General features: G+C 32.8%; 9 protein-coding genes across 11 annotated transcripts; 4 read left to right on the top strand and 5 right to left on the bottom strand.

Annotated features, from left to right (window-relative positions):
• Positions 1 to 4718: 4718 nt before the first annotated feature.
• LOC123908662 (GDSL esterase/lipase At2g04570-like) lies at positions 4719 to 7635 on the top strand. The gene is made up of 3 exons (XM_045959372.1): positions 4719 to 5202; positions 5933 to 6422; positions 7266 to 7635. The coding sequence occupies exons 1-3, from the start codon at positions 4810 to 4812 to the stop codon at positions 7460 to 7462; spliced, it is 1080 nt and encodes a 359-aa protein (XP_045815328.1). The 5' UTR covers positions 4719 to 4809; the 3' UTR covers positions 7463 to 7635.
• Positions 7636 to 8930: 1295 nt separating this feature from the next.
• On the bottom strand, positions 8931 to 12225 carry LOC123907782. 2 transcript variants are annotated; one of them, XM_045958154.1, is made up of 2 exons: positions 11941 to 12225; positions 8931 to 11425 (listed from the first exon to the last, which is right to left on the bottom strand). In XM_045958154.1, exon 2 carries the CDS (start codon positions 11352 to 11354, stop codon positions 9291 to 9293), a length of 2064 nt encoding a protein of 687 aa, XP_045814110.1. In that variant the 5' UTR covers positions 11355 to 11425; positions 11941 to 12225; the 3' UTR covers positions 8931 to 9290. The 2 variants fall into 2 exon arrangements, with proteins under 2 accessions (XP_045814110.1, XP_045814111.1); XM_045958155.1 differs by having other exon boundaries at positions 12034 to 12225.
• A 5495-nt stretch (positions 12226 to 17720) lies between these two features.
• LOC123911430 (protein AGENET DOMAIN (AGD)-CONTAINING P1-like) lies at positions 17721 to 18171 on the bottom strand. Its single transcript, XM_045962837.1, has one exon. It carries the CDS (start codon positions 18169 to 18171, stop codon positions 17728 to 17730), a length of 444 nt encoding a protein of 147 aa, XP_045818793.1. The 3' UTR covers positions 17721 to 17727.
• Positions 18172 to 22918: 4747 nt separating this feature from the next.
• Positions 22919 to 34305, top strand: LOC123908116 (transcriptional adapter ADA2-like). The gene is made up of 13 exons (XM_045958653.1): positions 22919 to 23112; positions 25661 to 25716; positions 25798 to 25976; positions 27733 to 27798; positions 27908 to 28033; positions 28126 to 28198; positions 29358 to 29418; positions 29495 to 29553; positions 29639 to 29734; positions 31613 to 31835; positions 32144 to 32354; positions 33433 to 33738; positions 33963 to 34305. The coding sequence occupies exons 1-13, from the start codon at positions 23060 to 23062 to the stop codon at positions 34158 to 34160; spliced, it is 1707 nt and encodes a 568-aa protein (XP_045814609.1). The 5' UTR covers positions 22919 to 23059; the 3' UTR covers positions 34161 to 34305.
• A 4735-nt stretch (positions 34306 to 39040) lies between these two features.
• On the top strand, positions 39041 to 39904 carry LOC123909163. Its single transcript, XM_045959940.1, has one exon. It carries the CDS (start codon positions 39121 to 39123, stop codon positions 39709 to 39711), a length of 591 nt encoding a protein of 196 aa, XP_045815896.1. The 5' UTR covers positions 39041 to 39120; the 3' UTR covers positions 39712 to 39904.
• Positions 39905 to 42152: 2248 nt separating this feature from the next.
• On the bottom strand, positions 42153 to 45935 carry LOC123910835 (nudix hydrolase 2-like). 2 transcript variants are annotated; one of them, XM_045962108.1, is made up of 9 exons: positions 45476 to 45935; positions 44802 to 45010; positions 44598 to 44663; positions 44348 to 44485; positions 43911 to 43988; positions 43779 to 43829; positions 43645 to 43679; positions 43048 to 43156; positions 42153 to 42410 (listed from the first exon to the last, which is right to left on the bottom strand). In XM_045962108.1, the coding sequence occupies exons 1-9, from the start codon at positions 45618 to 45620 to the stop codon at positions 42201 to 42203; spliced, it is 1041 nt and encodes a 346-aa protein (XP_045818064.1). In that variant the 5' UTR covers positions 45621 to 45935; the 3' UTR covers positions 42153 to 42200. The 2 variants fall into 2 exon arrangements, with proteins under 2 accessions (XP_045818064.1, XP_045818065.1); XM_045962109.1 differs by having other exon boundaries at positions 45884 to 45933.
• A 2565-nt stretch (positions 45936 to 48500) lies between these two features.
• LOC123911307 (50S ribosomal protein L13) lies at positions 48501 to 52578 on the bottom strand. Its single transcript, XM_045962708.1, has 6 exons — positions 52421 to 52578; positions 52229 to 52290; positions 51982 to 52053; positions 50845 to 51011; positions 50509 to 50620; positions 48501 to 49036 (listed from the first exon to the last, which is right to left on the bottom strand). Exons 2-6 carry the CDS (start codon positions 52256 to 52258, stop codon positions 48800 to 48802), a joined length of 618 nt encoding a protein of 205 aa, XP_045818664.1. The 5' UTR covers positions 52259 to 52290; positions 52421 to 52578; the 3' UTR covers positions 48501 to 48799.
• Positions 52579 to 53759: 1181 nt separating this feature from the next.
• LOC123911304 (protein ACTIVITY OF BC1 COMPLEX KINASE 7, chloroplastic) lies at positions 53760 to 59911 on the top strand. Its single transcript, XM_045962706.1, has 17 exons — positions 53760 to 54139; positions 54927 to 55523; positions 55700 to 55843; positions 55947 to 56160; positions 56501 to 56594; positions 56775 to 56868; positions 57036 to 57090; positions 57189 to 57280; positions 57384 to 57554; positions 58037 to 58093; positions 58197 to 58280; positions 58463 to 58547; positions 58812 to 58873; positions 58957 to 59031; positions 59122 to 59226; positions 59431 to 59572; positions 59660 to 59911. The coding sequence occupies exons 2-17, from the start codon at positions 54945 to 54947 to the stop codon at positions 59731 to 59733; spliced, it is 2127 nt and encodes a 708-aa protein (XP_045818662.1). The 5' UTR covers positions 53760 to 54139; positions 54927 to 54944; the 3' UTR covers positions 59734 to 59911.
• Positions 59912 to 60520: 609 nt separating this feature from the next.
• LOC123911305 lies at positions 60521 to 65265 on the bottom strand. The gene is made up of 6 exons (XM_045962707.1): positions 64747 to 65265; positions 63660 to 63962; positions 63488 to 63533; positions 61753 to 62029; positions 61336 to 61414; positions 60521 to 60961 (listed from the first exon to the last, which is right to left on the bottom strand). Exons 1-6 carry the CDS (start codon positions 65194 to 65196, stop codon positions 60779 to 60781), a joined length of 1338 nt encoding a protein of 445 aa, XP_045818663.1. The 5' UTR covers positions 65197 to 65265; the 3' UTR covers positions 60521 to 60778.
• Positions 65266 to 70656: the final 5391 nt, after the last annotated feature.

Here is a 70656-nt window from a genome sequence, read left to right as displayed (position 1 = left end):
TTGACTTTTTAAGATTTCTGAAAGAAAAAAAATTTAACACTAAGTAGCTGAGTGCATTTCAAAATTTTGATTGTTTTTTTATTGATTTGTTTGGCAAGTAAAAAAAAACTAGTTTTTACCTTTTTTCTTATGACTTATAAGCTAAAAGCCATGTTTTGTAACAGTCTTTTCAGAACGAGCTTATAGTTTATTTTACTGACTTATTAGCTTCTTTTTCATAAGTTATTTCAAGTAGTTTTTGAGCTTATAGCTTCTAGCTTTTCATTTTTTCTTCCTCTTTTACCCTTATTATTTTAACTATAATCCACATTTACCCTTTATAATTTATTATCATTAGAATTTAAAATAAAATAAGTAAATATATGTTTTAATGTTGCTTCTTTTAAAATCACATGTATATAGTATGTTTTAACGTTGTCTTATTATCTATTTGCAAATATGATAGCTAAAACATATTATTTTTTTATCAATTCATAGGTACGTACCTTACTATAATTTTTTTTTTAAACAATGTACCTTACTATAATTAACCATTATACTATATTGTGAATATGTTTTGTTGTTACTTTTTCATAAAGTACATCAACTGAAATGAAAATAATTTTTTTAAGAAAAAAAATCAGCATATAAAAATTAGTTTAATAATAATATTTGAAAGATAAATTTATTTAACTAATAAACTTAAAATATTGTTAAAAAAAATAAAATAAGATAAACTTAAAATATTAAATTCTAAGTATCTTAAATAGTATTAATTTGATAAAAAAAATTATTGAATTAAAGATGTACTTTTATGTCATTTTACATTTATCAGTCATGTGAACCGCTAATTTTACCAAACACTTCAATCAACTTATCAGCTAGAAACTATCAGCTATCAGCCATAAGCTATCAGCTAGCTTATCAGATATAAGCTATTTTTTCCAAACAGAGTCATAGTCTTTAAATTAGCTTTGTCTCTATATTTATACATAATTTTGAATTGATCTATTTACACTAGAATTCTTCTGCAAATAGTGTTGTTGTAACCTTATCCTTAGATAGTACAGTACCTTGTACTGGATTTTGTCTTTGAGTGAAGAAAAGATGTGAGGGCACTTTCATAGGATCATGTGAGTTTGTCTTCTAATAGCTGCCACAATATGACCGACGAGATAATACATTCTTTATATCCAAATAAACCTTTGATGACACTGAGCTTTCTTGGTAATTCTTGTCCCTAGCCATATATTCGAATCTTTGGCCTAAAGGATGACTGTCGGTCTTTTAGCTTGACTACAGAAGATGAAGTATTTTGTTGGCTTCGACTTCCTTGGTCATCTGTAATATTCAGAATATAATATCCACAACTTGAGTTGTTCTGTCTATAAGATCAATAAATAGATACGCATATAAACAAACACATTATAGTATCAAATTGTTCTTACAAACATTGTTATCACCAAAAGTCAAAAATTAAAGGTTGTTGTTCTTAAATCCATTTTGGTTCAACCAAAAATAACAAATGGACTCATTGATAATGTCTAGAGCCGTCAAAAATGGGCTGGACTGATGGATCAGCCCATTAGCCCGTGATCTTGGACTGACTGGGCCTGAAAAACATAACCCAAACATAACCCAAATGTAATCGGGTCTTTTTGGTCTAAGCACATCTCTTATGATATTGCTCATATTTTTCTTTTCTTTTTTTATAAAGAAAAGGAGGTACGTTATTAACTACAAAGAAAGCTTGGAGGTAAGATCCCCAACATCTTTCAACACAAGAGAGTTGAGAATTTTAAAAAGGAACAAAATATTCAACAATAGAAAGAGAAGTAGAAAATTTACATTGAGTCAAACACTTATTTGTTTCTCTTGGAGAAAAATAAATAGAACTGGTATAATCCACGGTACTATGTATGAAGCATGATAGATACTTCCTTAAGTAGCAGTAGAAGAGAAGTGCATGTGGTATGACCTTTTTTTTGACGATATTAATATATTATAGATAGAAAGATAGGTAAATTCTAATATTAAATGGACCAGTATTTAATAACATTATAACGAATACGAATTTTACAAAATTCATCGTTGAATTGAAAGTTTATATCATATAGATCATCCATAGAAAAATTTAGAAAAATTGAAAATCATTTGATATGTTATTGAGATACATCAAGATTAACGATTTATTAAATAACGTAAATCTTGATGAGTCTCAATAACATATCAAATGATTTTCAAAAAATTTTAAAAAATTTATGGATGATCTATACGATATAAACTTTCAATCCAACAGTAAATTTCGTAAAATTCATATTTAGTAGATCACTTGTCCATAGTGGACCACTCCGTAGCATTAGCCTAGAAAGATAATCGATTTCAAAGATAATAATCTTAATTCTTAAATCTCGTGCTAAAATGAGACCACTATATATGCAACTACCACCTTTTGCAAAGAGGGAGTAGCTAGAATTAACTTTATCAAAGAAACCTTTTATTGAACAACCATGATGGTCTCATAGAAAGCCACCATTAATGCAAGAACAAGCACCATCATCTTTTAAATAAATAGCATAATGCATTAATAGCTAAACCTTTTCAATTTCAAACTTCATAAAAAACCAGGATGTTATTTGAACGGACCCGGATTCCGTGCAGTCACCTTTTTGGTGCAGTCATGCATTCAGGCCATCTACAGCCGTCTGATCAAGATCAGACAGTTATGATTTAAAAACTTATTTATTGACTGCATTTGTTTAAGCCGTCCGATCTAATCGGACGGCTATAAAACGACTGCATGGAAAAGTGACTGCACCAGATCCAATTCCTATTTGAACCCATTAACTTTGTTGAAGGATATTATAATAAGAGAAGAAAGGAGCATAATGTACTTAAATTAGGTGTATTTCCTATTTATTTTGTGATTAGATATTCTCACATATTTTTGGGATCAAGTGGTTTGGTGATTAGACTCACACACCTCAAATAAAAAAGTAAGAAATATAGAGTTCAAACTCAACCTCTACACATTCTTCTAACTACCAACTGGACTATATTTACTCGACAAATATTTTCTCCTAATTATTCATAAAACTACTCAAGTTATTATAAGATCTAAACTAAAGGTATTCATATAATAAATGGGTGAAATATTTATTGATCAATAAATTCAATGAGTACAAATTCTTGGGCCTTGTGGTCCTCTTATGTGTGAACTGTTAAGTTACGTTCTGTTTGTGACATTGATAGTAAATTGATCTACTCATCTGACCTTTACACTAATTTTTTTTTGAAAAGCTACATCACTGAAGCTAAAATCTCACCAACCAAACACTTCCCATGGAAACTTCTTCCTTCATTCTCATGACATATACATGCAAACCCGGAAAAAAGTTACACTATCCCCATTCCATTTTGAAAGCACATTACTCTCACCGTATAGATAGGCTCTAAAAAAAACCTTAGTTATGATCCCCAACAACTCATTCACCTAACAACTAAGTTACATTAATGTTTCAAACATTTAACCAAGCTAATGGTCAATGAATTCAATAAGTTACCGTTGTGGCAAGTGTGAGGTGGGTTAAGTCTCATACTATTTAGAAAAGTCGAGATTGAATATTTTATAAGTGAAAAGACCCATAAACATAATGTATTGAGGTTTTGGGTTAAAATGTGGTGTACAACTCACTTGTATAGTTGTTCGACCGACTCCTTGTATCGAAAGTCTTCCTGACAAAGGTGGTCAGATGACGTGTCCCGTATAGTTGTTCTGAATACAATGTGAATGATTCCCCTGGTTGTACCCTCGTGACCCAACAGTTACCAATACCAATCATTCGAGAGAAGATGAATCAACTGCAATAAGTTAGACTATATTTGTCTTTCGATTGAAAGCTAGATTATCAAGGTTCATTCTACTAAAATCCAAAGTGTTAAGCCAAAAATATTTAACGCATTGGATGAGATATGGTCTGAATATAAAATTAAAAAAAAATACAAATATTTCGAATTAAACTATATTATAAATCCATGATATCATCCCCATTTAACAAAAAATAATTTATATTATTATTAAGAGTCTCACATTGGATGAGTTATTGTTTGGACATTAGTTTATATGTGCTTGCAATTCTCACCTTATAACTCAATTTTGTAAGATTGAGCTAGACACAATCTAAATTCTAAAACGGTGTCAAAGTCGATCAAAGATTTGTTGAGTCAAGCACGCTATCAAGCTACTTCTATCGGGCCACTCAGATCACGCTCAAGATGTACAGTTCTAAATATAAGGATGTGTAATCTAAACATAAATTTATAAATTTATAAATGAGGACAGAGGATAGTTTTCTGCTTACAAACATATTGGATAATGTTGACATAGGCACATCGAAAATTCTAAGATCTATGAAAGAGTTGTTGAGCATATAAGGTGCATTAAAGATGTTTTTTTGACACATTTTCACTCCATCAACATCATATGTAGCCTATATTTGGCATTACGGTGGATATGTCACAATGATACACTGTAATTTTTCAGAAATTACTCTTTGTAGCTTATACAAAATCACGGTGGATTCCAACCAACGCTGAATTTGAGTGAATTAAATGTCAGATTTGTGTGTCAAAATGTAACAGGTAAAACCGCCTGCTCAACCATACCAAAGCAGAAGTCAAATTTAAATTCTAACCACTTCCTTAAAGTGTGCCAGAGTTTTTACCACTCAGATCAACTAGATATTTTTGGTATTTCAAACCAATATTTATTCCACCACAAGTTCACAACTCAAGTCACACACTACAGAGTTAGTACTACAAGTACACATAATGATGAAAGGAGGACATGCAAAGAAGCTCCTATTCACCAACATTTTGTGCATCCTTTTGCTTCACTGGCTTGATCTCTCCTTCGTAATTAGTACTAAGGTTCCGGCAATCATAGTGTTCGGCGATTCATCGGTTGATGCAGGGAACAACAATTTCATATCGACCGTTGCTCGGAGCAATTTCCAGCCGTATGGACGAGATTTCATGGGTGGGAAGCCAACTGGGAGATTCAGTAATGGAAGAATAGCAACTGATTTCATATCAGAAGCATTTGGAATCAAACCATACATACCAGCATACTTGGATCCTAGTTATAATATCTCACAGTTTTCTACTGGTGTCAGTTTTGCTTCTGCTGCTACTGGTTATGACAATGCCACTTCAGATGTTCTGGTAATTTTTATATTTATTTAATGCTTATAAACTTATATGAATGCACATAAATTGATCAACTACCTTGTTTTTATCTATAATGGTAAAACACATTCTTTAGCTAGAGAATCTATCTCTTACAATACCAACATCCCGTCTTTAAGACCTAGCTCAATTGACAATGTCGATATTATTAGGTTGAACATCTTCATTCTAATTCAAACTCAAGACCTCACAATTATATGTCTGAATTTTAGTAGTACTTATCATTTCATCTACACGGAATAAAAAAAACCTCCAACTTCCGTGCGTAATGTCTTATATCTATTAATGTTCATGTGACCGAAAAAAACCTTAAGAAATATAAAAAAGTAAGTAATAAGACTACTTTTGGGATTTGAATTCCACCAACTAAAATAATATATGAATGACACATTTATTACTCTTGATTGTATGTTCTCAAATCAAAGATGAATAGTAGTACTACTTAATTCAATACAGATAGGATGTAATGTGAATCGACCCATTGAGATCTATTAATATATATGTAAATACACAATGTTTTACCGTAGATAATCTGGATCCGTACTTTAGTAACAATGGGCCGTCATTATTTTTTGACGGTCATATTTCATTATTACATCATAATATATATTATTTTTTTTACTCAAATGAATCATAATATAAGATTTTTAAAAATATGTGTCTACAAAAGGAACATTATTAATGAATTTTAAATTTGAATTTTCAGTCTGTTATACCATTATGGAAGCAATTGGAGTACTACAAAGAATATCAAAAAAAGCTAGGTACCTACCTTGGAGAAAAAAAGGCAAAAGACACAATCACCAAATCACTACACGTAATAAGTCTAGGAACAAATGATTTCCTAGAGAATTACTATGCAATTCCTGGCAGAGCATCTCAATACACACCTAGTCAGTATCAAAATTTTCTTGCTGGAATAGCTGAAAATTTCATCCACAGACTTTATGATCTTGGTGCTAAGAAAATATCCTTAGGTGGTTTACCTCCAATGGGATGCTTGCCTTTGGAGAGAACCACAAATTTTGCTGGTGGGAATGATTGTGTGTCCAATTATAATAACATTGCATTGGAGTTTAATGATAAACTCAATAAATTAACTACAAAATTGAAGAAGGACATTCCTGGGGTCAAATTGGTGTTTTCAAATCCTTATGATATTTTGTTCCGTGTTGTTAAAAAGCCAGGCCAATTTGGTAAGTTACTCATATAACTTATATTTGATTTGCTTAACAATTAATTAGATGGTTGCTCTTCGCCCTCTTAAATTGATCAGAATTCCCCCATTTCCTCCCATCTACCGAGAGATATCTCCTGGTAGTGCAAATCTTACCCGGAGTAGTGTGTTGTCTAATATGAGCAATTCAGGTGACGAAGAGCAGCCATCAATTAATTAGCATAGTATACATGGAATAACACTTTTTTCTGTCTCAATCTCTACTTCCTAGGAAGGGCATGTTAATCTGGCATCTAGTTAATGATTATTTCGGTTAGAATTTGAATTCTTCTAAATAATTTATTCTTAAGTGAAGCTTAGAAATGAAATACCTTTGCATTAAAAAATTTAACTGTACATAGTGTAAAACTGTATTTGAATCCTGTACAGCTATACAGTATTTTATACATCTATGTTACTATATATCATTTAATAGTATGACAATAATATGTTAGTAGTATATTATATCATTTAATGACATACCAACTACGAATTATTCAAATGGTAAGATATTTGAGTCAGTGGTCATGAATTCGATCTCTGACTCTTGTACATGAAAATAATTTAGTGGAGATAAAAGAATCTATCTGACATGCCCTACAGATTCTCCGGTGTAGATTAGTCACTATTAAACGCACATATCCGTGTAATATAATATATATCATTAGGATTGAATGAGGTGAAAAAAATATTATTAGATGGTTCTATAAATTCATACTGCATAAAAGTTAAAAAGTTTAATTTAAAATGCAATGTTGTATATTAAGATAAAAATTCATGTTCAATGATCATATAATTAAAAATAAGTTTATGCCTGATGCAGGGTTTCAAGTGACTTCAATGGCATGTTGTGCAACTGGAATGTTTGAGATGGGATATGCATGCAGCAGGGCTAGTTTTTTCAGTTGTGTGGATGCTTCAAGATATGTATTTTGGGACTCATTTCATCCAACAGAGAAAACAAATGGAATTGTTGCAAACTACTTGGTGAAGAATGCATTAGCTCAGTTTTTGCATTAGGAAATTATTGTCTGAATTTTATAATACATAATAGAGTAGTGTCAGCAACACTCACTCTAACAGTACTAATAACATGTCCCCAATTATGTATGGCTTTCTAAATGGATTTGTTGAAAACTATGTAGTAGAATGCTCTAATTTGCTTTGTGTGCAATATTATAATAAATTAATAATAAAGGCTTATAACTTCATACAAAGGCTTGCAATTCTATCAATTGAGAATTTTTGGATTATTAATTGGGATTCATGGTGTTGAAATAGTAACAAAGATACTCAAAATCATAGATATAATATAGGACATGTTTTAATAGAAATGTTTAGTAATGTGTACCTGTCATGATTGTTAGTGTTCATAGCCATCTTAAAGAAGAAAGAGTGCCAGGGATTACTGGCCTCTATCTAGTAAAGATGGTGGCCAGAGTTAGTCTGACTTAATGAGATGATTAGAATTTATATTCACCAGATGAGAGTAGGAACCTCTTGAACTAATTAATTGAAATTATAAAGATGATTTTGGAATATTCAAAATGTGATAGATTAGAATGATACAATATAATCCTTCTTGACCAAAAAATAAAAAAGAATGACACAATCTTTTGGTTTAAAAAAAGAAAAGGAATTATACGATCTCTTATAACTTTTTTGCATCTCTTGTAAAGATTCATTGATAGGGATCGAAAAATTATTCTCTTGTTTAGACATAGGTATCTTTAAGCCGAATCGGGTAAACAATTTTGGTGTTGTTTTACTTGATTGGAGTTGATTACATTTTAGGTTGTTGCTAGATGATTATTATTTTGGTTGTTCGCAACACAACCCTACAATTTTATTGAACAATTTGAGTATTTCCTCATCAAATTCACTATTTTAGAAAGACAAATCATAAATTTGTTGCAAATCCTCAGGAATAAAAATAAAAATTCTGCAATTGTATGCAGATGAGACTCTAAAAAAAACTAAGCAATATGAATCATTGAATTAAATGATTTTTTAGTCTAAAAACAAATATAATTAATTAAATTCACAAACACCTCTGTTGATCATTGAATTAGATAAACATTCTCCATCTATAAATAAATATAGTTAAATTAGCAAACACCTCTACAACAGGTCTGCTGATCTATTGTTTGTATTTCAAAAGTTATTATATTTGTTTTGCATCTTTGAAAAAGTGTTAATTTTTGCTTGGCAAGTAAGTGTCCTTTGATTGTCAAGGAAAGATAATAATTTGATTAAAACAAATGTCGTATTCTTTCGGCATGTTCATATGAAGAAACTTCACAGCATTTACTTCTTACATGATTTTGTTTATTCATCTCATGCTTGAGCATCTCTTCTATTGGCTTGGACTTCAAATTGTTCTTCCTTCAAAATTGCGAAGATAATCTACGGTGACAATTGACAAACTCGTATACTGCTGCAGTATTGATAAAAGTAAAACTCTTCATGGTGGAGCAGAGATAGAAAGTATCAAATTCGAAAGGATTCAGAAAGCGTATTTTCCACATACATGCATGGCAATAATTCTAGTCACTGTTTCTTCTCTTTTGTCACGTTACAACTTTAATTTTCTTTCGGATTTTAATTCTTTGCTTGTAAATCCTGACCAGAAATAAAAGCAAATACAATGCCAATCTGTCTCAACCTCTAACAATTGTTACTTGAAATGTTGCTAAATAGGATTTCACTCTCTAAAAATGTCAGTGGTTAAAACCTCATTGGATTCTAACTATGTGTGACATAGTGTACAGTTAATTCTAAAACATTTTTTGAAGAATGCTGAAAAATATTTCATAATAGTACGTGTTTCAATCATGCCTCCCTTACCCTAAGAAGCATTTGCTGCTTCTATAGCAGCATGAAGGAGCTCGTCAGGAGTTGCAGCTGGATCAAGGTCCCAGCACTTGTCGGGCAAATTGCTTGCCTCCTCCCCCTTCAACAACCACGAAGGCACTTGATGCGAAAAGCGCAACATTTCTCTTCTGGGAATCCATCTAATGGCACTTTTGTCTGTGTTCCTCTTGTACACGGTTTTGAATCCATCCAACTTAATAAGGGGGCTAATGCAAAGACCAAGCTCCTCGGAATAATCATCCAGCACCTCCACCATATCGTACTGATGCCTTACTTCATCTGGTGTAGATCTGTTCCAATCTGTTGACCAGTTTCTGTAAACAGCCCAGATTTCTCCACATTTTGGATATATGCGAACACAGCCACCTCGACCGGCCTTCACCCTGCTTAGAGCATGAGAAAAAATGTTAACTTGGTCAACAACATCAGAGGTCATGGCCCTGAAATTTCCACAAGATTTGGTGAAACCTGAAACAAGCCAGTTCACTTGGCCAAACTCGCTATCAGTTTTTGAACTCAAGTAACTAATGTTAATCTTGAATGGATTGACAGACACAACCTCACGTATCAGACAATACAAGCGGGGCATCCCATCCTCCTCATCATACAAGGCCCATATTTGCTTTGGCTTGAAGCACGGCTCTGACCTATCTTTGTCAAAGTCATGAAAGTCGGGATCTGGAACAGTAATTGTCACTGGAACAGTTTTCCTATGTTCTAACTGATTATCAGAAACATTCAGAACTGTTTTAATGTGCGTGTCTCCTTTGACCTGACCAACATCAGCTTGAGATTTTTTTGTCTCATTAAGAGCAGCTGCTGTTTCAGATGCCAACTTCATCTCTTCCAGTTTTTTTCTTATTTCTGTCCTGGCTTTCTCAATCAATAATTTTCTTGCATCAAAAGCTGGTGCCATGGAATACTGTTTGGCATACTGTTTAGTTGGAACTTCACTTGTGCTGGAAATCCTCTGGCCATGCCCAACGCTTCCATTCCCATTAGCCAATCCTGACTCTGAAGCACATTTTAAACCCTTTCCTTCATGGACATCTCTTAAACTGGCTCCTAGAACTTTCCTTTTCTTCTCAGGTCTATTCGGCTTTACCTCCTGTGGTTCATTCCGGGAGAATGATACATCTGAGTTTATATTGACCACTGTCTCTGTCATGCAATGCTTCCTATCAGCTCCTGATTTAACTTTTGGTCTTCCCCTCTTTGCATGCCCATTGGACTGACGAGCAGGTAAGGTTGTTGATCCATTCTGATTGACATATCCAGCAGAGTTAATTTGATATGGAACATTTGAAGCATACTCATACCCGTGTGCCGAGTGGTATCCGGCAACTCCGTTACCATTGAAATAGGCGCCATTATTGGGAACATATGTAACACCATCATATGAATGGCTTCCATAGCCACTGCTAGATCCATAAGACCAAGGACAATACGGGAATGAACCATTTGCCGGGGCTGTTTCAACAGCAATGAAAACCCCACGGCAATTCTTACAAGAAAGTTTCTTATTTATATACTTGCGCAGATACTCATACTGAACTTTGCAAGAAGTACAGATCGTCCAGAAAGTATCCTGATTACCACCAGAGGCATGAACCGAAGACAAACCCTTGTGATGAAGTCCATGCCCAGCACCCGATTGTGCATTTCTCTTCAGGTCATAACTACCAGACAGCCTACTCCATGCCTCAGAAACAAGATGAAATGCCCCATCAGCTCCAACACACTTGTTATTATCAGGGTGGAGCAACCCAGCCATCTTCTTGTACCGTTTCTTCACAGCTTCTATATTTGTCGAAGGTTTTAAACCCATAATGGAATACCAATCTAGTTCACCATTGCAGGTAACTTGAGAGGCAATGTAAACTTCAAAAGTGGTCACCAATTGAGATATACCCTCCAATCCAGGACACAGTGTTTTGGCTTTTAAAGCATAACTTTTTGCTCCAACAAAGTCTCTATGAGCAAATCTTTTCTCAGCATTCGCTATCGCTTTAAGTGCCTCCTCTTTCTTTGCTTCCATCCAAACAACTTCACAAAACCCTCCAAACAGAACCTAAACCCAGCAAAACCCTTCAATCATCATTTCCATGCCTGCAAAGAAATTAGAAATGAAAACAAAAGCAAAACAATAAAATAATTAATTTGAGTCTATTTAAAGCTCACAATATTTTTGCATAATTAAAACCTACATACACAAATGTCATCCTAAATTAAACAAAATTTAATCATTAACATACAATTCATGCTTTTAAGATTGCACACAAAGCCAAATTGAACACTAAAATGGTAAAATCTTCACCCTAAATTCCTAACTTGAGTTTACTTCATTTTTCCTAAAATTTCCAAAATAACCAAGCAATTCGAATTTATAGATCAATATAAATAATTTCACTTCAAAAAACAAGCAAATTAATCAAAATTCAATAAAACATAAAATTAAGCATAAAAAAATTAGGGATCGAAATTATGCAACAAAAACCCTCAAAATTTAAATTATGCTTTACTCTAATCAAAACAACTAAAACCAATAATAAAGTAACAACAGAAATGATAGATATAACAGATTATAGAACTAATTAGGAAACAAACAAAACAAAAAAACTAACAAAGTTTCTGGAGCTGAAAATGGAAATTGAAGAAGATTCAGATCGAAACATATAGTTGAAGAAGCTGCAAGTAAAATTGAAGTTAGAAGATACAGTGGAAAATCGGAGGAAGAGTGAATCGTGAAGTGAGTGTGGCGGTGAATGGTGAATCGGGTTCGGGTTGGGGGTTTGGAAATGGGTCCGTCCGATTTCTTCGATGAATAGGAGTTTTCTGACAGTGGCAGATGAGAATGGTAACAGTATAATCAATAATAATATTAATAATCAAAAATTTATTTATATCATAAAATATAATCAACATGGTTACCAAAAATATATTATAAAATATAATGAGTATTAACTTTTGTCACATAAAAGTAACCTAATTTTTGTTTTATTTTAATTATTATTTTTGCTTAATATATGTGTAAGTTTATCATTTATGTAAAAAAGTTAATTATTTCATTATTTTAAAAAAGTTTTACTTCTATTTTAAATTAGTTATTATTAATTTTATTTTCAAATTCAACATAATTTTCATTTTTTTGCTTTTGAACAAATTCAAGTTAATTTTTCTATAATCAAATATTTAATTTTTAATGAGTCAAAAAATAATATTTAATTTTCAAGTTGATTATTTATATGTATAGGACATTTTTATTTAATAATATTTTTGTTTTTTCTACTAAATTCAAAAAGATTCATGTGATTCTTATTTTTCTAGTTTGATTACTATTTTGGATTTTCTGAGGTAATACTCATTTGTTTTTAAAATCATCAAGCATATATGTTTATAATTTTAGTATATTTTCACTATTATACATCAATTAATAATGTATAGCTAAAAGTTTTAAACATTTTTAATTGAGTATTATTTTAATTTTTTATTTACTTTGATTTAGAAATACTTGTGCAATATAGTATCATTCTTATTATCATGTATAAAAAGATGATAATAAATTTATTAAAACAATTTGAAGTTGTGTTGGGAATGTGTTTTTCGGAAGGTGTTGTGTAACTCATATTCATTACACTCTGTTAATTTAATAAAGTAGGGGGTCACAACACATCATCGTTTTGCATAGTGATTCTTTCACATACTCTTCATGAAAGAAATGAGTGTGTGGAAGTGTTGGCTAAATCGCCACCGGTTAATATTTCTACTTCTCCTGGAGAGTTAGTTAGATCACTATGTAATGATGTTTGGGGTGTAGAATTTATTAGGAAGTAAATCTCTTGTTGCTTTTTTTCTTTATTTTTCTCTCATGTAACCAAAAAAAAAAATATATCTTACATTACATGTAATATAATATAAAAGAAATCTTAGATAAATTTTTTATACAAATATTTTCTATGAACAAATATATTTTACTCGAGTCAAAATGTCACCTTCTAACTAAGACATTAAGCTGAAGTGGTTAATAAGTTCTCTCTAGGACGGATTGTTCGGGAGAACTCGAGTTTAATTACTGGTAAAAAAAACACTTTGGTCAGACTTTCTTAACCTTGCGATCGAATTCTAGATTACCAAGTCCCCTTCCCTAAAAATCAGAGGGTTAATAAAAAAAATGTCACCCTTCTAAATTTGTTAGGAATAGAGGGAAAATATTAGCCAAAATGACCATCTACAATTTTTTATACATTGGAAGATATTTAATCTAATATTCACTTGTCCCTTTGAGCATGTAGGTGGAATAAGCAATCTTTTATACATCAATAACTCTATTTCACTATAAATTTCATAGGATAACATATAATATCCCTTGTTGAAGAGATAAAGGTTCACCATATTTGAATTTGGTGACTCCGGCAAGTTTTGATTAGTCGATTTTATCCTCACACATAATATAATTCATAATCTGGTCGCGAGATAAATAAAGTTTTATTCAAAAATTATTTTTACCAAGAATAGAACTCAGAATTTTTCAAACAATTCGTCATAGATGAGCTTATTAACCAACTTGAGTTTAATATCTTGGTTATATTTATTTTAATTTGTTAACAAATAGTAGTTTTTGTCTCCTGACACCGTGAGAGAAGCAAAGAAATAGTAGTTTTTTTATGAGAAAAAGTCAGTCTATCATTAATCTATTGATGCACGTCTAAATATTAATAAAAAGATGTGATACTCTTAAAAAAAATATGTGATACCCTTAAAATGAATACTTATAGTGGAAAAAGATGAAATACTAGTTAGAGATGATATATTTTTAAATATAATGAAAATAAGATTTAAATATTTTCTTTGTTTTAAAAAAATACACACAATTGTTTGTTTTAAGAGCCTATATCTCCTAAGCAAAATTAACAAAAAATTTATACAAATACAAACGTTTTCAAAAAATAAAGAGGATTTAAGTTTTTAACTCTGGTCCAATTAAAAACCACTGTTTTCCCACAAAAAAATAAGTTCATCATCTTCTCAATGCATCAATAATGTAACTAGGAACACTTTTCTGATGCATTTTCCTTCACAAATTCTAGATCTTCATTGTTCTAAATCTACATCTTCACTCCAGATCTATCATATGAGTTTTGTCGCATTTTTTCTGAATATGTTAGCTAGCATGTTTGGTAGTGAAGAGAGTGTTGAATGCAAGGTCTTTAAATCCCATCATAGTCCTTTATTTATTTATTTATTTATTTATTTGTTTTTACATATTTTCTATTTCTCTATTATTATTATTCTACCATTGTTAATATTATTATTATTATTTTATTATTACTATTATTATAACAAAAAATAAAGATATGGGCAGGTTCGGACTCAAAGTTGTCACCCGATCTAAACCACAGAGCCAAAAACTAAGGTCCAATTCGTCCAAAAAATGAAAAAAGGTTTTCACGGGCTTGAGTTTGCGGTTTAAGCGGGTTGTTGGGCGGTTTGAAGCGGTTAGACATAAAAAAAATAAAATAAAATAAAAATAAAAATAAAAACAATAACAAACCCAAAATTTGGAGTTTAGATCCAGAAAATATGCAACCAGAGATAAGAGAATCATAAACAAACACAAAAAGAAAATCTTAGAAACCATAAATCGACATAAAAGTCAGAAAAAAAATTAAAATCTCGAAGTTAGACAAACAAGATGAAGAATGATCAAGTTTTGAGTTTCAAAATATTTCATATTGTTTCAGTCTTCGTAGATTTGAGGTGAAGTGAGGAAGTGTGAAAAGGAGACGTGAGAAGAGCTTAGATTCGGCGTTTTGATTTACTCATGCGAGTGGGTTTCGGGCACCGTCAGTCCAATTCCCTCTACTCGGATTCGCCCATACCAACTCAGTTCAAACCGAATTTTTCAACCCGCTAACCCGCAACACATTATAAACCCCAAAATCTCTAATTTTTGGGCGGGTTTTATTGGGTTCAGACATTACTCTATTTTTTGTCCAACCCTCAGCATCTGTGTTGCATCGCCCCCGCCCTTTTTTCTTTTATTTCATTTTATTATTATTATTATTATTATTATTATTATTATTATTATTATTAATTTATACTCACTCTTTCCCAAAGTATAAGGAAAAATTGGAATGTATTTAGTCCAATGTTTAACCAAATACATCAATTTTTTTCGATCAATTTTTCCTTATATTTTAGGACGAATAGACTATTTAATAAAATAAAAAATAATAATAAAAAAGGACAAAAAAAAAACAGAGCAACACGTTGTTGCTGGTACTGTCGTAAGTTCGTAACTGCCCTGCATCTCCTCTCCTTCTTTGAAATTTAGTCTTGCTATCTTTTTTTTTAATTGACTTTTTCCTTTGCCATTGCTGTAAATTGAAGCTCTCTTATGTCATTTTATTCACCTAAAACCCTAATTTTCTAGTATACGTAGAGGTAACATTTCAGAGCAAAAAACACTGTAATCTCTCTTCACAACCACCACAATCTTCAGTCCATAACCAAAAAGAAAAAAGAGATGAAAACAGTACAACCAAAAAATCAAAGAAGTAAAATTTGAAAGGTTGAACAAAACACATCTCCACCATCACTACAACCCAATCTCACCTCCATCTTCAACATCAAACCACCACACCATAACACCACATCCAAACTTTCACCCATAACCACTCAAAGAACAACAAGAAGAAGAACATAAACAGAAACAGAACGCATAGAAACAGAGAAAGAAAAGAGAAAGAGAAGCTATCTAACACATGTCGGACACCGGTCAAAAGAGTGTCAAAGAAAAGGAAAAATTGAGTTTTTTCCGACGGTATGAGCTATCTGACACATGTCGGACACCATGACACACCTAATCATAGAGGTGTCCGTATTCTTTTCTCTTTTTATGCATATGGGTCCCGATCTTAATGCAAATCTTAGATAGGAATGACCACTTAGAAGCCAAAAATGTAACTGTGTCCCAAATTCCGAATTGAGATAGATATGACTGATGCTTCATTCTTCTTTTTCTTTTTATACATTCTTTTCTTTATTTGTTCATTTATTTTGCAAAGGAGATGATATATTGGTCATTATCTTAATTAGCAAAAACAGAAGTAATCGAGAACCACTATGTGTTTGAAGCAATAAAATCTGATGACATTCCTACTCTGGTGATATTGCTACCGAGAATCCAAAAGGTGTTATGCTAACCCATCAAAATCTTTTGCATCAAGTTTGTAATCTTTCATAAAGTTTATTGTGACAATTTGGCAATGGTTCTTTCAGAAGAGCCATGATGACTTTTATAAAAAAAAGTAGTTGATAAAACTATCATAGGGACGTGGCTTATGAATTATTGATGAAGCAGTGACGCAAAAGTCTGTTGTTATTAATTGTGAAAAGATTAATTGGAGCTTGATTCTTGTCTTTAAACATAGCACTGATGTTGTATATCATAGGGACGTGGCTTATGAATTATTGATGAAGCAGTGAATTTTTTCGAGGCATTGTACCTACTGAAATTGGGGACAGATTTCTAAGTATGCTGCCTCCTTGGCATGCATATGAAAGAGCTTGTGAGAAACTGTGAGAAACTCGAAGGTATTACTATTTAAAGAATGGATATGGTTTCACAGTTGTATGATGACGAGTCTGGTCAACACCGCGTGATAAAAATGAGTTTTTCATACATCAACAAGTTTTTTGAGGTTTGGTACTTCTCGCATTTGTTACTCAGAAGCAGGAATTGTCCTTTTGACATTCTTCTCACATTTTCTTAATCATATGTAGGCTATTGGTGTGAACTAGCAGAATGGATATGGTTTAATAGAAACTTCCCCAGTTATTGCTGCTTGATGACTTAATTGCAATGTAAGCCATATATTATAAACTGCATGATATCATGCCAAGTACCACTATTTTAAAACACATTCTTTTTGCCATTAAGGTTAGGCAGTGGCTTAGGCTCTGGAACACACTTCTATTTTGTCATTAAGTTAAGAAGGATTGTTCAAATAAATTATTCAAATCTAAATTTCAAGTTCTCAGCTTGACTTGTTTATGCTCCTATTTTTCTAATGCAACTGAAAACTAGTTTATGGCTTTATGCAATGAACACACAAATTCTGCATATTGGGATGAAAAGAAAAGCACAATAATAACAGTGTTATGATTAACCTGTTTTCAACCAAAAAAATATATATGCGAAAAGAAAACACCAATAAATAACAAAAGAAAATAGTTGTTATATTATTGCCAAATAGTTGAAAATACATAAAATAAAGGGCCAATATGCCTACAAATTATAAATGTAATGTGATTCTTACAAAACCATATATTCTAATTCCATAACATTAACATGATAACAATATTATGCGACAAGAACAAAGAGCCTTGAATAAATATCATGATATGATTTAAGCTTCCAAGATCCACTCTCCACTAAACGACAACTCATGATGAACCCTTATTTGATCACAAGGGTAGTAAATGTTTTGATTGGTATAGTCGAAATACACGTTATAGTAATAACTCTTTTGCATACGGATCTTCTCGCTTGTAATTTCCCCAACCCACCAACCATCTTTATCAAAAACATCAACTTTTTGATTGAGTTGGAACTTAGGAGGATTACGAACACGTGGCGGTAATGGACGAAGATCCTTTGGAAATAATGCTTCAGTAAGAAGTCCAGACTCGTCATCTTTAAGAAGGTTCTTGTAACGAACAACATACTTTCCATTATCAAGACATGAAACAATTGTGGCTTCATAATATGATCCAACAAACCCTTCTTCTTTGCAACACACTTCTACTTTGTCTCCTACATTGTAATCGATTCTCTTCATTGGTGGACGCATACTTGCACAAGATCAATGAGAGAGAGAGAGAGTTAGTTTATGAAGTAACACATATATAGTCCATTCTTATATAGTTGAGGTGATGAGTTGTTTTTAATTGATATCAAAGATAATTTGTAACTATTGATGTGATTGGATGGTTTTAATTTTATGTTAATTTGATTATTATCCGAAGAGAATCTTTTTTGGCAAATATTTCTTAAACTTGAAAAAAAGAAAGTTTGTATAAAATCTTGAGATTTTCTTATTCAATAACTTTAGGATCAAGAAAATCTTGTAACCCAAAAAAAAAATGGCTTTAATGCAGTTTTGATCCCCCTATTTTGAAAAACCTGAACTTTTGATCCCCCTATTTTAAAACTCAGCACTTTTGATCCCCCTATTTTAGTTTTTTGTTAGTTTTAGTCCCCCACCTCAATTTGGTCAAACTTTTGCTAATGTGTCATGCTCACTGATGACGTGGCATTGTACATGTGGACAACTTGCTATGATGATGTCAGAAAAATTGGTGACACACAATATTTGACCTATAGAGATGCATGTTTTGCAATGGGATTCCTTAAAGATGATCGTGTTTACATCACTGCAATCAAAGAAGCAAAAGATTGGGGCTCGGGACACTATCTAAGGAAATTGTTTTTCCACATGTACAATGCCACGTCATCAGTGAGCATGACACATAAGCAAAAGTTTGACCAAATTGAGGTGGGGGACTAAAACTAACAAAAAACTAAAATAGGGGGATCAAAAGTGCTGAGTTTTAAAATAGGGGGATCAAAAGTTCAGGTTTTTCAAAATAGGGGGATCAAAACTGCATTAAAGCCAAAAAAAATCAAAAAAATCTTGTAACCCAAAAAACAAATCAAGAAAATCTGTCAAAGAAAAAAAAAGATTTTTTATTAAAAAAGAAAAAGAAACTCATTTGCCGATATTTTGGAATTTTGGGACATGTGACATAATTTGTTATTTTTTTTGACAGGAGTTTGTTACTTGTATTTGGTAAAAATAAGCTTATAGCCGATAGCTGAAAAGTTAGCTAATTGTAATCAAAGTGTTTAGTAAAATTAGCTTTTAAAGTGGTTAATAAATATAAAATGACATAATTGATAATGAGTAGTTATTAAATTAAAGGGTAAAAATGGAATAAAGTGTAGAAACTATAAGCTATAAGCCCAAACGCTACTTGAAATAACATCTGAAAAAAAGTTATAAGCTAGTAAAAAAAAGCTTGTTACCAAACACCTCTAGCTTATAGCTGAAAAACTAGCTTATAGTTGATAGCTGGTAGCTTATAGCTGAAAAGCTAGTCGAATAAAATTAAAGTGTTTGGCAAATTTAACTATTGTAAGTACAAAATAACGTAAAAGTATATGGTTAGTGTGCAGTTTTTTTTTTTTTGTAAGTGTTAGTGGGTATATGTTATTACATAATTTTAAAAAAATAATTAAATAAAACTAATAAGGGTAAATATAGAATAAAATGAAAAAGCTATAAGCTATATAAGCTCATGCGCTACTTAAAATAGCATCTCAAAAAAAGCTATAAGCTAGTTAGAGAAGCTCGTTACCAAACACTTCACATTTTTATCAAACAAGCTTATAAGCTAGTCCAATAAGCTATAAGCTAGGTTATTAAACTTACCAAACAGTGCCTAATTTTTTGAAACAAGCTTATAAGTTCATATAATAAGCTATAATCTAGCTTATTTGTGTTACCAAACACACCCTTTGTTTTGGTAATTTCTTTTTTATAAGAATATCTTTTTCTTTACATAAAAAAAATAGATTTTTTATTTCCTTTAAAAACTTGATTTTTAAATAACAGCTATATGTTTTTTGAAGGAAAAATTAGTTGCTATTTTTTTTTTATCAAGTAGTCTAGTGGTCAGAAATTTACTTTTTGAGGTGAATAAGTGGAGTATCACGGTTCGAACGCTGGTCCGAAATATTATTATTATATGCAATGTCCCTACTAATTGAGTTATGTTTAAAATATTAAAAATTTTACGCTAGTGATATTAAAAGTATGTTTATCCGCTAGTGTTACGGTGAATCATCTTTATAAGTGGTCCATTGTGGACCAATGTTTAGAATATTAGAAATTTTAGCGCCTATCGACCATACTTTTTAAAAGTAACAAACCACGATTCTTGTAAAAGCAATTAGATTTGGTCTGGTGATGAGCGATTTGAATAGTATATATGAAGTCATAGGTTTGGCGATTTTCATTAGCTCCTTTGTAAAAAAATATCACGACTCTTGTAGTCTTAAACGTCGTGTTCTTACTTCTTCCAATAATAGACCGCAATCCGAGGTATTTACAAATTCCCAGACCAACATGAACTCTGAACTCTGATAATGTTTGATTAACTATTGTTTCCTAATGTCGTTACAAGTTGTCACAAGGCCAATTAAATACAACCTTTGTCAAGTTATATTTAATAACTTACTATCGATTTGGTTCTTATTTCTTAACATTAGAAAAATGATAAGAGCATCTACAATGAAGCTCTTCATTTTTTGGTACCTAAATGAGTCACACGTGTAAACATCACTTATTTATTATTTTTTAATAGTAGTGCCTAATAAGCACTAAATCTCTCCAACCCAACATCTTTTAAAAAGTTCTAAAGGGGTCCCATCAATAACACATATCACTAATAACTATATATCTTTATAAATGGGTCCCACCAAAATATGATAGGTATCAATGCTTATTTGAGAACTAGTACCTATTAGATATTCATTTGCATTTTGCTCCAATGGAAGTACCTATTAAGTACTGATTCTTAAAAAATAGGTACTCACCATTGGAGATGGTCTAATAGCGTGAGACACTATTTAAACATATAAATAAGAAAATCTATTTTGAAATTTGTGCATTTAATATATTGAAGGTGTAAAAAGTGAACTCAACGACATTAATTTTATCTTTTATAACTATTTTTTATAGGAAAATGCTAAACAGTGCCCCCGGTGCACTAGTTAAGGATGCAAAAATAGTAATTTGGCATTGGAGTTTGTGCAGTCAATTTCTCGAAAGTTTAAAAAGTGTTATTTTCTTTTCAAAACTTTCTAATTTTGGTTTCCTTAACTAGTGCCCCGGGGGCACCGGTTAGCATGACCCTTTTTTATATAATTAACAAGTGGCTCGAGACCACTGTTTATCATGACCCTTAACATTATTATTGAAATATTGAACTCATACCTAAAAAATAAGTCTATAACATGCAACATGTTAGATTTAAAGTTAAATCTTTTGACGGAGTAAAGTTAGAACTTGCAAAACGCTCAACTATACCAATTCCTAGGTGAGAAAATCCGAATGATTAAACAGAGAGTTAAATATTTGTTTTGTCCCTATAAAATTATGAAATTTTATTTTTTGTTCCTATAAAAAAAGTTGCGTGTTTTAGTCCCTATAAAATTTTTATGCATATAATTTTGGTCCCTGCTATTTTTCAAAATTGATTAATTATCCTTAAACTTTGAATAATTTTTTCGGTCATATAAATAGTCTCTTTACAAAATTTTAGAATTTTTAAAATGAGAAGAACTAAATATGTATCTTTTGAATTTCAAAAGATAACGTTAAAAGTAACAACAATTTTGACTTATAAATTAAATTTTGGTGTTTTTATTCAAGAAACTTTTTATAGTATTCTAAACATGTCTTTAAAACAATCATTAAAAAATAGACATTGGTTTAACAATAGTGACAAAAACTACGTGCATAAATCGTATAAAAAACTACGTGCATAATAATTTTGCAGGGAGCAAACACAAGTAAATTTTTTTCATTGGACCAAAACAAAAATTTGATAATTTATAAGAACCAAAAAAAATATTTAACTATAAATAAAACAAAAGAGGAGTACTCAGTCGACTTGAAAAAAAAGGATAGGAGAATTCTCTTTTAAAAAATCTTTCTAAGGCCTCGTTTGGTGTTAATTATTTTTCACTTTTTTTTCTTCTCCTTAAAAACAATAAATAAGTAAAAAATTGTTTGACCCAACTTCTTATTTTCCACTTCTTTACTTTATTTCTCTAATTCTTTTAAGGAGAAATAAGGTCAAATACAATTTTCTATTTCTTTAGTTCTTTTAAGGACAAATAGAAAAATATAAAATAAGTAGAGTCAAACAGGACCTAAGACTCACTCTAATTTAGTGAAACTCAATAGCACTTTACGTGACATATATTTCAAAATCATTAATTTTTTTTTTTGAAATATTTAGTATTAACTCTCTGATTTTTGAAAAAATAAGTATGTAATTCAAAGTTCGATTACAAAATAAATAAATTATGGGCAAAATTACACTACAGGTCCTTTATCTTATTTTTTGTAATACTTTGATTCTTTATCTTTTTTTTGTAACAATTTGGTCCTTTATCTTTTTTTTTTTGTAACACTTTGGTCCTTATCTTATTTATTTATAAAAAATAAAGACCAAAATGTTACAAATAAAAAAAGATAAAGGACCAAACTGTTACAAAAAAAGGGACTAAAGTGTTACAAATAAAAAAAATAAAGGACTAAAATGTTACAAATAAAAGATAAAGGATCAAAGTGTTACAAAAAAAAGATAAAGAACCAAAGTGTTACAAAAAAATAAGATAAAAGATCTTTAGTGTAATTTTGCCTAAATTATAATTAATAATTTATTTCCATCAAATATCAAACTCACATTCTTGAGAACAATTTATTCGAACAATTTATCTCGAAGAAAAGTCATTAACCGAAACTTACAACCAAAAAAATAAAAATAAAAAAGGAGTAGTAACTCGGAGTGGAGCTGGTATATATATATATAAGTAAAAGTAACGTGGTTGATTGAGAGAGAGCAAAGCAACAAACTGAGCTGCGCTGAATGAATTACTGGTGAGAAATGGGTCGTTGCCGAACCGCTTCACGCTCCGCCGATGATGACCCCAACCACAGGTTTCTTTTTCTTCTTTCTCTATGCACTTCTCAGCTTCTACTTCAATTTTACTCTTTCTGCTTCCACATCCAATGAAACTTAGCATCAAAGCAAATTATTATATACACACATTGTAGTGTTACCGTTATTAATCAAATGAATTAATCCCCAAATGTCTCTTACTTTTACATGTTAATCAAATTTGAACGTTGTTATGACTTATGAGAATAAGGGTTTCATTTTAATTAACATGATCAAATTTTTTCCCATGATTTTCTGATTTATTTATTTATTTATTTTGAACTCTGGACTAGGAATTATTGTATACAATGGAATCTGATTTGCTCTCTGGTTATGCTTATGCCATTTTTTATATGTATATTTTGTTAGGCTAAGGAATTTTATTTATTTTTATGTAAAAGAGAAGAGTACTAGTAGGTCTAGTTAGTTTGATATGAGCAGGAAGAGGGTATGTTTTTGTAAGAGCGCGAAAGGCTAGAGAGATCGATCTTGACTACGGTCAACATTGTTTTACTTAATTCTTGTTTTGATCATTCACTTATGATTATTTATACTAGATTAATACCTCTCATAAGAGTGTGTTGTCACTTGATAACTCGTCGTAGGTATGTTTTTATGTATTTTACTCTTTTGTTGCTCATGATTACTTCGAGGTACTCATTGTCTTTTAGTGATGGGTTTAGGAGAAGAGATGGGAAGGGGTAATTTATCTTTTTCCAAATTGAGAAAATTATAAATTATAATTCCGTAGACTTGACTCGTAAACTTGAAATGACACGTAGACACTAGACATAATATAATATCATTAACACTAATAATTCAACTTCCAATTCAGTAATAAAACAAAATAGCAAATCACAATCTTGCTATTAAATGAAGATTTAGACTTTATAATGAAACAAAAAGAATAAAACCCAAAGAATGAAATCACATTACAAAGAATAGTAAATGGCGATCCCAATTAAAAGGTGAAAATGAAAAAGATGAGGGAAGTAAATCTGCAACTCCTTGCTATGTTCATAGGTGGGTTCTAAGAGAGGTTGAAAGAGGGAAGTAGAATCATCAGAGATTGTGCAGCACTTTCTGCCGGTCTTTGCTAGAAATTTATCGATCATAGGTCCTCACTAGAAGGATAAAAGCTTGTTTGCGAAGGGAACCCCAGGTTAATTTTCAAAGAGGGGCAGATTTTTCGCTGAATGGTCTGAGCTTGGGTTAAGCTTCAATCGTAAAATAGGTTAAAGGTCTAAATAACAAGTGAAGTTTTGAAGAAGGGAAAAGGTTTTACTGGGACGGCTATGATCGAAAGGCCAAACTGAACCTATGAAACACGCTCGAAGGCTGTGTTTTAGTCATCAAATGAAACCCTAACCCGTGGCCTAAATCGTGTGTCTACCCAAGTTGATTTGAATTTACCAATGTATAGTATGTTCCAGTTGACCCGTTCTTGCTACCTAAACATTGAATTTACTCGATTTACAAGTTAACCGGAGAGTTGACAATCATGGAAAGGTTATATGATTTACTCATTTAATTCCTCTTATTTTGGACATTTTTCTTTTAAATGAGAATGTTTTCTTAACATGAATAGTGACCTTCCTTTCTTTCCCTTTCAACTCCTCCATCAAAATGTACACTTAGTGGAACTTTTAGATATCTTGATTCCATCTTCTTCTCTTATGCTGAAAGTAGTGTTTATACTTGCTATACAGAATACATGGTTTTATTTTGTGTCATTGGTTAAATTATCTTCTATTCCAAGTTACTTTTATTTTATTTATTCTTTTTTTCTAACTGTTCTATTGGTTGACTCAGGACTAGGAAACCGTGTTTATTATGAAGCCTGCTATTCTCTCTCATTAATGTTATTGTCATGGTTATGCCATCCCCCCCCCCCCCCCCCCCCCCCCCCCCTTTTACAATTATGTTTGTTTTATACAAAAGAAAAGAGTACTACGGTGGTCTGGTATGAACTCCCTGCCATATTAAATGTCATATATATTAGGTTGTTTTACACATTAAGAAAAATTGTTGTAAACCATTGGATGTTAACCATTGTTGTAAATGCACAGTGAATTATAATGAACTTGAGAATGATGCACATAAAGTGACACTTATTTTATGCCCTTTCTTTTGCTAATATGACACTTAATATGGGACGGAGAGAGTAGGAGATTTGAAGGGGGTGGGGGGGATGGGGTGTTAAGTGAGTGGATTAGTTGGTGTTGGTTTTAGAGTGGATAAAATTTTCAGGTTTGAAGATGAAAATAAGGGAAAAAAAACTCAATCCGAAATATTCTTCCTGTGAATAGTTGCATGATATCAGTTCTCTTTCTTATTCATATTTAACAAACTTCACCCCTCCTCCTCCAGCAGGGTGGGTGGGCTTATGAAAGAAACGTGTACTTCTTGTTGTCCTAGAATTTTAAGTTTTAGTAGATTTTTGTTTTGAAGCATGCCCTTGGATGCATTAAAATTATTCTTGAATGCTTAATGTCAGTATGTCACATATGTTGTAACGTTGTTTCTTTCTTTGCTTTCTGCTTTTAGACTCAAGAGAAAAAGGGCTGCTTTAAATGCTGAGAATTTAGAAACTTCATCTGCAGGTGATTTTCATTAATACATTATTGTTTTCAATCAAAAAATCCGTTGACATCTTCTGTAATAACATTTTCTAAATGTGGTAGGCATGGGAGTAACCGATGGCAAGGTATCACTATATCATTGTAATTACTGCAACAAAGATATTTCAGGGAAGATTCGCATCAAATGCGTTGTGTGTCAAGATTTTGATCTCTGCATAGAGTGCTTCTCTGTTGGTGCTGAGTTGACACCTCATAAAAGCAATCATCCATATCGGGTTATGGTATAAAAACCTTTCTGAGTTGTTCCTGTTTTATAATTATTGTATTACTATTACTTTCATATAGTCACGTCTTGATTTAAATAGCTAGGGTGGAGGGAGACCACCAAATTATTGACCAAACTGTTAAAAAAGGTTTTGATTTATAATTGGTCTATCATTAGACATGATGTTGTTTGATCCATGTAGCCCGATCCCATAAGGTTGCCAAACTTGAGTTTCTAGGTAAACTCGTTTTGCTTAGGTGAACTTGGATTGTAAACAACGAGTCTACTTGATATTTAAAATAATACCAAATTTTTTTATACATGACATACATACTTATATAATATCATAAAGACAACAAAAAATCAACTCCATAATAAAAAGTAGCAAATCAACATACTAAAGCAAAGTACTATATATGATCAAACTGCATAAATGATCAAATTTTAAAAGAAAAAGTTTGTTCCTAATAATTAAACATGTATAATGCTAGGAAAACACTCTCTAACACACACATCCCAAGACACTCTTTTCTATTGGTTAAAATTATATGGATCCCATACAAGTTTTGTGGGATCCACATGAATATTAACCAATAAAAGAGTGTTTGTTGCTACCACTTCTCATTAAACATTTTAAAAGAAGAGCTTATTTCTTCAAATGACCAATCCTTCAATGACATCGTCTCCATCACAATCGTCATCAAATTCCGCTCAAGGTGACAAAGGATCAACATCAGCATTGACGGTGAGTGACCGAGCATTTAACTTTTGCCTTTGGTTGCAACTTGTAGACTATTTCTCGTTCGTTCTGCTCATTTCGTTTGTAAACAAGAGAAGAAAATAGGGTTTCACAAGTTGGGCCAATTTTTTTATAAAACCCAAACTTGTAACTTGGTGCTAAACTTGCGAGTCAAGAGTTTATGTGAGTCCACCAGTTAACTTGCAATTTCATCCGAATCAATGAAAAATAGTTTCCACAACCGAGTCAACCAGTATTGGGCACCTTTGAATTGTAGAATTGCACAAATCCACAAGTTAACGTGCGATTTTGATTACCATCCCACCTAGTAGGAAAATGCTTTGGTGGTTGTTGTTGTTGTATAAAGTTTTTGTACTTATTGTTTAATTTCATAATTCTTAATATGATATGGATGTCGGTACTGTGGTTGGGATGGAATGTTTTTGGCTTTCATTCTTTTATATCTTTTCTTTCCTTGTAATAAAATTTTATTTCCTAAAACAAAAATGAAGAATAGGCAGGATTGAATTAAATACTAGAGACTGTACTAAATATTGGTATAAAATCCTTTGATGGCGATAATTTTTTGCATGAAAACCACTTTGTTAGTGACTTGGAGAACAATTAGTACTTGCTTTAGTAGTCTATAAATATTGTGAAATATCACATTGGGATGATAGCAATTCTTTTCCCTTAGAAAATATTTTTTCACTAAATATGTTGGAATAAGCTGTTGCTGGCTTGTCGCATGTGCTTTAATCAGATATGCTTATACATCCTTCTCTCATGAAGGGTGTTTTTTTGAACTCTGTTCAAAGCATAGCACAAACTTTCTTCCTATTTCTTCCCTTTACGGTTACCATAAGGAGGTAAAGGCTGAATGAAAGTTCTCAACTCTTTCTTCATCTGTGTACTTTCATCATACATGTATCTTTTAAAGCTGAAAGCAATAAAATTTCATTATGAATGAAGTTTCCAACTTCGATGACATCAATGTATTAATTTGAGCTTTAAAATATATTTCTTTTTACAGGATAATCTATCTTTTCCACTTATATGTCCAGATTGGAGTGCAGATGAAGAGATGTTACTTCTTGAGGTATGTGGTTTGAGTATGGGGAACTCTTATATCTTCTTTCTTCTTAGTTTGCATTTTTACTTCATTTATTGTTATCAAAATTGTGTATAACAAACTTGTTTTGTTGTAGGCCATTGACATGTATGGATTTGGAAATTGGAATGATGTTGCAGACAATGTTGGAACGAAAAGCAAAGCTCAGTGTATTGACCACTATAACGCTGTATATCTGAATTCACCATGTTTTCCTGTACCTGTAAGGCTATTTGACAACTCTGTTATCGATAGCATACATGCAACCAATGTTTGAATCCATTGTGTAATTTTTTTGTTTGTATGTGCACCCAGGATTTGTCTCTTGTGAAGGGAAAGAACAAAGAGGAACTTCTTGCCATGGCAAAGGGACATCAAGTCAAGAAAGGTTTGCTTCTTAATGATCTAAATCACGATTTGTGGATATTTTGCATAAATTCTATTCCTGTAAAGGAAGAAAAACCAAAGGCATGTGTAACCAAGTGGAGCATATAGATCATGTCTACCAAAGTTTTTACATGAGTAGCTTATATGACAATCCCTCCAAGATTTAGTGAATACATCTTCTAGCTGACCTGGTCATTTGAGTTGACATTTTAGGTAGTTATGTCTCCAGATAATATCTTCTCTTTGATGAAATGAAAATCTATCTCAATTCTCAAGTGTACAGTTCTCTCACAGAACATTAAATTCTAGGCAATGTGTAAGGTAGCTTGGTTATTACACACGCGAGTCCTGTGTAACGTTTCCACCTGTTTGAGACAAATGAGCTCACAAATGGCCAATGCTATGGCTTTTTTTTTCCTTGTTAGCGTGTGGCCTTGATAAAACATCCCTTTTCTTACTTTTCCAAGATATTAAGTTATCTCCAAATGATTATGCTATACCCGTAAGTAGATCTTGTATTAATAGGTGAAGCTGCCCAATTAGCATATGAATGTCCAACAACTTGAGCCACTTTATTCCAATGTCTTGCACAAGGTGAATTGTTTACTTACCACAATAATTATAAAAGAGATTTATGTCTGTCATGCATAGAGATAGGTTATTCTCTAATGTAGTTTCACCGACAGAATCTGGGCCCAGTTTCGGGTAAGTTTGGTTATTAAAGGGAGAAACTTAGAAGTTGATATGTTCAATTGCTGATAAAGAATGCAGTGTGTATTTTCCACACGCTACTATATATTGTCGATGTGGAAGGCTATCTTGAATACATTGTTTTTACTTGCCATGAACAAAATATTGTTTTTAGCGCTTTCAGAAAAGAATAAATTTAATATTTCAACATTTGTGCCTATGCAGTCATTTAAATGTTATCACTCTCTTTTGTTAATGCTGAAAAGCAAATCTCATGGATTCACGGTGTTTATAAAATCTGAGCAAAAATTACTAACTTGTGCTTGTTTTACTGGTCCTTTTTCTCTGGATCATCTATAATCCATGTCTGTCTTATTTTTAAGTGTTGGGGTGAATGCATGCTGTACTCCCCAATTTTTTGGCTGCATTTTACAATGTCAAGTTTCATGGATGTTATTTTTTTCATGCAGAATTTCCTCCAAATGCAGAGCTGACTCTGAAAGAAGAAACTCTCTTTTCTGATGGAATAAAGTACACCTAACCAATTTACTCTGATTATTTTAATTTGTTTGTCTATGACTGCTAATCCTTTTGTGCAACATCTCAGCTCTGAAGAATCTAAGAAGGAAGAAACCACTAATCAAGCAATGTCCAGGCTAACTTCAGGTACAATCTATAGCTTGAGAAAAGTCTTTTTTTTTTTTAACCATTTTGTAGTGACATTTTATGTCAATGTGTATAATTTTTATAGGTGATATGAATTCAGCATGCGGTAAAAAAGCTGTTTCAAGTACAATCAAGAAGGCTTCCAATGTGAGCCAGAATATTGATGGAGTTAAGGTGGAAGGTATGTTTTCTTAGTATCAAATGAAAGTAACCGCCCCTTATTTTGTGGTTGAAGGAGGAATTTCTATTGACCAGTTTGCTGCTTTTGACAGTAATGTAAAAATTAGCTAGTTTGGGAATTTTGAATTTGAACAACTAATTCTCTGTTTTGTTTCTTGAGAATTTCAGAACATTAATTTTGTTCTTGAAAATTATACATTAATTTTTTCCGTGAGAGATACTCTTCTGATTATAGTAGGACAAATGGACATCTATCAATGACACTGATCTTTCATTGATCAAATTAATGTTTGGAAAATCTTTAACATAACTGATAAGGGTTTACTATGATTGCCTGTGGAATTTATTCCTGAACAGACTGGGATAAGAAAATCTTATACACACACTTAACTTTGTTAATATTGAGATTTGAGATCTTTCACAAAGCTGATCCTACAATCTTTAGTTTAGAGATTTCCTTAACTATAGAGATTCTTTGAATGAGGAATATATTTCCTCTCTTCTAAATACAACATACAACAAGGAATGTATATGCTCTTAAGCAAGTACAATGCAATACAAAGTAGTGCAAAGGACATAATTACCCTCACATGTTAAACATTTTCATAATACACTTCTATACACTGTCCTCAAACTGGATCTAAGATGTAAATCTTACCTAATTTGTTAAAAAGGTAAATCAACCCTACTCCTGTTATATGTTTTTTTAGGATCTCAGCTATTTATTACATCCATTCTCCATTTCTAACACATGCCATGGACTCAAGTCCCCGCTGGTTCTTTTCTCAAACAAAATAGCAGTCAATTTCTTTTTATTTATTTTTCATGAATTACTGGGTTTTAAGCAATGGCCTGACCCTACTTAAAAACACTTTTTTAGACCATATCACATTCAACGTGAGACTCTCAACACACACCCCTCACATCCAAGACTGAACATGTAGCGCGTAACCCTATAACGAGTAGCCTAATACGTGTAGGTTAGTGTCATACCTCAGGTTATGATATCATCTTAGAATTTAGGTTGTACCTAAACAACCCATAAAATCAGCTTGTAAGATGAAAGATGTCTCACACTTATAAACACTTTTTCAGACATATTATTCCCATATATTCCAACCAATGTGAGACTCCCAACAATGGGTATTGTGATGCATGAAAGATGTTTGGAAACTATGTACTTGTAGAAATAGAACAATAGGTTAAAAATACAATGTAGTAGAACATAATTAAAACAGATAATTGGACATCAAAAACGTTTGAAGGACACAATTACCATTGTAAATTGAACATGTGCAGTTGTGCAGAATCAATTCCACTGGACCTGAATTTAGGTAAAGAATGGAAGTTTCTTCCATAGGTTGCTCTGTCTTTGTATCTTGATCAATGTGATACGAGATCTGGGATGAATATACAAAGGAAATACTGGAACAGAGAAAGGCAAATGCTGCACCAGACTACACACTCCAGGATGTTTGAATGCCCTGTATAAATCCATCTCCCCTTCCTTCCCTCCAAAAAACCGACTAACTCTTCTAACTAATCACTAGATCTACATATATCACTAAATAGAGATGTTATTCTGTTGATCATATACAATTGAGTTATTATTATAAACCAAATTAGGTCCCAATCCCCTACTCTCCTCTGCGTTATTTGGTTCTTCCAGACTTCAAACTTTTTTAATTTGGTGTCTACTAACATTAATGCACTTGGGACTTGGCTCTTGGCTCTTGACACAAATAGTAAAGTTTATATTATATAATATTAGAATGCTTCATACTTTCAAATATATAGTTTGCATCGTCATATGCTTTCTTAACTGATAAATTAGAGAACATACTAATACATTCAATTGCAATTTTTATTTTGTGGGTAGAAACTCAAGTAGGTCGGAGCATTGGTGAAAAGAAACCTAAATTATCTGGGGAATATAGGCCTTCTATGAAAGCGTTGAGTGGGTACAATTCTAAGAGAGGTGAGTTTGAAATTGAATATGACAATGATGCTGAGCAAGTTTTAGCAGAAATGGAATTTAAGGACACTGATACTGAAGCTGAACGTGAAACGAAACTGCAAGTGCTCCGTATCTATGGAAAAAGGTATGGGTAATTTACATTACGGTCAAATAAAAAGGTTTATTTTTCTTCCCGATAAAAGAAAACAAAATTAACCATCTAGAAGTGGTCCTAGAAAAATCATGTAGCTTTCTTTAGCTTTTCCTGGGATTACCTGATTCTGAGTTAACATGACATTTCTGTTGCTGTAGCATGTCTTTGAATTGTAAGCAGCATATTTATCCTTGTATTGCCAAAATCCTGGATACTAGATCTTTTATGATATATTTGGATTCCATTTTTATTCTGCCTTCCTCCATATCTGACGTATAAGTGTCAAAACTTCTTGGCAGGTTAGATGAGCGAAAGTACAGAAAAAAATTTATACTTGAAAGAAATTTACTTTCGCCTGATCCTTTTGAGAAATCTCTCTCACCTGAAGAGCTTGAAATATGTCAACGGTACAAGGTCTTTATGCGGTTTCACTCAAAAGAGGAGCATGAGGAGTTGCTTAAAACTATTATTGAAGAACACCGGCTTCTCAAAAGAATAAAAGACTTACAGGTATTACATTCTATCTACGATTTACTCTGCTGCTGTCAACATGCTTTATCCGGATATATTATAGGTATTTCCTCTAGTTTATAAAGGGCTACTGGGGCTATAGTGCTGCCTGCCCTTGACACAGGGACCTTCGTTCCTTCTTTCCATCTACTCTTTCAAAAGATTTTGCACCCCACCTCGAAACTGAAAAATAGTAGGTTACATTTGACCAGGCTTTTGCTTGACTTCACTATGGGCCTGTTTGTTTCAGCTTTAAAAAAATGGATTTTTTCTTTGTATTTTTTTAAATAGATTTTCTAAAACCATTTTTCAAAATATTACAAGTTTTTTTATATTAGTTTTTTCTAAATTGAAACACCTTTTTTGACATCATATAACATAAACACACGTTATTGAAGATCAAAACATAGTCAAAATCACAATTTTTTCAAAAAGTTGTATTTCAAAAATGTTTTTTATGAAAATCTATTTGAAATAGCTTCAAAATTAAATGATTTTTCGAAATTTTGATATCCAATTTTTTTTTCAATAAAATAATCAAATACCTAAAATAACATTTTAAGTAACTATTCAAACCAAATTTTCACTTGAAGCTTTTATAAAAAAATTCTTTGTAATTTTTTTTACACAAAATTATTTTACACTATAAGAATTTATTTTTAAAAAATTTATAACAAACAGCCCTATGTCCCATGGAATTCCCCATAGAAAAATGTTGAGTTACTACAACTCCCCCTTAGTTACATAGTCCACTCATAGTTTGATTTACCGAAATAGAGGACCTCGAGCCTGGTTTGGGTTCTGCCCGCTGTGTGATCCGGTTTTCGTTTTACCAATCGTGCCACTGAGTGGTGGTGGCGATGGTGGTAGGTTGTTAATGTGCCTCTAGTATACAAGTTTTGATTAGTTAACGAGGAAACTATGTTGGTTTTCAAAGCAAGAGATGCTTTCTGCACATGACCGACCCCTAGTTGGAGCGGCTTCTTGAATTCTTGCCTTGGTCAAATTATACCGATTATAGTCACATCTGTCAAAGTGTGCTGATATGATGTCATTTCCATTTGTAATTATCTTGCAGGAAGCTCGGATTGCTGGCTGTGTAACTGCTGCTGATGCATATCAATTTGTTGAACAAAAGAGGGCAAATGAAGCTGAACAAGGTGACAATAAAGATAGTGGTCAGATTGGAACTAGTGGTAAGACTTCACAGAGGCCAAATTTTCCCAAAGTAGAGCTTGGTAGTAGCCCACACGGGATCCATAAGGGCACTACAGCATCATTTCCTGGTATCAAGGATGCACCGGCGGCCATGCAAGCTATCACAAGGTCGCTAGAAGAATGGGATATTAGTGATTTTGACGGGGCTGAATTACTATCTGAATCAGTGAGAAATTTTTCTCCCTTGTATTTTTAGCACTTTATTTGTCTTTTTATGTTGCTATTTCTATATTCGCTTTGGTTTTCTTTTTATGTTGCTATATACATCTGACCCTCCCTACACCTTACAATGGTGGGTGTTTTTGCATTGGGCTGTCCTCACTTTTATCGGTGTTCGGGTTCGGGGAAGCGTTGTATCTGATTGGTTCTATGACATTGATTAACGTGCAGGAGATAAAGCTTTGTAACGAGAGCAGATTACTACCGACACACTACCTCCACATAAGTCAAACCATGCAACAAGAAATTGCAAAAGGCAATGTAACCAAGAAATCTGATGCATATCCACTGTTCAAGTTCTCTCCAAGCAAGATTGACAGAATTTATGACATGCTCATTGAAAAAGGAGTTGTGCAACCTCAAGCATAATGTCTTTTTCTCTATTCTGTAATGGTTATAAGGCCATTTTTGTACAATTTTATTCGTGATCGGCTTCTTTACCGATTATTCTACAAGTGTATTTTCGCTTATAGTAGGGAATTGAGGGAGTACTTTAGAAAAATAATTTTTTTTAGTACTCGTGTGTTTCCAACAATATGTCTTAGTTGTTGGTACTATTTGTTGAAAAAATTAGGACTTTTTGACATCTATAATTTCAACCAACAATATTTAATATTGAAATGCATGACTATAGTCATAATTAATTCATGAAAAAAAAATTGAATTGTCTAATATTTAAAGTAGATTTTTTAATTTGTAACAAAAAAATAGATTTTTTAATTGAAAATAAATAATTTTTTTCTTTAATTAATATCCATCACACTTAAATTTCTAGACTAAAAATAAAATTCTCAATATCAAAGATATATATGACGTAAACTCTATTATGACAACTAAGCAAATCAACTTTACACGGTATATATATTCATTTCTTGACTTTTCTTTTAGTTTACATTAGAGCCAATGAAAATCACCTAGGATTTCTCATGATCCTATCTAAACTCCTCGTCACTTAGACCAAACATAGTAGCTTTCTTGATTTTTATAGCTCATTATTATTTTTTTAATCATGAGATCATAGTGACACACGCCATATAACACTAGAACGAAATTCCATATATTGCATATTGTGTATTTAGCATCACCTTATTTCTTTTTTATAAGCTTAAGCATCACCTTATTGGTAATATAATATTGTCAAATCTATTATGAAATTGGCTCCATATGTCCCTCATCATAAAAACCATCTACTTTGGGCAAAGTTGTTGCAGAAGATTGGAAGGATTGAGCACAGCACACTCATCATTATTACTTTGGTAATTTTGCTATTTAGGCTAGCTCCTCGCAATCACATTAGTCTTTGATTCCTCTAAAATTTAATTTTACCTCTTGACAATATTTTATGTAATTTATAAATAAAGAAGGTTCTAGAAGATAATTTCTGAAATAGTTTTGTTAAATAACTTGTAAAATGGTCCTGGTACATAATTTATGAAATTGGTGAATTTATATTAGCTTGCAACTTTTTTATTTTCACTTCTTCGACACTCAATCTCTCAAAATCTCACAATTTTTCACGTTTTTTGGATCTCAAATCAATATTGTTTCATTTATAAAAGTTTTCTACACTCATTTGGCGTCAAATAATTTGAGAACTAAAATCCTTGAGTTGCTTAACCCTTAGACCATCCCTATTTATTTAAACGACCTAATTTTAAAAGCTTTCTTCTCCTAAAAATTTGAGGATTAAAAACAAAATATATATATTCTTATTTCTAGATAGTTGAATATTATGATCTGTAATGATTATGATCTTCAAAAAATATAGTGGGGCTAGAGCTGTGACAGGTTTCATTTAGGGCTGGTGGTGCCTGGCCTCTGACCCAATGCAATATGTAAAGCACACTTCGAGCTCATAAGTGGTCCAATGCTAAAGCAAAAGGAAAAATATTATACAGATAAGATAATGCCATATAAAAATGTATAGCTCCCTTATTAAGAAAGAACAAGTGATAAGTTACACAGATGAATTAGCCTAACTTGTAAGAGATTTGGTGTTTTTAAGCAAAAACAAATTTTGAGGAAATTCAAGAGTATTATAACTTTCTTATATATGATGCTAGTTTTCTATGAAAATATTTACCTTAAAAAAAAAAGTTAATCTTATTTAATATATTCAAAACAATAATAAAAAATACTCATATTTTAAATTGCCCCTCTAGAAAACTTATTTATGAGAATAAAATAGTTAATGACATTAAATAATGGTATTTTAAATTAACAGTTTATTGGAAATCTCGTTTATTTTTTATTTGTTTTTGTTTTAACCATCAGTATCTGACCTACTGGATCACCTAATCTAGTTCAGGAGTCAGTTCTGAAATCAAGTGGTTCCAGCCTCATTCCAATCGCAGTTGCGGAGGATCGAACCGTAATCCTCTCTATTAAGTTTAGCGTCAATTATCATTAAACCAACTATCGATTGGTATTGGCAACCCATTTAGTTTATGCAGGAAAGTTGTTCCTTTGGTGCCCTTTAAAGAGACAAATTCCTCTAATAGAAAGAGCAAATTAACATTAACATTGGGCTAAGTTAAAAAAAATACACACATGATCAAAATAGCCAATGACCCTTCAAGTGTACCTTATAATAGTCCTTTTGAAATTGGAAGTGTGCAAGTGCCATGTGTTGATCTCATATGCTTGCACATGGCTTCTCTTATTTTCTAACTAAAATGCTGGTAAGTTAGGGTTTTTGATGAGTTTTTCACGTTAATCATTTACACCCTATTGGCACCAAATTGTTAATTCAAACAAAGCCACATTTTTTAGGACTTGAAAACTGTTTTTCTTTCTTGAATCATTCTATATATAGCATGTTGCTAATTTAGTAGTTACTGCTACTAAACTACTAGTACATGTACTATTGTTGTGAATTCGGATTGAATCACACCAATAAAATACTTGATGTGTGGAGCAAATAACGATTAAGCAATCAAATAATGAGATTAGCAATAATAATCACAAATCAAAAGATAAAGCGATAAAGAAAAGGAACACAATAGAATTGTTTACCCAGTTCAGTCAATGTGACCTACTATGGGGGAGAGAGCAGCTCTCCGATCTACTATCAAATGATGTTCTTGATTACAATGAAATCTCACAATAGAGTTACAAGAATTAGCCTTGATCCTAATTCTACCCTAAGCCCGAATTTCTTCCCGTGACCAAGAAATTCAATATGAAAGTGTTTCCCAAGATGATATAATGATTCCCCCAACCCTAGAGTCTTCCCAAGATGATCTATTTCAACTCTAGTCTGTTTGTTGGCTTTAGAAACTCTAAAAATCCTCTTACAAATATCAGAAAATGTGACAAATATATATTACTGCGTAATTTTCGCCCGGGGCACATAAATTTTCGCCCGGGACGGAAAAACAGCAAGTCGGCTGCTGCTTTGCTGAAATTTCGCCCGAGGCACCATTTTTTCGCCTGGGGCGAAAAAACCAGTTTTCTGCTTCAATTTAAAGGCAAATTCCAACAATCTCCACTTTGCCTTTAAATTGATGGTGATGCCAACTTCCCACCAACTATCATGCTTCCACGCAAGATTTCACCACTCCTCTTCGGACCCCGGAGTCTACCTCTCCATACTCCCGAAAAATTGCTTGCCTGCAATTGCCCTTGGATTTTTATGACAATCCACAAGTTACACCATACCCTCTTCAAACCCCGGATTGTAGCTTTTCGTACTCTTGAAGATATGCTTGCCTCCAACCAACCTTGGAAATTTTAGGTGGTTTCACAAGCTGCAACCTCAAACTCTCCTTGTGTCCAATTACCTCCAGCAGTCTAACAAGTTACCAAGCCTGATCACTGTTGCTTCCACACAAGACCTCCCTAGCTATACCACATTGGTGTACCTCCACCTCAAACCGAGATTCCTCCACCAAAGCCTCAAACCGGTATATCCACTATGTCTTCCACCTTGTAACTGAGTATTATTATTACTGCCTCTCCAGACTGATGTTGAGTATTCTTACTACTGCCTCTCCAGGCCGATGTTGAGTATTCTAACCACCGCCTCTCCAGGATGATGTTGAGTATTATTCCACCGCCTCTCCAGGCTGATCTTCATCGCAATCTCCATTAGCTTTTTACCTTTGAGGCACCGGATAACAACACGCCATGTTTTATCCATCATCTCAGACATTAAAATTGTTATTGCTCCTATCGTCACTTTCCACAATTCCAAATTGTCTCCGGAAAGTCCTTCGATAACCCATTTTGAACCCATGGTGCTCACTTCAAAATTGTTCCGATTGCCCCACGGTGGGAGCCAATTGTTGTGAATTTGGATTGAATCACATCAATAAAATACTTGATGTGTGGAGCAAATAACGATTAAGCAATCAAATAATGAGATTAGCAATAATAATCACAAATCAAAAGATAAAGCGATAAAGAAAAGGAACACAATAGAATTGTTTACCTAGTTCAGTCAATGTGATCTACTCTGGGGGAGAGAGCAGCTCTCTGATCCACTATCAAATGATGTTCTTGATTACAATGAAATCTCACAATAGAGTTACAAGAATTAGCCTTGATCCTAATTCTACCCTAAGCCCGAATTTCTTCCCGTGACCAAGAAATTCAATATGAAAGTGTTTCCCAAGATGATAGAATGATTCCCCCAACCCTAGAGTCTTCCCAAGATGATCTCTTTTAACCCTAGTTTGTTTGTTGGCTTTAGAAACCCTAAAATCCTCTTACAAATATCAGAAAACGTGACAAATATATATTACTGCGTAATTTTTGCCCGGGGCACAGGAATTTTCGCTCAGGGCGGAAAAACAGCAAGTCACCTCCTACTCTACTGAAATTTTCACCTGAGGCACCATTTTTTCGCCTGGGGCGAAAAAACCAGTTTTCTACTTCAATTTAAAGGCAAATTCCAACATTATGTTTTTCATTTTCACACACATATCAACAACATATTCACTTCAACACTAAAGAATATAAAAGAATATTCTTATTCTTCAAAACCTTTATATACAATCCAAATCAAAGTAGCATATTATCACCTATCACTTGTCACCTTGATTTACCTTAAACTAGTTACATCAACTATCAAACACTAGACATTTATAATATTTTGAAAAAATGGAACTAATATTGAATGTAACATGTAGTCGGTGTCCGAAATCATACACATCTTTGATCTGATAAAGTGTACGTACTACATAGATACTATTATGTTATATTTTATAGTATATGATGTCGGATGTTCATTTCTACCTATCTAACTAACATATAAGTAATATTATTTTAATCTGCTTTTTTTTTCTTTTGACAACACTTTTGTACTATTATAGCCTTTTTGAAATTGATGGGGTGGGAAAGCAAAGTAGCATATCAAATGCTCTCTTGCTTTTGCTTATTGAGGATTACATCTTCATGGTCATTGATGGCTTCTCCTTTTGCTCTAATCCTACTTTTTTCATCTTACAAACTTGTTGGATTTGATTTTCTCTCACTCTTCTTCTCATCTCTAGTAGTTTTTTTGTCTACTATTCTCTACATATGGAAACACAAATCAGTTGAAGAAAATGTTTTAACTTCTATGGAGAAGAGTTCACATGAATGTGAAACTTTTCCTAAAGAAACTCCAATGCTCATGAATGAAACTATGATTGAAGATATGGAAAAGAAAGAAGAACAAGGTAGTGATAATATTGGTGTTGCTAATTATGACTCATACTTTTCTGACTTAGATGGATCAATTTCTGATGAAGAAAGTCTCATAGAAATTTCACTTCCAAGTGGACACTTGATGGATCAACATAAACAAGAGTTCAACCAGCAAAGTTTGATGGAATTCTTAGCAGAATTTAATGAAATGTATGAGGAAGAAAATTTAATAGAGATTGACATATCCATTGGTTCAATCAAGTACTCAAGGTTTGAAATTGAAACATAATCATACAAGTATGATTAATTAGTATTACTTTTTTTCAAAAGTTTAATGTTTGTTATATCAAGTTTTTTCATCCACCTTATATATTTGGTTGGATTTGGCATGTAACAATGGTTTTGTTTTTAATGTTGTGAAGTATATGAAGTTAATAATGTTACTTACAAACTTTATCTTTTGTTGATATAATGTTACTCACAAACTTTGGATACTCATTAAAGTGAATGTATTATTATGATTCTTCTTTTTGACTAGCTTCTTAATTTTTTTGACTAAAGTGATACTAAAAATGAAAGTTGAAAAAGGGTGGACCTAGTTGACGGAAATTCCATCCACAAAGCTACCAATTGTATTTTCTTTTACACCTTATTTTTAATTTAATTTTCCTCTTACATTTTGCATTTTAAGGGCTTATTGTTGATAAATATCGGAGATACTTCCTCAGCTTCCAAGCAGTTACATAATAAGTAGACAGTTGGTTAGGTTAACAAGTTAGTCATACATTAGGCAATAAGTAACTAGACAACGACAATTTGTGGCTGAAAACCCGAGCAATATTGGTTTTAACCACTTGTCCCATCAAAATTTTCAAAAATGCCTCGTATATAAGGATTTTACACGTTTAAATTCTAGAATCTAAAACCTATTTTTACCAAGACAATAATTCTTTTTTCTTAAGTTGTTTATGTTGTTTCAGATACGGATGTTCCTCATGAATCTCCCACTGATGTGAGGTCTTGCACCTAAAATTATGAATCATCTCATACGTTGATGAGATTGCTACAATCTCGCATCAACAGGAGGATCCATAACTTTAGATGCAATGTTTGGCTTTGCATCAATGGGAGGATCCACAACTTTAGATGTAATGTCCGACTTCATATCAATGGGAGAATCATGTGGAGCATCTATATCTGAAACAACGTAAACGATTTAAAAAACAAAATTGTCTCACTAGTAAAAACAAGTTTTAGATTCAAGAATCCAAACATGCAAAATCCTGAAATTCCATTAAGATTTCAAAATGTATAGGAAGCCTTCTAATTATAGAATTCAAACGTGTAAAATGATATTCGAATTCTAAAATTCGAAAAAAAATATTATTAGAAATTCAAAGAGGAAACAACAGAAGTAGGTGCAAAAAGAAACTCTCTTCAAGGTTTTAGGTTAGGTCAATGCAAGCCCATCTAGCTGTCTTTCACCTCATGGTCCAAGATGATGTTTTCTCTTCCCACCTCCCGTAAATCTTTTATACCCTCCAATATTCCAATTTTGCCCTTACAGAAAAATTCGGTTCGCAGAAACCAGATTTTTACTAGTGCAAATTCAGAGTAAATTTCGGTTTTTAGAAACCGAAATTTGCTTTCAAGGCAAAAAAAAACTTCGGTTTCTACGAACAGAAGTTTTTTTAAGGACAAAATTGTAAATTCAGGGGAATAAAAGATTCACGGGGGTGGGGAGAGAAAACATCGTCCAGCATAGAGAAGGGTAGGTGTTAAACTACAGTAAATAAATAGAAAAAAAGAGAATTTAAATTCCACGTCACAATAGCACCACCACTAATTGTTGACTTCAACAATCCAATCACAAATCCATTATAAAATAGTAAATAGATAAACAATTCAATCACATTTATATTGAACATTTTACATGATTAATAAATAATAATGGATCATTTCTTGTTCAAAAAAATAAATAATGGTTGATCCTATCCAAGATCTAATAACAATTAAAAGAAATCTTTGATGATCATATCGTTTACATTCCATTCGAAAATAATGGTCAATATTCAACAAGGTAAAATTTCTGAACAATTTTCCAACATCCCTCTCACCTACCAAGTTATATATGGTGAAAATGTAAGGAATTTGCATATGTGTTGTGTTATTCCGACAAAAAACTTTTTTACACCGTATGTGGTATAAAATACACCCAGCACAGTATGTAATTCAAGAACAAAGAGAAAAATAATATAAAAATTGTATTTTTACGATTTTATTTTTGAAAACTTGGTATCCGGCCCTAAGACCGTATTTTTACGATTTTTGATTTTATACGGTGCAATTTTTGTGTCGACTAAACATTTCTGTTAATAAAATTGTTTGTATTTGTTGAACTTGCCAGATCATATGATCATCATAAATAAAAGGGAGAAAAAGAACAAGATGAGCCTTATACTTATTTCAAAAATAATGGTATAGCCTATGAGGCACAATAAATAATTTGGACAACTATATTATAGTTGACACTTGACTTGTGAAGAAATAAACCAACAAATTAGCATTCCTATACACAAAGAATGAAAGACTTGAATGAATGAATGAACAAATAAAAAATTGATAGCATTATTTCTATGCTTTGGAATTGAATAATGACCTAGGCAGTTGTTGAATTATGTTTGAAATTTCTGCACAATGCTATAACCCTTAATAAATAAATAAATCAAATAAATGAAATAAGTGCCAATGTCATGATTGCAAGTAGATATGGATCAATTAAGGTTGCTGATGTTTGGAAGTTAACAAATGGGCAGAATCATTTTTGTTGATGTAGACATGAGATTTGCAAGAGGAAGTGCTAGTAAGTAAGGTAGAAAAGCCAGAGTATTTTCCTTTCAACTTTGATAAGCCTACTTTTGTAAGAAAGTCAAATAGCTCATTTTGTTGGAGAAAAGGTTGAGCTACATAATCTTCAATTGCCATCCACTGAAATTAAAGAATACAAAAACCACATTAAATTTATAGTTGTGTACATAAAAATACAATTTTAGAATATAGGTCACATATTCAAGAAATGTGTAAAACTATAGTAATGTAATCATAAATTCACAGAGGAAAATATATTTGGCTAAATTGCATTTTTTCCTTTAATTTTTATAAACTTGCGATTTTGACCCGATAACTTTCATAATAACATTTTTGGCCCATAATTTTAGCCTATTTTGTAAAAGGTTGGTCCCACTGATTTTGATCAAGGCAACACACACGTGGACAATGTGATTCACATGTCACGTCGGCATGACATGTGAATCATTGTTCATGTGTGCGTTGACTTCCTGACTTGGCATTCGAGTCATTATCCGTGTATGCATTGACTTGTTCAAAATCAATGTTGGATTGCATAATGGGCTAAAATTAAAGGGCTAAAAGTGCTATTATAAAAGTTAGAGGTTCAAAAGTGCAATTTAGCCAACATATTTAATATGAATAGCAATTTTAAGTTTATTTGTTTAGGAATTAGTATCATCAAATAAATGCATGTAAGGATATATAAACTTTGTATTTGTAATGTAAGGATTAAGAATGGATAATTAAATGCTAATTGTTCTATTAGAATAAATACCTTAGCATCCTCAATTTCTGAAGCTTGACTCTGAATGTTAAAGGAATGAGGTTGCAACATGCATATAAAGAGAATCTCTGACTTTTGGAAGAAACAGTTATGTCTTTCCCTAATATAATCAGAAAAACAAAGATCACTTATGTACGAGATTGAAATTTCAAAGAAAAATATCAAATATGTTTCATCCATGTTAGAGCATCCACAATGAAGCTCCCCAAGTTTGAGTATTTATCTCAGTCCCACATGTATACATCACTTATTTATTATTTTTTAATAATAGTACATAATAAGTACTCAAATCTTCCAACCCAACACCTCTTAAAAAGTTCTAAATGGTACTACCATTGGAGATGGTCTTAATGTTCCAAAAACATAGTACTTCATCTGGTCTCATATATAAGTAAATTTTTTTTTTACTTATATAAAGAATTTTTACTTTATATAAGTAAAAACTCTTTTTTTTTTTCAGATTTATTAAGAAGTTGTTGTATCTGATCCATACATTATCAGTTACTCGATGAATTTGAAAAAGAAATATTTGTTTATATATAAAACCCGGAGTGAGTATATGATGATATAGTTTAATCTAACTCTTACCTGAATGCTAAAACTTCAACAAACTCAGTATCAATCTGAAACAAAGAATAAAATCAAAGGCCTTAGAAAGGGGTAAAAGAATATTAAATATAGTTAAACTATATAGTATTTAATTTTACTATATTTTTGCTTACTCCTGTCTCTTCTTTGACTTCTCTAATTGCAGCATCACAAACATCTTCACCCTGCAAATGGAATTCAAATTAAATCAAAAACTAATTTTTCAAAAGGTTTTAAAAAAAATCAATAATAATCTTTTGACATACCACATCAACAGCTCCAGTTGGCAATTTCCATATTCCTTTGCCACTGAATCTCCCATTTTTTTCCTGAACTACAAGGACCTATAAAATAAAAACAAAACATTATGTTATTATCAGTATACTATATACTTACATTAAAGACTTTAAATGGTCACTTATTAGTTCAAAAAGTATTATTAATGATAATGACCAAATCAAGGTAGAGATTGACTCAAGGTTCATGAAAATAACAACTCATCTTTGAAATATGGAGTCTTGCCAAATAGTCCAAATTTAGTCAAATAAAAAATTTGAATGCTTATAGTCATGTGGTCATGGAATCTCTTACAAAATAGTTATTATCTATAGACAAACATAGACGACGCTGATAACAGGTCTGTGTTTGTCAAACACCAGACACACTTTTAATCTAGTAAATGTAAAAAATGAAGAAGAATTACCTCCATATTGGCGTTGACTACAAAAGCACCAATAGAAATGCGGTGAGAAGCATTTGCAGGAATGGTATTAGGAGTATTAGGAATCCAATATACAAGCATCAAGTAATCTGGTTCAGCATGATGATATTTGAATCCAGCCTATAAAAATATCAACACAATGTTACATTACAAGGAATTTTATTTAAATCATCACAAAATGACTTCTAAGAATTCTAGTATATCTAAGCAGTAGAAAGTAAAAAGTTTTTACCTCAACAGCAGAAGCCACAAGATATGAATGTTTTCTAGGCAATTTGATCCACACTCCCTTCTTTCCCTAAAAAAATAAACCACATTTTTTTATCATTAAGCTATGACTCCAAAATTAGCATAACTGCGACCGCAATTTTCTTAATTTTAAAGATTGCAGCATAACTGCGACCACAATTTTGATTATAATTGGTTTGAAATTTACCTGTGTCCTCCATTGTGATAAGGAATCTTCTAGCATAGAAGCAAAATCATAAGAGTCCATAGGCTCATCTATGTTTATAATAACTCCTCCATGTTGATCCTCAACAGCTTTGAGTAATTCAATGGTACCTTTATATCTTACTTCCTCATCCAATAAAGCTGAGGAAGCAGACATATATACTCTTGGGAAAAGAGAATTGTTCTTGGAGCCTAAAAGGGGTGACAAGTTAGTATTTGAATGCTTAAGCACAACAATAACAATATTAAGGGCTTATTTACGCTTGTTAGGAAAAATAGCTCAATTAAGTACTTATGTATAAGTCATTTATTCCTATAGCAATTGAAAATAGCTTATGTACATATCACAAGTTATTTTCACGAGTTCTACCAAATTGTCTCACGAGTGCTTATCTCAGTAAATAAGTTCAAATAACTCAATCCAAAAAGTCTCTTGGAATAGCTTATTTGAACTTATCATAAGTTATTTTCAACTTATTTTTATAAGCTCTTTACGAAAACAGTTTGACTAAATTTTATCTTTTTTTAGAAAAATAGCTTATACATAAGCACTTATATAATAAGTGTTTATGTTACAAGCTCTTAATTAAGTTGTTTATCCACACTGAGCTAGCTAGCAACATCAACATGCTAAGCTAACTCATATTTAAACATTACCTTGAAATTGAGGAATGATAGATCCATCAAAAGTTTTAACTAGAAAGGAAGGTGCAATAGCTGAAGAAGCTGTGAGGAATGGTTTAGAATTTGCTAAAAGGCATGAAGAATATAGCTTAGTAGTGATAGCTCTAAACCTCATCATTATGAAAATCAAATCAAATGTAATAATCAACACAAAAAAGAGAATAAGAAAAAGCAATTATTGATGTTTTTTTAGTGGAAGCAATTATTGTTGTAATTATTACTTTTTTGAAACTATGGGAGAAAATAAGAACTAGAAATCAAATCTTTATAGACCTAAGAGGGACAGACAATTTCCGTGCAATAAGAGGCAAGAAGTTTGAATTAGTCATTTTTAAAGGAACAATTAGAATTAGAACAAAGAAGACACAAGAAACAAGTTACCGCATTAACGTAGGAAATTGTTGTGTTGTGCATTTTTTTTCTATGAAGTTTCAGTCAGATCAAAACGCGCTGCAAATTTTATCAACCAATCTTCTCTTAACTAAATATTCCCTCGGTCCCGAAATGAGTGAGTCATTTTGACTATATACACTATTCCCATAATTTATTTTGACCATATTTTTTTACTAATAAATAAAAACAAATATTAGCATATAAGATGTTGGATTCATCTCGATGAGTATTTTCAAAATATCATATTTTTATAATTTTTACTATTATACAATTAAAAATATTAATCGTCAAAATTATGCATTAACATGCGTGACATAGTCAACTAGCTTGATCATTATGGGACGGAGGGAGTAGAATAAAGTTTTGTCTCCTTTTGTATCGTAAACCAACCGTGAAACACACTACATATATTATGAGTTTGGGTATACGGTATTTTATTTTAGCTTTTCCCTTTATTTTATTATAATGTTAGAAATAATATAAAATTGTTTATCCAGATACTCTATTCTAAATGCTTAAGTTTAGAATATGACTAAGTGGTCTAGAGTTCGATCTTCGACTCCCTGCTCCCCTCACTTTCTAATTAAAAAGTGAAATTTAAGCATATGTTAGATAACCCTATGCATTATCCACGCTTCAAACCCAAGTGGGCTCTTGTGTGAGGGGGCGTGTTAGTAATAATATAAAATCATTGATGTGACTCTATCCTAATAGCTTAAGCTTTTGGGATAATCGGTTATCTGACATATAAACAAATTTATTTACTTTTTAGTTTCATTCAACAATTAATGTATTTAGAGCTCGTTTGGCTCAGCTTTAGAGTTTATGCAAACAACTTATGAAATTTTTATATATTATTATAAGTTTGTCATGGTAGTTTATGATAAAATAGCTTATAAAATTACAATTTTCACTAGTGTGAACTTATAAGATAGCACAAAACCTAATTTATATTGCATCAGTTGTTTGCATAAACTCTAAAAAAAGCTGGGTCAAACGAGACTAGCCATTAGTCTATAATATGTATCAGATATATTAGTTATTGAATCATCCTAAAATGTAAAAATTTACTTATGTATATGAGATCAAAGGGAATATTATAGATCCTTTTGGTAAAAACAAAAATCACTATGCCCATAAATTATTATTATAAATGTAACTTTATTTTCAATTTTTTAAATTAACAATGAGAGTAAATGATAATTTATGAAAAAAAAATTATAATTTTTTTTTCTTTTGGTTATTATTGTTTTGTTTTTATCTCAAATAGTTTTAATCTCTCGAATAATTGTAGTCTCTTAAATGCACAATACACAAAGTCTCTCGAATATACTACTCTGTCCCAAAATATAAGGGAAAATTGGTCAAAGAAAGTTGATGTATTTGGTTAAAAATTTGGACTAGATACATCAACTTTAGTTGACCAATTTTCCCTTATATTTTGGGACGGAGGGAGTAAGTTATATAATAACTAAAAGGTGAAATATAAGTTACATAGCAATGTTAGTCTCATGTGAGCATACCTCAGTTGACAAAGACATTATGTGTTATTCTAAGGACCGGGGTTTGAACTCTGATACTCTCATCTATTCACTTTAAAAGATGAAATTCTAACCACTAACTACTTGACCAACAAATACCTCGACAAATTTCAACATTAGCAAATTTTATTGGGACAACCGTGATGTAATTGCGAGTATTAAAGAAAGACTTGAAACAAAATTGTATATTTGAATTTCCAAAATATATTTAAGCCTTTAATAGTATTTTCTGTTGGGAAAATACCAAAAAGACAAGTAAATATTTTTCTCTAATCAGCTTTTTGTCCTTCAAATTATGATTGATCTTTACAACGTGTTACACTTTAAAATATTTCACCCTATTCGGATGGTGGCTGAAGAAATCATAGAACGTGTATAGCACCGGCCTCAAACATCCTCTTCAACCCATCATCATATGAAATTGCTAAAAGTAAAGCAATTTCCCACCATGCTTCTTAAGTTCTTCTTATGAAGGTTCTTGATGGTAGCCTTGGAGCTTACTCCTCTTTACTATAAAAATATTTGAAGGAGTCACAATCTCTTATAACCTTCGTCTTTTTCTAGTTCCTTTATTGGTTTAGCCATGTTAAGCTCCTTCACACTCAATTAAGTTTGATTTTCTTAAGAAATTTTCTAGCAAAGAAGCAACAATATCCACAATTAGTTTTTTCATCTGTCTTTTTTTTTTTTTTTTTTTTTTTTATACATGTCTTTGTCTTTAAGAAGAGACGAAATAATACAATTTTGTGGTTTTGTGGCTTCCACCACTCTGCTCCCCCAAAGCCTGTTCTCTATGCAGTGGGATAAGGTTGCCAGCATCACTTTAAAAATAAAAACAAGTTTGACATGTTTTCAATTTCCATTTGCATTCACACACTGACCTGATCCAAACCAGGTCACAAACTAGTGCTTAATTCTCTAAAGACCTGAAGTAAAATCAAAATACAGTAGTCCACAATGATGTAATGCAGAGCATGATAAGAAAATCATTTTATTGTCACTTTACATATTGGGAGGATTTATATCATGCATGTCATCTTTGGACTATTAAAATTGATGCCAAATTTAGTCCCAAAAAAATGATGTCAATTGCCAAATGTACCTTTAGAATGCCAAAATGGTAGTCTGATGATTTAAACTTTCTGGCTTGAACTTGAAGCATTATCACAAAAAGATGCAAGATTGTGTAATACACACAGTTTCTTCTTAACAACACTCTTACTAGGAGACCTTAAAACAAAATAATTCAAACACAGTTCAGTATTACATTATAGGACTTGCTAAAAGAAAACAGATAAAGCCTACTTCTCATTCAAAGGATAACCCATAGGTCAGCACCAATCCCCATGAGGAAATAGTGTTTTCATGCACTCTCTTCCTGTGCTTCACTCTTTTTTCCATTCTTCATATCTTCAGCATTCTGTCGCTGCTCAGCATTCTCTTGTTGCTGCTCCGCCTTTTTCTGTGCTCGAATCATTGCACGCCTTGCTCTTGGTCTCATTTCTCGTACTGTCCTAGGAGGCATCACATAAGGTTCAAGTGGCCGATCAGCAAAAGGGTGCTCACTGCCAGGAAAGATCCTTAATTTCCGGTCCCTATCCTACACACATTAGCAATAATGAAAGATAATGCAACTTAGATGAACAATTCTTCAATGTAGTATAACCAATTAAAGAGAACAAGAAATAAGCTCTAAGATGAAAAGAAAAATAATTGAAAACCACAGCTATCAAGAAAACAATTATTTAGCAATAGGTCATTGAACCTTCGTCTCTGCACATGTATGAAAATGACCTGATGAATTTTATATACATTGATAGCAATGTTCCTTAATGCCCTTCTTTCTTTTATAAAACAAAGTGCAAGCAAAGTACTTAAGTTAAACATTAAACATTGGATCCTATGATAAATAGAAGAAACAACAAATCAGGAAGTTGGCTGGCATGTGGCACAACTAGTAGATCGAACGACAAAAAAGTCACATGTTCAGTTCATGTTGGAGTACACAATGCCATTCCTGTAGTTCGACTTTCATTGTTAGGTCGTTGACTAGTACCGTTCTACATCATCACAAAGGCTTGTGGGATGCCGTAACCTTCAAAAATTTGGTAACTACTCTCCCCTAAACCTTCTATTGAACTCTAAAGTGAAATTCTCCGAGTTCATCATTAGGAATTTTATATGAACATACTCTTGCTTTGTTACACTATTCAAGGTTTATAGGTAAAAGTTTTGGTGGTTAAAAGTTTTCTAAGAAATTTAGGTCACTTGCTTATATTTGATTGATTTGGAATGATGAAAGTGGTTTTTTTGTTGCCAAATTTACCATTTAGAATGGACGACAGCAGAAAGTTCAACAGTGTCATTACAGGACTGCTATTTTAGAATCCATAGAAAAATAAGTCAAGACACTTGCTCCCGCAACATAGGATGAATAGTTCTCGTCTCATACTCCAAATAGCTGGATTACTGTCTACGATTGTGAAAATTTGAGATTCTTACGGGAGAAACATGGTTGTGAAATTTTAAAGGATATATTGCATTGACACTGTCCTCGTTATTTTCTTTTGTTCTTTTGAATTGTAATTTGGCATCAAACGGTCATGGACTTTTATGGGTTAGACTATAAGAAATAGATTCTAAAAGATTTGAACCTACAAGAATATATTTTATAATTTTGTATTTTTTCGGGTCTTACAATTATTTTTGAAGTATAATTGTAGAGATATTTTAGAAATCCACAGGTTTTTATAATGCTACCTGCAGGGCACTGTTTTGGAAAACCATTAGTTCCTACCACAATATCAATTTTGTTCTCCACTAAAGATACCCTCAAGTCCCTTTCATTAGACTTGATTCCTATGGTAGGAATAAGTTCTGGAAATCATGATCAAGCATCCTTACAATGTCATTTCATACTGTTCGAAAATTTCTATTTTTGGTCTCAAATAGGACTCTACTCTAGCAAAATTCAAACCAACAATGAAAAAACACTCATTCTGAGCACCAGTAATTTAATTCCATACTCATTTTAAAAAAAATCCTAAAAATATCGGTCTCTAAAGCACTTACATCACGTAAGTTGTTTTTAGGCAGCATGCGCAGAACAGCTTTGCGAATAACATCTGTAGGGTCTTTGGCCATCTGATCCTTCAGAACTCTTTTCTTAAGGTGGCCAATATACCTACATGTCACTACTTTATGTCAGAATAGTCTGAATAATACCAAAAGATTATGTGGCACAAAAAACCAGAAACAAAACAAAAATTATAATATTGGAAGCAAAATTTCTTAAAAGACAGGCATCTAAATCTGAATAAAACCATTTGATTTATAAGAAGCCTAAAATTATAAATATTCGTTGCTACTAACAAAAAGTATTAAAATGAAGTAATGCAAAGAACGTGCCCTGTATGCCAGTAGTAGACCTTGTCTGTAAGTTTTCTTCCAGTAACAGCAATATCCTTGGCATTAAGCACAATGCACATATCTCCATCATCACGATTAGGAGTATAAGTTGGCTTATCCTTTCCCATAACTACAGTAGCTATTTTAGATGCTAACCTCCCAAGGATCTACACGAGGAACATGTGAATTAGCAAAATCATCTTATGACTTCAAATTAGTGAATCACTCAGTAGTAGATCACAATCTAGAGTCCAGACGCCAGCCAAAAGTGCATAAAAAGTCGAAGGAATTTTCTACACAATCTCAAATAGCACGTGCTTATAAGTAATCCACCCAATAAATTGTTTCAGAATGTTCCGCCAATATTGGTTCATGGCTTAACCTTCCGAAATAAGTAATTAATTACTTATGATAATTTAGATAAAATATATGTTCTCATCTGAACTAGCTTAAGAACTAGATGTTGCAAAAGATTTACGTTCATTCTAGATTATTAGAGTGAAATTGACTAGTCCTATTATGAGGGTAACTTTTCACCTAAAAAGGGCAAATACCACATGGGGATACAACACATTTTAATTAGGGCGAGACACGTATAATAAAATTAGCATAAAGAACAACTCCTTAACCAAAAGAGAGAATTAATGATTAAAAAGTGAACACCAGTCATTATAGGCATAAAAAAATTTTAAAATTTTTTAAAATTTATTTAGTTATTATAGTATTCACATCTGTATTGGTATGACTCAAAAATCAATGCAAAAAGTTACAAAATATAAGAAGCATCCGACATGTATACCGTATACGATATGGGAACAGCTACTATTTTAAAGTGTTTCTACTTCCTTATTCTTATTTAACTTTCAAACCTACTAGTACACTACATGATATGCAAGCCGATCAGCTAAATGATTGGGAACCATTTCATATTTCATTAACCTACTATCTCGCATTTTATTCCTTTCTCGAGATGCAATGCAAAACCATAACATATTCTACAAGTCTAACAGAAGCTTACTCTAAAATCAGATACGTAAAAGAATCAAAAACTGTTTTACATCACAATTATTATTTAGTCAGACTCACTCCCTGTTTCATTATTCAGAAGAAGAAAACAGACAAAAACCGAAGACTCACCTGGCCCTTGGCATCAAAAACCCGCCATCGGAGACCATCAAGATTAATGCGTCTAATTCCAGCTGCAGCTCTCTGAAAACAAAACAAAAACAACATTTTTGAAAATACAATTCCAAACAAAATTCAATTGCATCCCATGTAACGCTGATTTTAATAAACCAAATAACAAGTGCATTTTGACAAACACTTGGCATGCATATTTGAATAAACAATTTTCTAATAACAAGGAATTTTCAAAATTAGTTACCTTAGCGTTGAACGAGTTTAACATCTTCATTTTTGCTTCTGTTTCTTATTTCAATCTTCTTCCTACTCGAAAAAAAAAATTAGAAAATAATTTTTAAGATGCGTTGAGTTATGAAGAAAACTGTGTAGAAACAAGGGTTATATCGAAGAGAAAAACAGTAACAAAATGAGTACAATGAAAAGAACAACATACTAAAATTTCAGAAACAGTGCCAACGTTCACTGCCACAGCTCTTTCTTCTTCTCTTTTCGGCCAATGCTTGCTTTTCTTCTTGTCGTGCGCACTGTTCTGTTGTTAGTTGCTACACAGTTTTTTTTTGGTCGAATCGCTCTCTCTCCCATCATGGGCCAAGCCCATGTTTTTTTTGCTAGAAGCCCATTTTCTTATATCTTTTTGTTTTTAGAGAATTTCTTTTAGTGTTATGCGTTTCTCGCGAGCCCTTGTTAATTTTCAATTTTTTCATTCTACAACTTAAGAAGCGAATCTTATAAAAATAAAAAATTTAGAGAAATTTTGAAAATCGACATCTGCTACCTGATCGGTTGGTGGTCAAGTATTCTGCATCAGTTGATTGTCCACTTGTGCAGCCATGACGTGACATTGACCAATCAAGAGATAGCAAAAAAAATTATAAAAACTCTTCTCAGTCACCTCTTTCATTTAACATCTAAACATTTCTTAGAGGGAGATACCATTTAGGTCTCAATTGTTATATTTAATTTTGAAGTTGAGACACTTGATGGAGTCTCTAAATTGATGTAATTTTTCTAATAATTCTTTTGATATTATGTTTGAATTTCATTAAGCTTTTCCTATTTCAAAGTGCGTTTTCTATCATAGACTGGTCGACTATGGTTCTGCTCCAAGAAGTGCCGCAATTAGCAAAGAACCTTCATCTCTTGTCATGATCCCGTAGTGGTTGAGTAGACGCCACTCGATGGGGAGATGCAGTAGACAGGACATGTCATCTAGCGTCACTATAATCTCCCCCAACGACAAGTGGAAGTTTTAGGTCGCCTCATGCCACCTCTCCACAAAGGTACGGATCAAAGCTAGGTCCAAAAACATGTAAACAATGGTGGAGAGGTCCGCCAACCATCTGCATGTCATTTTGGTATGAAATCAAGCGTGGTCGGGAGTCTCGAACTTTTTGACCTTTGTATTGGGGTTGACAGGGATAAGAATCTCAAACCTACCAAAATAAAGACAAATGGAATTAATTAATAAATTAGAATTACCTAAAAAAAATTATGAAGTTGTAAAAATCAACATATATAACTTACGTGGTCATCGAAGATATGTTAAGAAATATAGTTCGTTATAATGAGAGCATGTCCTTGTCCTTGTCCGACGACCTTCATTTACTTTCGGCTTCCTCACCTGCTCTTCATTCTGATCTTGCATATATAATATGATGTATTAAAAGTATATTTTAACGAGAAAGAGATATATATATTTTGATAAAAGAAAAGAAAAAAAACAGATATTATTTTCCCACAAAAAGAGTACCGCACGTTTTATTAACCGAAGGATGAACTAAACATATGAGATGCGCGGTTCAAAGAGACCCACCTATACACACAACAAACCTTCTGTCTCATTTGTGGTAATCGAACATTCCAATTCATTTCTTCATTTTTTCTTTGTTTTCTGAAATATTAATAAAAGCCCCACCTCACTTTTGTTGTATTTATTATACCAAATTTTTTTAATAAAAATGAAAACAAAAAAGCATTGAGAAAATCTATAATAATAATAATAATAATGCTTGATGTTCAAGTTCAACCACTTGCTACACCTTTGATTTGAAACGTGGAAGCAATAACATCCTCCTCCTACTATCTCTGTTGTATGCTTCAACCTTCCGTTTCACTCTTCTTCTCTCAATTGTTTGTGTTCTTCACTAACTGGGTATGTAATGTAATTTGATGAAAATTATTGTCTTGTCGGTTAATCTATTTATGTATACTGTATGTATTGTTCTCTTTCATGTTTCTAAATCAATATTAAACTCTAGGATTTGAAGTTTCATATATAATATGATAACCAATGATCTCTGATAGAGTTCATAACCTTTTTATGTTTTATTGGTTAGTTAGTTAGTTAGTTTTTATTTTATGCATGTTCTGCATTGAAAAACACTTTCTTTCTATTTCAATCCAAAGATCATGTTGACATTCAATTCAATTAAACAACATGGCTAGCTACTTTACTATTTTAGATATGGCAGTGGAATTGAGCTGTTGCCAATTCAGTTATTTCTTGTTTAACATTTCAATGTGTTAATACTTTTTTGGCCTTGTTCTTTTGAGATTCCAAATTATATTGTTCATTGATTGATTCTCTAGTTGGAGTTTAGCACTGTTCGGTATGACTCATAGTTTACTGACAAGTGGGCAGGTCGCTCGAACTGTTGGGTATGGTTTAGGGGTAATCTTTTGTAAGTTGTATCGTAGTATTTAAACACAATTTGTTATATCATGTAACTCTAAACTTGAATAATACAAAGGTACTATAGCCGCTTTGCAGTCGTAGACACGGACACAATTGGCCGAATACCGCGATCAAATATCATGTGTTCATTGTTTGCGTTTTTCAGATATGTTTTCTTTTAGACCAGGGTTCTTGTTCTAACAAGAACTAATTTGATATTTACCATTTCTTTTTCTTATTGTTGATACTGATTTTTTTTTTGTAGGTGTCATCACCACCATAAATGGCAGTGATAATGGCTTTGAATGGTTGTTATTGTAACAATATAGAGGCAGTAAATCAACGAAGATCACTAGACAATCTTGGTTTTATAGGCTCAATTTCAGCTCATAAATTATCGAAGAATGAAAGGTCGGGATCTAATAAGCCAGGCAATGATAAATTTCATAGATTTGTGGTGGAAATGCGACAGACAGAAGTGCCTCCCTCAAAATATGGTACTAATGGTAGAGCTGTTAAAATGTTACCGGCAACTGAGCTAGTGAAAAAAAGGACAATTTCAGAGAAGAAAGTGGAGACGGTGAATGGCTCAAAGCAACTTGTTAATGGAGCAAGTTTGGTAAGACGAGATCCTACTCCAACATTGCCAAACACAACGAAACCGGAAACCTCCAAAGAACTTCCTCCGTTGGAGGAGCTAAAGGTTTTGCCGTCAGACGAAGGCTTCAGTTGGGCCAATGAGAATTACAATTCCTGGCAGAGATCTATTGATGTCTGGTCCTTTGTTCTTTCTTTACGTGTCCGTGTTCTTTTGGACAATGCAAAATGGGCTTATGTGGGTGGCTTTACAGAAGAAAAGCAGGTAGGTTCTGGTAGTTATTATCAGGACTTTAACCATAGCTGCTTGAAGTAGAAACTTTCTCAGAAAACATTTCTTCAACCCTCACTCCATTAGTTTCTATTTTTAGAAATAATCGATTAAATTTCTGTTTGTGATTGTGCTTTGCTGAGCTGAAGTAATTTAACATTGCATTTTAGAAAAGCAGAAGGCGGAAAACTGCTTCATGGCTAAGGGAGTGTGTATTACAGCTCGGTCCAACTTTCATTAAACTTGGACAGTTATCGTCAACAAGGTCGGATCTATTTCCCTCTGAATTTGTGGATGAACTCGCAAAATTGCAGGTATTTTTGTAGATTTTTCAGGCTCATTGGAGATTCGTTGATTTAGTGTATTAAACTTGTAGGACAGATTTTTTATTCTTAACTCTCAATTTAAACTCTTCAGGACAAGGTACCTGCTTTCTCCCCAGAGAAAGCACGAGGCTTTATTGAGAGTGAATTAGGTGCTCCCATTAATGTATTGTTTAAAGAGTTTGAAGACCGGCCAATTGCCGCTGCAAGTCTTGGTCAGGTACACCGTGCAATTCTGCACAATGGTGAAAAAGTAGTTATCAAAGTTCAAAGGCCTGGCTTAAAGAAGCTTTTTGACATTGACTTGCGTAAGTTGTGCTCATTTTGTTTCTACCATTTGTACAATTTTCGACTTCGATAGATGATTTACAATCTCTAATATTACGAAACTCAGAAAATGGAAGAACTTGTTAGATTATGAGAACAATACAAGTCGAATTCTAATCATTCACAGAAAATATATCATAATATATACAACTAAATTTTATATACATGATTTGCATGATTTATTTACCGCTTTGATTGCAAAAGAAATATCTGGTCTGGTTATTGTAAGGTACTATTGTACCATCAATCAAGTGACGTTAAAGCTTGGTAATTGTTGTAATTTCTTTTTCTTAAAGTAACAAGTTTGCTTTCCCTGTCCAGAAAATTTAAAGCTGATTGCGGAGTATTTTCAGAAAAGTGAAACTCTAGGTGGTCCAACTAGAGATTGGATCGGCATATATGAAGAATGTGCAACGTAAGCAGTACCGACATTATGTTAGAAGAAAATTTCACCTTCTCTCATTACTTGTTAAAGTCTGAGCAACTCTTTTTCGGATTCATTTATCTACTGTCATTACTTGTTCTTGCCATTATTTTTAATACTTTGTACATTGCCTTGTATAATTGATATTGTCCTGCACGTGCGAATTTTCAGGATTTTGTATCAAGAAATTGATTACATAAATGAAGGGAAGAATGCAGATAGGTTCCGTCGAGATTTTCGAAATATAAAGTGGGTCCGAGTACCTGTATGTTTCCTGCTACAATACTAAATCCTATTAAATATTTGGATTGTTTCAGCTTCCTTGAAACTTGATTTACAATGACCTTCATAAACGTGTCTCAAATATTGCAAACTTGTTGAATATAATCTACGTAGTATATAACTGAATATCCTTCATTTGCACTCTTGTAGCTGGTTTATTGGGATTATACAGCAATGAAGGTGTTGACGTTGGAGTATGTACCAGGTTATCATCTTGAATAGTACATATTCCTTGTCTCGTTCATTATGCCACTGAACCGGATTCATTACTGCTCTTACTTTGATTTTATTTTCTGGGAACAGGTGTTAAAATAAATCAAGTGGATACATTAACTTCTCGTGGTTATGATCGATTGAGGATCTCGTCACGTGCTATTGAGGCGTACTTGATTCAGGTCTCAACTTTGTTCCTGTCTGAAACTTTAATTTTATTCATCTCCTTGGGTAATGGAAATTTTTATATAACCTTAATTTTATTAATTTTTGCTTGTATTACAGATATTGAAAACAGGTTTCTTTCATGCTGATCCACATCCTGGAAATCTTGCTATTGATGTTGATGAATCAATTATTTATTATGACTTTGGCATGATGGGTGAAATAAAATCCTTCACCCGAGAGAGATTGCTTGAACTGTTTTATTCTGTTTACGAGAAGGATGCCAAAAAGGTCTAGTTTATACTTATACTTGTACAATCTGATGTCTTGATTCTTGTTGAGCTATTAGGGAAAGTTTTTTTTGTCTACCTTGCTTGTGTCTTTTGTAAAGAAAAGATGCTTAAGATGGTCCAATATTGCGAGGAACTTGGACCTTGGTAGATATGAAATATCAAATTTAACTAGGATTTCTAACTACAAATTAGTTACGAAGTAGTTGCATTAACAAGTATGTGTCTATCTTCCCTTTTAATGTCTTCTGGCTTGTACAATAGGTGTATGTCTTCTGGCTTGTACAATAGGTGTATGTGTCTATCACACACACACACACACACACACACACACACACACACACACACACTCGCACACTTTAAGACTCATAAATTGTTTTTACAGTAAAACCGAGTCATACCAGTAAGTTTGTACAATAGGTGCATGTGTTTGCACGCACACCCTTTTACATTTACTTAAACTTTCAATGGACAATTGTGCAGGTTATACAATGCCTTATTGATCTTGGAGCACTCCAACCCACCGGGGACCTGTCAGCTGTAAGGACATAAAGCACGCTTAATAATTTACAAGATGGTCATTCAACAGTTTGAAATAATGATCCATATATTGATCTTATAAAAGTCTTGATTTGACTTTCAGGTGAGGAGATCTGTACAGTATTTCTTGGACAATCTTCTAAGCCAGACGCCAGATCAACAGCAGACATTGTCTGCAATTGGGGAGGTATGTGTGTATTTAGTTCTTTTGGATGAATAAATTTGTAGTTCATTAATTATTATTTTAGTAAATTATTTGATTAGGAATGATGATAATAAGTTGAAGATGGAAAATCATAGTTTTACGGTTTGTTCCGAATTATCTGCAGAATTTATAACAATTTTATTATTGATGAAATTTTGTGGCAGGATTTGTTTGCAATAGCACAAGACCAGCCGTTCCGGTTTCCATCTACCTTCACTTTTGTTATTAGAGCATTTTCTACACTTGAAGGTTTGCCCCTTCTCTTCTAATGTGCATTAACACCTCTCAGATTATTTACCTAGACTTAGCCATACGTTCGACATGTAGTTGTTTCTCTATATTATTTGTGGACTCTGTACATAATACCTATATCAGAAAGAAATAATATTCAAAATTTAGTTTTCCATTAAGTATACTTTAACTCATTTACACAATCAATAACATGAGAATGAGAAAACTTAATTGTGCTTTATGTTTATCTAATCTTTATTTGGTTTTTTATTCTTGTGACAGGCATAGGTTACATACTAAATCCAGATTTCTCCTTTGTGAAGATTGCCGCACCCTATGCACAGGTTCAAACTGTCTACGACCGGTTATTGTTCCCATTCTCGATTAAATGTTATGTAATACTCATACTTTATACATGCTTTTACAGGAACTTCTAGATATAAGGCAAAGGCAGCCAACCGGGCCACAACTCGTTCAGCAGATAACAAAGCAAGCAAATGATGTACCAAAATTTAATTATGATTTGAAGTTTTGTTTTAATGATGGCACTGTGTAATAACTAGAATTGACAAGTCTTTTGGAACATTTATAGGTAAGAACAAATTCCATTTCAATGCCATTAAGAGTTCAAAGAATAGAGGAGTTTGTAAAGCAAGTTGAAGCAGGGGATTTGAAACTCCGAGTTAGAGTCCTAGAGGTAGGCAAATTCTTTAATCTTCACATCGTAATGGTATATAAGTTTTATATACATATATTTCTATACAACATATATTTCTATACATTGAATTAAGTTAGGTCCTGTTTGGATAAACAGCTTAATCAAGTGCTTATCATATAAGTTTTTATGTGATTCTTCAACATATTTTTTCTTATTGGGAAACACGTATCTTGATTTTTCTAGTCTGAAAGAGCTGCTCGGAAAGCGACAGTGTTACAAATGGCTACTATGTACACAGTATTAGGAGGAACCTTGCTAAATATTGGTGTCAATTTGAGTAGCCAAGGCAATCAAGCTTTTGCAAATGGATCATTCGTTGGTGCAGGTGACTTTTAAATCACATAGTTATCATGTTGAATAGTATATCAGCTTTATTCTTGTGACTGATTGGTGTAAACTTATTCATATGCAGGTATTTTGTTCACACTATTCTTGAGGTCTATGCAAAGGGTAAATAAGCTCGACAAGTTTGAGAAAATGTTATAGTTCATTCTAAACAAATATCCGATTCCTTATTGTATATGAAAAATATTGTTGATAACATTCAATTTTTTTGCATACACATATTAAGCAATACAAATACGAATTTTACAGAAGAACAAAAATGGGTGTTGAAATTGTAAGAAACTATTCATTGATGATAAATAAAACCTTAGTTTAGCAAGGAGAAGTTTGTCATTTCACCACGATATATAGTTAGCTTAACAACTTATTATTTGCCATATTTTTACACTAGTTATGGCTTTTCCTATACACTCTTAGTAATTTAATAGTAAACATTACCATCACATGAACTTTGCAGTTAAGATAAACCTTTCAATATTGAGGACTATGAATTCATATATTTTCAAGTAAAACAAGAGGATTTAAACAAGAGGACTATGCACAGGGTTTGGAATAACCAAGTTGAAATTAATTTAATTTCAATTTTTCATGTTTAAAGCCCACTCATAATTTTGAAAATTCTTAAAATTTTGGATAGGATTTAACTCAATTTTACAAAAGAAAGTTACTTTTGCCACCCTACCAGTTACTAAAACACTGTCCGCTACGTAAGTAGCGGACGACATTTTTTTCCTAAAATTTCGCATTTTATAACATCCGCTACTTAAAAATAACTCCCTTTACAAAATTGGCTGGCATGTAAGTTGAGGAATGTCTCCACTCATAAACTAGGAACATATGTGATTCAATGTGGAACTTTTAGCACACTCATCATGCTCAATACTTTTTTCAAAAATCTATTTCCAAACTAAATTTTTTGAACAAGATATTTCCAAACTAAATTAATTTCGGAATTTTGTCATTCAAAGCAAATAATTACTCAAAGATGACCAATCCATCTAGTCTGAAATTACCCAATATCATAAACAATGAAAGATAGCTAGTGCATACATGTCATCATATCCAAGTAATAAAAGACATGGTAGTACCCCAAAAAAAGGTAAAACTGACAATTCCCAACTATTAACAGCTAAAGCCTAGAGGACAAAATGTTAACTGTTAAGCAAGTTCATTGAAGGAACTAATTTCAGATTTCAGGTATATATATACTTCCCTCCTCGGATGCAAGCGACTTGTGCATCCGGACTTGGTGCTCAGCAAATTCCAAATACAACTCCCTCATAGCATCAGCTCTCTTGAATTCTTGAGTTCCTGAATATACAATCTTCAAATTGTTGCTCTTTCTATTCTTTCCATCATGTAATGCATCCTGAAAAAATAAAATGTTTTGCAGTGATCAACAAAAATATGCAAAGAACTACATTTGGTTATTACCGCATCTAATCAAATTCTGCAGTCCCTAGTGCCTAATTAAGTGAACTTGGTGGCACAACTTATTAAAACTACAAAGTTAGCAGGAAGCTTATAATAAAATTTTCAGAACCAATGGTTTACATATTTGAAGGCATGCATTCTCATCAGGGGACCAGGTACTAGTGTAAGATTGGCTAAAGTAATTTACAAATTCACATAATGTTTCTTTTGGTGTCATTGTTGGTCAACCATGTGACAATCATATACTACCTATCCACTAAATTATTCTTTGTTGGAAAAGAGAAGGAAAGAAATTTGTGTATAAGTTACCTCAGGTTCAGGAAGCAATGTTCCTATTGATGCTTTGATATTTTCCAGACCTACTTGCTTTTCAATTACCACCCATGGCCTGAAAAAAGACGGTGAAGAGGTTTCAATTACCATCATACATAACATTTACAGAATTCTCTCACCTAGGCTTGCGGATGCATAACCTTTTCTAAGCATTATGTTAAACTACAGGAGCAATTAGTAATTACCACCAAAACAACTTGGAAGTCTTGTTAAAATAATAACTTAAGATGGCAAATCAGGCAAACATAATACCTTCCAGCTGAAATCTTGATAGAGAATTATGGCAAATTAGTAATTACCACCAAAACAACTTGGAAATCTTGATAGAGAATTATGTCCATCAAATATATAGCGCAAAAATCTATGTTTAAGAACTACACACAAACATAATACCTTCCAGCTGAAGATGTTATCATGTGGTTTGGATTTTCCAAGAAGTCCCCAAGCTTTTCCAAATCTTTTTCATTATGCAACATAATGGCACCCCTGGTAAATGTATCTGTTGACAAACTTGGAAAAATGAAGACACTGGCTGTAACTAGAGTATGTTGGTATAAGAACTCTATAGCTGTTGATGGACATAATTCTCTATCAAGATTTCCTATCAACATCATACACACGTTTCTTTTTCCTTCAAGCTCCATATCTTCAATTCTTTCTGCAAGGCTGACTGAAACCAAAATAAAATGAAAAACTTAAAAGTTTTGAAGATTTATATTATAGAAAATCATCATAAAAAAAATATACAGAACAATTGCACACTGAATGAATGCCAAAGTTGATGAATATGATAAACAGATGTAGAGCATGCTGGAGAGCAAAGAAGGTCCGAATCTGTTTCTATGAACATGCATAAGGTTAGAGAAAAAGTGAAAAGTTGGGCTCCTATCTAGTTAATATCTGATGGTGGATCGGAGTGCCGAATCACAGAAAATGTATAGCAGTATAGCCGGATGATCGCTATTGTGAAGACTAAAAATCCATGTACAAAGCAAAAATAAATCCCAACAACATCCATAAATACTAAAAAATTGAAAAATACACAAAATTAAAGGGGTAATCATACTTAATAACTACAATATATTTTGTCATTTCTCATCAAAGTAAGATCTAAATGTAATTTGTAATCAAAATAACATTCAATGAAGTTCTAAAAGTACTCAAAAGGGAAGAAGGGACACGAGACACAGAAAGAAAAAAAAAACGAAAAGGAAGGAGAAAACAAACCTTTGCACAGAAATAGAGCAGAGAAAAAGAAGGAACAAAGACGGAGGAATAGGGCGGCGATGGTGAATCCAGGAGAATATTAGGTCACAATTGCCTCTTATATACTTAGGTTAGGTCACCGAAAGGGGTACGAAAATACATAAATACCCTCAACAAATTAAAACAATTTCAAAAATCAGGGTTTTATGAAATTTTCCCTCCAAAAACACGATAGCAGGCACGAAATAGCTATTACACCGCTACTCAACCATTTTTGCGGCTGCTATGACCGCTTCTCTCAGTGGCGCTTTGCGGCCCTATGGCAAGTTTTACCTAGAAACCAAGCCAGGTCTCCCAAGGATAGTTAGATCCCACCTACTAGAAGAATAAATATGTATAATAATTTAAAATAGAGATTTACTTGAAATATCTCTTAAAAAAGAATACAGATAGTTATTACGTTTTAAGTAGGAAGAGATATAATTATGATAAGTAATGGCCATATTAATAGATCTACCAAAAGAGAAAGAGAAACAATGTTCCAAACAACATAAATGGTAACAGAACTAACCAGTTTTAAGAGGTCAATATGTGTAACACATTGTTTGCTATAATTACAACAATTTTACAGTATAAATTTCAGGTTACAGTTGAATGCAATCCTACTTGTTTGTCAGTCTAGTAGAATATGACATGATCCTACAGGTATAGTAAATAAATAAATGCTAAAATCATATAATTCTAAATGTTGATGTGTGACCATGGTTACCAACGTCCTAACAGTCACGAGGGAAATCATATGAAGAGAATCACAAAAAATATCAAAAAAGCATAAAAGATTTCTGAAGAAAAACCAAATGAGTTGAACTTGAATCCAAATTTAGTATTAACATCTACTATTACATAAAATGATAAACCAAACCTTCAGGAGAGGCACGCACAACAGATCGTTTGGCACGTCGATTTGGCTGAAGAGGAATATATCATATATGGTGTCAAACACAGAAAATACATCCAAGAATCATATACTATTACTATAAATTTCTCTACATACAAAATAATGGAAAGTACTTCGGGAAAATAAAGATACATACGCTGCATTGCATTCGTTCGAAATAACCCATTTTCTTCTTAGCTATTCCCTTGTGGTTCTCAGCTTCTATTCCTTTGTGGCAGTATGGCACTATTTCCTGTCCCGACTGCGATTCTATTCTCGTCCTTGCAATCTCGAGGAATGTAGCCACAGCTGGATCAAGCTCTAGTATAGGCTGAATAATGCAAATATCACCGATTTCAGCTGCTGTCAATTCGCCATTATTTGGCCCGTGTAACCAGGACAGTACAAAGGTACACAAGCACTCGGCGTCTTTTTTGCGAGAATGCTTGCGTTTTTCCACCTATAAAAGCATAAACCATTTCACAATCAAATACAGATTTGAAGGTAAAATTTACTGAAAAAAACCAACTGACAGCTAAAACTACAATTCCTGATCCTAGAAGTTGCTGCTACAACAGCTATTGCAGACAATGTCAATCCAAAACTAACATGAAATACTTCTAGGTTTTCTAAGGTTAGGTTTAATCACAAAGTTCTTTTCTTTTTTATGTTTGAGAGGCCTAACAGCGAAACTTAAACACACCAAGTGCAGAGAAGAGGGTATTGTGAGTTCAAACCTCCGCCCAACATATCAAATGTATTTGCAGCTACCATATGCATTGTAATTACAACTCTAAAGTCATCTTTAATCATAAACTTTATGCATAAAATTAAAATATCTTTACATGTATTGTATCTACTCATTAATATATGCATTCAATTACAAAAAGAGCCATGCATGAATGCACTTGAATAATATGATTGAATACTAACCCTTCAAATTTCAAATCCCCCAAATCAATTAATACAAGCATTTACACAAACTATGGTTCATAAAATTGAACAAACTTTCACACTTCCAACTTATAAACCACACACACAATCAAAGTCCTAAAATCCATTTCGCCCAAATTCGAACAATCTAACATACTATTACCCTAATATTTAACTTCATTTCATCAATTTATCAACTAAAACGTGAATAATAACAGTAACAGTAACAATGCTGAAAAATCAAAAGCTAAAAACTCAAAACAGCGTTTAAAAATAAGCAGCAACAGAAGGAGAAAAAGAAAAAGACTCACCGAATCAACAACAGCGTCATAGAAACGAAGATCATCGGGGCCGAAACGGCGAGAAGCGCAAACCATAACATCTTGTACGAGCATACCACATTCATCATCCTGAACCTGAAGAGAGAGAGGTCTGAAGCGTTTCTCGAAATCATGAAGATCTTCCAAGGAAGATAAAAAGGAAGGTTCGAACAACTGGTCTACATCATCGGTGAATTTCTCGAACTTTACTCTGAGTATTGCGTTATCTTCTATTGTTACCATGACGGTGTACCATGCATCGTCATCGAAGTTTCTGAACTCGGTGGTGAAACTCTCCTTCTGATCAGAATCGTACAACCTCATTTCCTTCGTCGTCGTCGTCGTCGTCGTCGGTGTTTGAGTTTGTTGAGGTGCGGTGAATGGAACGACGACGCGGGAACGTTGAGTTAGTTTTGACGGTGGTTGTTTCGTCTCCGTCATTTCAACAAACTTAGTGGAGAAGGGAGTGATGGAATGGAAACACGTATACTCTCTCTCTCTCTCCGTGACTGTGTGACTGTGACTCACTATAGTCTATATTTGGTTTAAGGATCCGGATCTATTGATTTTGGCTTGGGATAGGCAGTGCCTTTGGGCCTATATTTAGTCCGTCTGATCAATCTCATCTACATGACACTGCCACGTGCCTTGTTTCTTTTCTAATTAAGAAGTAGACTCGTGTTGAGATTAACTCCTAATTAAGATCAAACGGTCCTGAAATACTAACTGTAGCTTAATTGCAGACCAATATTTTTTTTGTCAATTGGTCTAGTGGCTAGAAAATTCACCTTAAAGGTAAATAAGTAGTGGAGTGTCCCGGGTTCGAACTCGGACTCATGCACATGTAATGTGATGTTCCTACCAACTGAACTAAGTTAACGGGACAATTGCACAATAATTTTAATATATCGAAATGAGAAAATTTCAAGATTGAACAAGTAAGAGACGATATAGTTATAAATAATTTCAAATGTCCATCGTTTTTTACTTGAGACAATTGTGAATTTAGTGACATCCTAACATATTTTCTAAGAAATGTGAGAGAATAAAAAACATGAAAAAAGTCTCTATTTGCTACTAAGAACAAATATTTGGTATAGAAATCAAAGTGATACTCAACAAGTGTGAACATGCATTTCAATTAAGATTTTGTTGCAGTTAAAGTATGCGTGATTAATTATGCAGTAAGAAATAATTAAATGATGAAAATATAAAGGCGGATGCTAGCGTGCGTCAGTGTAACATATCTCTCACCGGTGAGAGAGTATTTTTACCGGTTATCAGAGGTTTTTTTTTTTTTTTAACAATTATTAATTGAGAATATAATATTGTAATTATTATTAGACATTAAAACACATAATAATTAAAAAAAAAATACTTTTTCAGGATAACAAATCTGTCATGATACTCATTTATACAAAATATTTGATACTTTCTTTGAAGCAAACTCAAATGAACAAAGCAACCATATGTGAAGACAACTGGTTTGGGTCGATCGAGAAGCAAAGTGTTAAGAATATAGATAGTTAGTTAATTAACTAGAGTTAGTTGATATGTTACCAAGTTGGTTAACAGGTTAGAAAGTTAGTTAGGGAGTTAGTTACTCCAAATAGTCCTATAAATAAGCTACTTCATTGTACATTTTACTCATTCTTTTATCAATCTATATTCATTCAATATGAATTTCTATGAGTATCTTCCTCATGAATACTCTTATGCACTCTATCTTGCCGACATCTATGATCTTTATCCCTTCGATTCCATGATTCATAACATGGTATCAGAGCGATACCCGAGGGATGAAGATGAAGATTGCGCTTCCGCTCACGATTCTGAAAATTGTGAAGAAGATCAAGTTCAAGAAGCTGGTTCAAGCTCTGCTGTTTCAATCCATATTCAAGATTCTTCAAGTGATTCAATTTCAGAGGCAGCAGGGGAGATTTCACAATCATCTACCTCTGTTCTTGAATCAATTACAACAAATGATTCCTGCAATTTCAGTTTTGGTAATTTTCATTCTGAAAATGTTCAGATCAGATCGATTGAGATTGTGAAACCAGATATCAAAGGTTGCACTGTCAAGATTGGGCAAATTGAATGTTTCTTGAACAAATTCACACTAGCAGAACATCATGATTCTGTGATTTCACAATCCACCGTTCACACGTTTTCTTCTCCGATCAAGGTCGAGCGTCAACACGACGGCAACGTCCGATTCTCGCGAGATCAAGATCAAAACAGCAAGAAAGGTGAGACGCTTTCCGATTTGCTACTGCCTTCGTCGGCGAGCATCGTTTTCATTTCTCATCATCGTGGTTTATGCATCACTGTTTTTGATCCCGGTGGAACTATGAGAATGATTTACAGTTTTGCTATTATGCTCCATATTCTGTCATTTTTCAATTCGGTTTCAATCTTTCCCTTCAATCCCGGTGGAATTTTCCTATGTCAGTGATTTACAGTGTTTTCCTATTGCAATATCGAAGTCAGGTCTGCATAATTGTTTGAAGTTACAATCACTATTGTCCTTGTCATTTTCTTTTTGGTATTTTGTTTTCCAAACTCATACTAAGAATTCTCTTACTATGAGTTTGAGGGAGGCTATTACACATCTAGTTCGTTATGTTCTCTGAATTTTGATCTCAAAGAAGTGTAATTCCAATGAATTCAGTATTGATTTCTGCAATTGATATAATGGAGTTGATTTACTTACTGCAAGTTCTTTCGCAATGGATATGAGTTTATTTCCCTCTTGAGGTTTGATTGATACCACACGATGCTAGATATATTTTTTGTGCTACATATGAAAAAGCATGTGTATGGTATAGAAGTGAAGCATCACTCCTTATTCCTGGATTTGCTGGCCAAAACCAGTTTCTTATTACACAGTAAAAAAGATAAATATTGTTTGGAGCTTATGGTTATATACATTGATCTGACATCATTGGCAAAGGATATGGCCATATGGGACCATGAAGATTCCTTAAAACCAAAATAAGAGTTGGGCTGGTAGCATAGCAATGGTTTGAGAACTTGTAAATTTTGGTTGATGCAGTGGCAAAAGTTGATTCAAATTTCTTTCAAATTTGGTGTGCTTGAGCACTGTTGGATTACTTCTAGCCTCTATAAATGATAGTTAAGCATGTTGGTTCAAGCAATTTGTTTTTACTATAATCTTGTTGTGCTAGTGAATGTCTTGGATTTGCTTGTTTCCAATTCTCCCTTTGGACCTTCTCATCATGGTTGCTGTTGAACTTTTGGAGGTTCAGAATGGGATACATGTTTCAAGCAAATTGGAAGGTCATATGCTGCAGAATATGGAAGGTGATATGAAGCTAGTTTAGATTTTATGTTGCTTAATTGCTTGGAGTCTATGGTTTGAAGGAATGTATTACAAGGCAAAAATTCATTGTTTTGTTCCGTTGTTTGGTTTTAGCTTTGTAATTCAAACTCAAATTGGTAAATTTCCCAATGTTGAGTTTGAGGGAGGCTGTTAAGAATATACATAGTTAGTTAATCAACTAGAGTTAGTTGATATGTTACCAAGTTGGTTAAGAGGTTAGAAAGTTAGTTAGGGAGTTAGTTACTCCAAATAGTCCTATAAATAAGCTACTTCATTGTACATTTTACTCATTCTTTTATCAATCTATATTCATTCAATATGAATTTCTATGAGTATCTTCCTCATGAATACTCTTATGCACTCTATCTTGCCGACATCTATGATCTTTATCCCTTCGATTCCATGATTCATAACACAAAGCAAAGTGAAGAGTGAAGACAATGGAGCTGTAGATCAACTCATCAACTTATAAACAATACTGAGTCAAACTCAACTTGACGTCATCTCTTTAATTTTTTTTTTCTTACAAGTTTTTATTTAAAAAGATAATAATTCTTGAGTCAACTCACTCTACTCTCCGATCTCACCGAGTCAGCTCACTGCAACATGAAAACTTCCACCACCTCCTGCGAACAAACACGAACACTAAAAACAACCCATATCCACCGCCTAACCAACACCTGTAGAGAAACAAACAAAGCCCCAACAGAAGAACAGAAAAAACACCCAAATTGGATTATTGCGATGATTCAAAACAACCCAAAAACTCATTTTTTTAAGATCCAAAATTCACAAAAATGAAATTACTGGCCAAAACAACCTAGAAACTCTTTTTTTTTTTTCAAGATCCCAATTCACAAAGATGAACTGGCCACCACCAATTTCTTTGTTTATGGATATTGTTTTAGAGAAGAAAGAAGAAAAAAGTTATCAAGAAAACAAAGTTACTGCAACAAACAAGAAGAAAAGGAACGATATTTTAATTATTTTTTCTATGAAACAGAAAGATATTTTAATCATACTCAATTAAACTAAGGGATTTAAAATAAAAGGGAAAAAACCGATGCATCACTGTAGCAAGAGGTTGTTGGTGATAGATCCAAACCGTTGATGAATTAGTCAACATATCCAACAATGTTAAATTCATTTTCACGGGTGAGAGACATGACTCACTCGCTCACGCTAGCCTCCGCCGATGCTAGCGCGCGTCAGTGTAACATATAAGAGATATACACTATGTAATTTTGTCCTAAAGTTTTGGGTATAAATGTTGTGTCAAGGTATTATAGAAGTTATCATCATTAGTATGTTTTGTTCCCAAAGTTTTTTAGACTCTACAACCAATGATATCAAAGTTTTTGTTTGGTTGGGAGTAGGGTTGGGAACAGGTCAGGCCAGGCCTTGACAGGCCTGAGTCTGGCCTACGATTTTTTTTCAGGCTTGAGCCTGGCCTGTGGCCTATCAAATGTTATTTTTTTTTGTCTGGCCTGTGCCTTTTAAAAGTCTGGCCTGGCCTTGTAGCCTGTTTAAAAGCCCGTGTTACATTAAAGCTTCTCTATATAGTTTTTTTAAATAGGCTAAACAGGCCTTAAAAAGTTCACATTTAAATTTTTATAATTTCTACAACATTAAGAAAAAGCTAATAATATGATTAACACAATAATTAAAAACTAATAAAATAACAAATACGATTACGAAAAGTCGCAATAATTAAAAGCTAATAATATTTATATAAATAATATTTTTTTATAAGATATAAATAATAATATTATATAAATAATTATTATTATAAACAGGCCGGCCTATCAGGCTTCGTAGGCCTTTTTAGAAGCCTAAGTCTGGCCTATTTATGTAAACAGGCCGTTTTCAAAGCCTAAGCCTGACATTTTTAATAACCAGGCCAGGCCAGGCCAGGCTTATACAGGCCAAGCCGAAGGCCCCTGTAGGCCGCCTGGCCTATTCCCAACCCTAGTTGGGAGTGAGAGTGAATCACACATTTTCCTTCTCACTATGTATATTATTTGAGTATGTGTATAGAAAAAGGGTGCCTTATAGGATGGGAGGGTGAGATGCGTCTCCCCACGGTGGGCGAGTTACATGAACCGTTGAATGAGAGATGTTATGCTACTAGAACATCGACCCGTGCGGTGCACGGGTCTGATACGGGTCTGATTAGCTGTAAGATATATAATGATTAAATAAGATATGATAATTCCAATAATGTAAGGTATATGAAAAAAGTTGAGTAACATTAAACGATAGTTCAACAATAATTTTGGATAAATATTCATACAAAGAAAATTATGTTATATTACGGAAGACTTCCTTATAGACCACATTCGAAGTCTTAGTCGTATCTTCACCGTCTTCATCGATGATCAATATTTTAAATCCTTTTCTAGAAGTAACTCTTGAAATTGCAACATACAACTGACCATGTGAAAACACTGGCGACGAATGATATATCCCAACATGCTTTAAAGATTGTCCCTGACTCTTATTAATAGTCATCGCAAAAGAAATCATTATAGGAAATTGTCTCCGTTGAAATTTAAAAG

The sequence above is a fragment of the Trifolium pratense genome, linkage group LG2 (genome assembly GCF_020283565.1).
Source record: "Trifolium pratense cultivar HEN17-A07 linkage group LG2, ARS_RC_1.1, whole genome shotgun sequence".
Classification (NCBI taxonomy): domain Eukaryota; kingdom Viridiplantae; phylum Streptophyta; class Magnoliopsida; order Fabales; family Fabaceae; genus Trifolium; species Trifolium pratense.
This window is presented reverse-complemented; position numbering and strand designations above follow the sequence as displayed.

Excerpts from the sequence above, each read along its gene's own strand:
- LOC123908662 (XM_045959372.1), top strand. The coding sequence starts at position 4,810 with ATGATGAAAGGAGGACATGCAAAGAAGCTCCTATTCACCAACATTTTG. Across the intron at positions 5,203-5,932 it reads ATGCCACTTCAGATGTTCTG|TCTGTTATACCATTATGGAA; the intron begins GTAATTTTTATA and ends TTGAATTTTCAG. Across the intron at positions 6,423-7,265 it reads TAAAAAGCCAGGCCAATTTG|GGTTTCAAGTGACTTCAATG; the intron begins GTAAGTTACTCA and ends TGCCTGATGCAG.
- LOC123907782 (XM_045958154.1), bottom strand. The coding sequence starts at position 11,354 with ATGGAAGCAAAGAAAGAGGAGGCACTTAAAGCGATAGCGAATGCTGAG.
- LOC123911430 (XM_045962837.1), bottom strand. The coding sequence starts at position 18,171 with ATGCGTCCACCAATGAAGAGAATCGATTACAATGTAGGAGACAAAGTA.
- LOC123908116 (XM_045958653.1), top strand. The coding sequence starts at position 23,060 with ATGGGTCGTTGCCGAACCGCTTCACGCTCCGCCGATGATGACCCCAAC. Across the intron at positions 25,977-27,732 it reads ATCATCCATATCGGGTTATG|GATAATCTATCTTTTCCACT; the intron begins GTATAAAAACCT and ends TTCTTTTTACAG. Across the intron at positions 31,836-32,143 it reads CTCCGTATCTATGGAAAAAG|GTTAGATGAGCGAAAGTACA; the intron begins GTATGGGTAATT and ends ACTTCTTGGCAG.
- LOC123909163 (XM_045959940.1), top strand. The coding sequence starts at position 39,121 with ATGGGGTGGGAAAGCAAAGTAGCATATCAAATGCTCTCTTGCTTTTGC.
- LOC123910835 (XM_045962108.1), bottom strand. The coding sequence starts at position 45,620 with ATGATGAGGTTTAGAGCTATCACTACTAAGCTATATTCTTCATGCCTT. Across the intron at positions 44,486-44,597 it reads TTGTGGCTTCTGCTGTTGAG|GCTGGATTCAAATATCATCA; the intron begins GTAAAAACTTTT and ends ATATTTTTATAG. Across the intron at positions 43,680-43,778 it reads AAGTCAAAGAAGAGACAGGA|ATTGATACTGAGTTTGTTGA; the intron begins GTAAGCAAAAAT and ends TCTTTGTTTCAG.
- LOC123911307 (XM_045962708.1), bottom strand. The coding sequence starts at position 52,258 with ATGAAGATGTTAAACTCGTTCAACGCTAAG. Across the intron at positions 52,054-52,228 it reads TAAACTCGTTCAACGCTAAG|AGAGCTGCAGCTGGAATTAG; the intron begins GTAACTAATTTT and ends TTTTGTTTTCAG. Across the intron at positions 50,621-50,844 it reads GTCTACTACTGGCATACAGG|GTATATTGGCCACCTTAAGA; the intron begins GCACGTTCTTTG and ends AGTGACATGTAG.
- LOC123911304 (XM_045962706.1), top strand. The coding sequence starts at position 54,945 with ATGGCAGTGATAATGGCTTTGAATGGTTGTTATTGTAACAATATAGAG. Across the intron at positions 55,524-55,699 it reads GCTTTACAGAAGAAAAGCAG|AAAAGCAGAAGGCGGAAAAC; the intron begins GTAGGTTCTGGT and ends ATTGCATTTTAG. Across the intron at positions 58,874-58,956 it reads TTGCCGCACCCTATGCACAG|GAACTTCTAGATATAAGGCA; the intron begins GTTCAAACTGTC and ends ATGCTTTTACAG.
- LOC123911305 (XM_045962707.1), bottom strand. The coding sequence starts at position 65,196 with ATGACGGAGACGAAACAACCACCGTCAAAACTAACTCAACGTTCCCGC. Across the intron at positions 63,534-63,659 it reads TCGAACGAATGCAATGCAGC|CCAAATCGACGTGCCAAACG; the intron begins GTATGTATCTTT and ends ATTCCTCTTCAG. Across the intron at positions 61,415-61,752 it reads ATAACATCTTCAGCTGGAAG|GCCATGGGTGGTAATTGAAA; the intron begins GTATTATGTTTG and ends GTCTTTTTTCAG.